At 46.2% G+C, this 72,089-nt stretch overlaps 1 protein-coding gene across 5 annotated transcripts; it reads right to left on the bottom strand.

The window, feature by feature from the left end:
• Positions 1 to 11,487: 11,487 nt before the first annotated feature.
• LOC146347679 (flavin-containing monooxygenase 3-like) lies at positions 11,488 to 60,043 on the bottom strand. 5 transcript variants are annotated; one of them, XR_014790360.1, is made up of 10 exons: positions 59,985 to 60,043; positions 58,813 to 58,950; positions 48,647 to 48,835; positions 31,686 to 31,848; positions 30,546 to 30,688; positions 28,357 to 28,556; positions 20,388 to 20,746; positions 18,488 to 18,560; positions 13,230 to 14,540; positions 11,488 to 12,876 (listed from the first exon to the last, which is right to left on the bottom strand). XR_014790360.1 is itself a non-coding variant. In XM_084851085.1 (9 exons), the coding sequence occupies exons 2-9, from the start codon at positions 58,942 to 58,944 to the stop codon at positions 14,198 to 14,200; spliced, it is 1,602 nt and encodes a 533-aa protein (XP_084707211.1). In that variant the 5' UTR covers positions 58,945 to 58,950; positions 59,835 to 60,043; the 3' UTR covers positions 11,495 to 14,197. The 5 variants fall into 5 exon arrangements, 4 of the variants coding, with proteins under 4 accessions (XP_084707211.1, XP_084707210.1, XP_084707212.1 ...); XM_084851085.1 differs by having other exon boundaries at positions 11,495 to 14,540; positions 59,835 to 60,043; XM_084851084.1 differs by having other exon boundaries at positions 11,495 to 14,540.
• Positions 60,044 to 72,089: the final 12,046 nt, after the last annotated feature.

Raw genomic sequence — 72,089 nt, 5'->3', positions numbered from 1 at the left:
GACTGACAGAGATCAGCTCACACAGACTCTGACATTTAAAAACTTGCTCTGTCTTTGTTTCTTGATTTTGCCACAGTCTTTAAGGCTTCAAACAAATCTCTTTCTTCAGAATTTGCAACTTTCTCAACTGCTTTTGCTTCTTCTAACAAACTTTGATATGGTGGTAGATGAACTGTCTCTGGAGGGCCCCCTCCGTTCCCCAATGACCTCTCCTCCCAACCTAACAGACCGAATAAGCTAGGTGGGGAGAGCTCAGGGCACCTTGGGCACGGTCTCCCAATCTCCAAGCTTCATCCATAGGGCTTGAGTCGGGGAGAACAGGGGCTTTGGGCTTCACCTCGGAGCATACCATCATGACTTTACAATACTGACCTTTACATTTTCATATCCAATTAGGATTTTGTAACATCTATGTTTGCCAAGCATCAATACAAGGAAATTGGTCTCAGTGACTGTCAGTAATTATTTTAACATAAACCTTGGCAATACCAATATTTTCCCAACTTCCTTTAGTCGGCCAGCCAACACTAAAAGTTACCCATTCTCTGTTACAAAATATTATGAGCTCTTCTTTGGTCATTTTAACCAAAGTCATAATCCATCTGGTCATAATCCAGCTTGAACAACTTAAAATTCTTAAGCATGCATCCTAATGGGTCTTGGCCCTTCCCTTCCATGGATTGTCCTGATCCCATCCCTGCCAGTCCTACATATATTCAACTGCTGCTTAAGCAAGGCTTAGCTGAATGGCAAATGGGAGGTTTTCACTGGCCCAAATGGCCTGGACAAAGACGGATTTAACTCACCTCGTGGTTTTAGCCTTCAAATGACCCCTCAGACAGCGTCCTGTCTTCCAAAAAGACCTCTACTTGCCTCGTCTCTTCAGGAGTCCTTTGCTAGCCGGGTTGCCAGGCAACAGCTGCCTCAAACCTCATGGTGAACCAAACAAGGTCCAGGGTGCCCTCCGCTTGGGTTGATCCAGCGTTTGCCCAGCTCCCAGGCCACACAGGGAGTCCCGTCTGCGGTGCCAGAAATTGTTACAAAAATTGTGTTCTATCCCTGGTAGACTCATCCAATTTGTTTACCAAGAACGAGAGGAGGCAGAGATCTGGTCCAACACAATTTTATTCTGCAGAATAAGGCAATCTTTGGGGCTTGTGCACCAACAAAGATGGCAAACAAGTAAAGTGATCCAGAAGCTTATATACACAAAGTTTTTGGGGGGCTGTCTTACACTTGTGCTCTGTTAATCTCTTTGTCTAGCTGAGGAGACAGGAAACAGGCAATGCCTTTCACATACTCAGGCATGTGCAGAGAGAGGTAACAGAGAGATAGTCGTAAACTCATTGCCCTTATTTTCGCTGTAGTCTACGTAAATCTTTACGTAGACTACAGGGACCAAATAAGGAACGCAAATGGTGGCACCCCATGGGGGCCGCCATTTGTGTATGCGCTTTTTTTTTTTCCAAAGTCACCCGTGATAGGCTACGTAATGATTAACATAGCCTATCACAGCTAACTTTGGAGATCTAGCCGTGATAGGCTACGTTAATCGTTACGTAGCCTATCACAGGTTTGTTTGTTTGTTTTACTTCAGCTGTAATGGTGGCGGCGGCAGCCGGTCAAAAGAGCGGCTGCCGCCCCCGCCGAAAGCCCGCCGAACCGCCGCCGGGTTTTTTTTTTTTACTTTCGTAGTTCGCGGCCGGGGAGACGGGGCGCTTCTCCCTGGCCTGAATTTTGGCCAGGCGAGGGGGAGCGCCTCACCCCCTGGCCTGAACTTCGGGGGGAGAACCGAAGCGCCTCCCTCCCACCGCGAAGCAAACTGCGAGACCAGGTAAGTGACTTTCGCACATCCCTAATGTAAACGCAAGTGATATCTGCCCCCTTAGGAGAACTTCTCAGTGGATTCTGCTCATTCTTAAGGCTTTTCTACATGAAGCATTTGTCATTCCCTACTCACAGTTGTTTACAGTTTCTTTAGATGACATCGCGAGCCTCCGGTTTTGCTTCTGTACCTAATCAGCACTTTCAGAGAGTTTTTTTTAGAGCAGGGGAAAATGTGGCATTTAATTCTGAAAGTGAAAGAAGGCAGGAATTCCTCTTGTGCGTTTGTGGTCTTCGGCTATACCACAGTGCCGCCTAGTGGTTATAGAGTGGAAAAGCAGGAAAGGAAATGCTCCCTGTGTAGCGCTCCGAGCTCAGTTCTGAGATGAAACCAAAAGTGGATACAGTGGGTTAACAACGGATTAACAGCTTCATTCGAAAAGCTCTTAGAAAGCATTTTGGCATCTTCCCCCCTTTTTTTCAGGAAGGCCTCTTTGAGAAGGATTGAGAGAGCCTGACCCAGTCCAACCAGCTGCAGTGTGAGGATTCATTAAGACTTCGTATACTTCCAGGAGAGGCTGCTATCCCGCCACTGCTCTGCCTCAAACTCGGAATGTGATGGGGGCCCAGACATCATCATCTTCCATTTGTAACCCTCCTGGGTTTTCCCTCTCCTTCATCTTTTTTCTTTCCAGAACAAATTCTAGTAAGGATGAAAAGGACCCCAACAAAAGGTGTTTTAGTAATGTCACTGGATTCCAACCAGCTAGCTCTGTGCACAGTCAGCCTGTGCTGAAAGCACACAAAACCGGTTTCCTCTGTGCTTGATCCAGGAGAAAATACTGCGTAAGACTTTTCAGGCATCTGAGACGTCTTCACACGGAGCTTGCATCCTGCTATTGAGATTGCACACTCATGGAAGTGTGAGGGTCCTTCAGATGACGTCATGAATCTCCACGGCACATCCAGAGGTATTTCCTGGTTGTTTCATCTCAAAAAGATCCGGAAATAATGAGCTATCTATTTAAGTCAGGACGTTGCACTTTTAAATCAGCCACTAGATGTCTCTGTTTCATTTAGGGATGTTAGAGAATTCCACCACAGATCCCAGGGGGGCCGTTCCTCTCCCCTGGAATCCTCCGCAGCTGGCTGTGCTCCGTGGCAGCTCCGCGGAGCAGCCGGCCAGGCCCAGCCAGGCCAGAGCTGTCCGCAGCCAGATTTCCGGCCGCGGAGTGCTCTGGGGAAAAACAAACAAAAACCCGCGTACGCAAATGGCGTACGGCTATGGCCGCCGCCATTTGCGATCCTTATTTTTGCCGTCTTAATCTACGTAAATATTTACGTAGACTAAGACAGCGAAAATAAGGGGAATGCAAATAGCGTAGTGGACACTATTCGTGTTCCCCTTATTTTTGCCATCTTAGTCTACGTAAATATTTATGTAGACTAAGACGGCCCAAAATAAGGAATGCAAATGGCGGCGGCCGTAGCCACCGCCATTTGCGTACGCCTTTTTTTTTTACCCAGACGTTTTAGGCTATGTAAAAACTTACGTAGCCTATCACGTCTCTGTAAAAAAACAAAAAAACAAAACTGCAAATAGCGGTGGCGGCAGCTGGTCGGAAGACCAGCCGCTGCCGCCCAGAAAATCTGCCCCAGGTAAGTCTCGTCCCAGGGGGGGATCCGCGGGGTGGTGGGGGGGTGGCAGGCCATTCCACCACAGATTTCGGGGGGCCGAATGCACTGGCATTCGGCCTCACTGAGATCCGTGGCGGAATTCTCTGCCATCCCTAGCATAGAGCTGACTGCATGTACTCTGACCTTCTAGTGAAAGCACATAGGCTGGGAGGGGAACAGTGCATGCAGCCCTGCTCCCCACATATGCATGTTCAGTATACAGATGGAGTGTTTGAAAAGGGCTAATGTCAAAAGAAAGCATGGTAAACATTTATGTATGTATGTATGTATTTATTCATTTATTACATTTCTGTACCACCCAATAGCCAAATCTCTCTGGGCGGTTCACAGCAACTATGTGACTACAGCAAGCTCAACACTCATTTATGTCTGTCTGTACACAGTCCATGATACTCTGAAGAAAGACCACTGTCTCTTGCTTAGCTTTGGGTATAAATTCTGCAACAGAATGTCCCAAATCAAGAAATGTCCCTCTTATATTATGTAGAATCTCTGTTGTAGGCATTTAGGAGCGTTTCCAAACAGTACAGTTTGATCATTTTGACATGGCTTTAGTTTAGTTTCACTTTTTCTCTGTTTGTTAGTTGTAGTTTTGCCCTGGCAGAAAACAGGGCTGCTTCCTGACAAGGCTTTTATTCTCCAATCATTCCCAAATGCCCTGCCTCACTCATGGAATTTTATAGGGGGTCCAGACATTGTGATCTTCCACTTGTAACCCTCCCTAAGGAATCTTAAGGACGAAAAGACGAAATAGCTTCACAATGTCTTTTGACTGGAGCCCTCTGTCTGAAAGCCCTTTGTGTCATTCCCTGAAAAACAATGGTCATGAATGGCAATACAAGTTACATTTGCAGTTGCAGCAGCATAAGTTTAAAAGAATTGTTGAGCTCAATGGCTAGTCTAATCTTTTTGACTCTTGAAGCAGATACCATCTCAGTTGAGTCAGTAAATTCCAAATAGGTGTGATTTTATCATAGAGCAAATGGAAGATTTTTCTACTGAAGGTCAAACTAAACATGACATTCAGTTGCATGTAGTTTCCGAACTTTTTCCCTCCAAAAGCAACCTGCAGGCATGGAGGTCTGCAACTTGCAGTGGAAGGCCTGCATGGAGGAAGGGGCTTCTTAACTCTATCCCCTCCAGCATTTTTTTCCTCTAAAATTACCCTCTGAAGCTGTTTCTGCCACAGTAGGGAGAGGAAAATACAGGAACCCACGTCTTAGCAGCTAATAGTACCTGTATGTTTTCCCTGTTGTGGAGAAAAACAGTTGGAGTGGACAATTTGTAATGGAAAAAACACTGTTGCAATCACCACAGCTGCATTTTTAAAAAACAGAGTCAGGGGAACTACTTCTAATGGAAAACTGCACATGATCTCACATTGCCCTGGTTTGCACACGGCTGCATGGGAGAGAGTGAGCGCGCTGCCTCCCTCCCCTTCGCCACTTCCACTTTGCATCCGGTTTAGAAAACAACCCAGCGTTTTAACCAATAGTTTGCTGTTGCATTAAATTTCTGGGTTGTTTCCACCTCATCAACCCAGAGTTCCAAGTAGGGATGGGGGAGAATTTCTCCCCGAAACTTCAGGGGCCGAGTGCCAACGAATTCGGCCCCCCGAAATCGGCGGTGAAATTCTCCGCCCCCCCGCCCTCTCCGGGATGGGACTTACCTTTCATGAATGTCCCTCCCGGCGGCAGGTCCCGGCAGCGGTTCGTCAGGTCTTTGTCAGGGGCGGGGGCGGCAGCTGGTCTTTGCAAATAGCGTTGCCCTTATTTTCGCCGTAGTCTACGTAAATCTTTATGTAGACTACAGGGACCAAATAAGGAACGCAAATGGCGGCTCCCTATGGGGGCCGCCATTTGCGTACGCGCTTCCCCCCCCCAAAGTCACCCGTGATAGGCTACGTGACGATTTACGTAGCCTATCACGGCTGACTTTGGAAATCTAGCCGTGATAGGCTACGTAAATCGTTACGTAGCCTATCATGGGGGTGGTTTTTTGTTTTGTTTTTCCACGGCCGGGTAGACGGGGCGCTTCTACCCGGCCTGAATTCCGCTGGCGAGGGATGGGGCGCTTCCCGCCTGGCCTGAATTTCGGCTGGGCGAGGCGCCTCCCCCCCCTCGCATGAACTTCGGGGGGAGAAGCGAAGCGCCTCCCCCCCACCGCGAAGCAAGCTTCGAGGACAGGTAAGGGACTTTCGTCCATCCCTAGTTCCAAGTTGATGCTGAACAACCCAGGAATGGGGCATTCCTAGGTTGTTTTCTAAACCAGATAGAAAGCAGAAGCAGTGAGCAGGTGGGAGGCAGTGTGCTCACTCCCTCGGTCACTCGCTCCCACACATCCCTGACCAATCCTGGGTTAATAACCGGGTTGGTTATTATGGGCTCCTTCACACTGAGCTTTTATCCTGCAATTGAGATTGCGCCTTCACAAATGTTTGCGGGCTCTTCACATGATGCTGTGATCATTCACGGCGTCTCCTGCACTAAACGCCCTTTGTTCCGTTTTTAAATAGATTGTGGATAATGAGCTATCAACTTACCCTGTTGTGCTCTGCTTGAGTTCCCTCAGTGAAAAGAGGAAAAGCGGAAAGAGGAGCGAGATCAATGAGAGATAATGGAAGACTCAGATACGGGGAGAAGGAGGGGGAAAGGGGAGGAGGAATAGGAAGCACGTGAAAAAGGGAGTCATCGTGATCCTGCATTTAAAACGGAAGCAGAAAGCCCCGTTTTAAATGCAGGATTTTAGGCTGGTGTAGAGATGCCCTGTGTATAAACTGGGTCATTGTGTGCAGTTTGGCCCCTGAGGCCCTTAATTATTCGCTGACAGCCTAGAGGAGCCTTGGGAGTGCAGTATGTGTACATCTTGTTCTAACTGCGGGCAACAGAGCTGGGTTTTATTTCTTACTTGTAGGAGGGATCATCTTTCTTGCTCACACCCCTTTTGTCAGGGTGTTGGTTTACGCATGTGCTTCACAGGCCTTCTCTTGATTCCTGTTTTGTAGAGATGCTCGTTGGTTTAGGCTTCAGTTATGTTTTTCAGACAAGCAGCTGCTTGCTCAGTAGCTTTTGTTTCATTAAGATGCAGTAGACACACCTGAAGCCTCTGGTCAATGAGGGTGAGCCCATAGGTACCTGCACCTCTGGCATTGTTGGCATATGAGGCTGGCTAACTTTTTTTTTTTTTTTTAAGTGAACGTGTAGCCCTCTCTAATGTGGATAAATAGGGCTGCCACCTCTTTGGCCTGTCTCAGCTCCTGTGTCTTTAGCAGCATGCAAATATAAAGCCGATGAAGCACTTACCATATTTTATCTCCATGCCAGAAAAAGCTCTCTCAGCCGTGGGCTGTGGCCCATCAAGCAGCCAGGACCACACCACCGCAGCTGCCCAAGCAGCATCCAGTCAGCCATCGACCACCAGACATCCTGGGGAATCCCTTCTTGCTTGGGCATCTCCCAGTCAAGCATCTGCTCAGTCCTGCACTGCCAGCTGACCCTTCATGCTTTGGCTAATGTGGGGGTGGGGTCAGCTGCAGAGGCCGGAAAGGCTGAAGGGGCCGGGGCGCCATAGAGGAAGTGGGCCCTTAGTAACAAACACTGTTTGCCTTCTGTCCACAGGCAGGAAAGTGAACGAAAGGAGGCAGGTTGCAGCAAGAGCCCCCGGAGTCCACTCAGAAGCCAACATGAAGTATCAGTGGGAAGGCACTGCGCTGTAAGCCTTCCGCGTCCCGCAGCTGGGAGCCAGGGAAGGGGAGGAAGAGTCCCTGTAGTGAAAAAATGCAGGGCTCACCCCCATCCCAACCTCTCCATTTTCTTTTTCCTTTTCCTTTTATATTGAAAACCAGAGATCCCACATGGCCTTGACCTCAGCAAAGGTTTCTGCTACCTGCACCATGTCCTGCAGGCAAGACCCCTACGCACACAGAGCTGCATGACCTGAGCTTCCCCCTTTCAGAATTGCACTGAACATGTGGACATCAGAAGCCCAGGCCAGGAGGCACATGGACACTGTGGGCAGGGCCAGCAGGACAGTTTTGCTTCCCCCATCATGCATTGTGTGGAACAGTTTATTTGAACACTCATTTAGGGTGCAACCCTATGCACGTTTTGACAGGAAACAACCCTATAACTTCTAGTATACTCCAACCAGCCTGTAGAAGTGATTCCCATGAAGCTTTTCCCAGCACAGAAATGATGAGAAATTATATTTGAGCTCAATAAGCTCCCTCACAAGAGGTTTTTCCCCTTTTTTTCACCCCTTTTTCTACATGATTAGTCCTACATTTAAACTCATGGATCTGTCATGTCTGACTTGGACCTTAAGGACAGTTTAAATCAGGGATGGGTAACTTGTGGCCTCCAGAGGTTATGGCTCACAACCCCATCATCCCTCAGCATTGGCTGTGCTGGCTATGGCTGATGGGAGCTGCCAAAGCAGCCGGAGGGCCATAAATTGTCCACTCGGGTTTACATGTTACAGCCGCAGTGCCAGCCCCAAGACAATTTGCTGCCTGAAGCAGAACTGCTCCCCTCCTCCTGGCTAGGGCCAGCACCTTCCCATCTCACTGCACCATTCAGACACCAAGTCCTGCCACCCCCATGGTGCCTCCTACAGCACTTCGCCCAGCTGTATGGCAGGACTAGCCCTCTACACCCTTCATGTAAGTGCCTCCAGAAACACTTCTGACTAGCAGAGCTCCATAAGGCACCCCAAATGTCTCATCATATGGTGAAGTTCTGTTAAGCATCTTTACACTCACAATTCCTGAGCAGTGCTTGGTAACCTCTTGCTAGCATGATCAAATAACCTGCCCCAAAGAAGCCTCGTGTGCATCTTATCCAATGCCGTATGCCTGAAATCCCCCTTAATCCCCACAAAATTTGTTTTCATTTTAGATAATATCTGTAGACCTAAGTAGCCATCACTTGGTAAAGCTTAGCATATGGAACAAATAAGAAAGGAAAACTAGTGCTAAAATGAGTGGGTCAAAATGGATTTGGTACGATATTCGACAGAATATATTCTACTATTTCAACAAAGGAGCCGTACTGCTTGTAAATCGAATAAATACCAGCCTTAAATTATATTAAGTGCTCTGATAAACAGTCACAAGTGAAACCCAATTGACATGCCTTCTTATTGGGGTTTTTTTTTTGGTTACAGTAGTATATAGCAGCAAAAAATGTAGCTAATTGACCCCCTAACTTCATCCCATAAAAATGTGTTTAAATGTAAATGGTTGTTGAGTGCACCTAAAATGAATGTGTCTCAAGAAGCCAATTCATTTTTGAGTAGCGCTGAGTGGTCCCCTCTGACACGAAGTTAGCATTTTATTCTTCACAGTATATGAGGTATACCGTACTGAAAATTGTTTAACTACATTTTTTAAAAAGAGGAAACAAAGCAACTGGAGCACAAGGATGTTATGTATAGCACATTGCTTGTCCAACTAGGAAGCATCTTAGTTGATACAAAAAGCAGGATGCATTGATATCGTTGTCCATGCAGTTTTTTCTTAATTTGAAAAACTTTTAAATTACAAAATACATAGAGAATATACATGCATTAGGACATGGGATCCTAACAGATTACATTTTAGTACCACTACCACTTGAGGAATATATTAAGCTTTGTACTCTGGAATATTATTATATTAAGCTTTGTGCTCTGCCTTCTAAGCAAAGGAAGGCTGCATTTGGACATCACAATAAACTCCCACCTCCCCTTTCCTCCACTGGCATGATGGCCTGCAAGGAGAAGATTGGAAGCTTTTGCTTTCATTTTAAATAACTGCAGTTTAGCATTGTGTCCAAACCCAAAAAGGTGGTTAATCTGAACTATGGTTTGTTAAAACAAGCCAGCTTCATAATCCATGGTTTGAAGTTGGCTTGTTTTAAACAAATAATAGTCAGAATTAACCAGAGTTTGTTAGGTTTGGATTAAACAAATTAATTAAGCTGTGGTTAATTAAACTTGGAAGTGAATGCTTCCAAACTCCTCCCAGCAGCCGCACCAGAGGGGGAGGCTCATTCACAATAGTTTGTTGGGACATTCAAAAGCAGGCACTGTGTTTTACAAACAGTTTTTCAGAGTTTTGAAGGTAGCATGACAGTCAATCTTGCTTGGGGGAGTGTATACTCCTTCTACTGTTCCTTTTGGTAAACAGATTTTACAGGTTTTTTAGTAGTGATTTATAAACCTGCCAAGACAATTTAACTAGAGATTACAGCGGACCAAAGGAAACAAGTGTGTACACTGTAGACACCATGCTTGTATCATATCTTCTTCAGGCTGTTGTCCATCATCACCTCCAGTTTCAGTGTATAGTCCTGGCATGGCTTTCAATGCAGTGTTCCAGGATGCTGTTCGAGAGTATACAAGGCACCCTGGCAGCCAACTCCAATTTGAAGTTATGGCGCTTCTTGTAATCAACTCTGGAATTCTGTTCCTGCCTGCTTGGCTCTTGTTCCAAGGCATCTGTTCACAAGAGTCCACTGATGTGATTGCATGAGTAAATACTGCTCTCCTAACACCAGCTGGAATTATTTTCTTGGCAGGCATTAATCTTTGCAGAAACGAACATCATCAGGAGGAGCTTGGAGCTTTCTGATAGTGGGCTGATGAGGCACCTACAAACTTGGCAAGGAATGGCTGCAAGAGTGGGCTGAAGTTGGACTGTGATCTATTGGTATATCACTGGCCCATTTCTAGTGGACTACCTGGCACCTGCTGGTTGCTGGGATTCTTGAAAGAATGGTAGATGAGGTAGACTTGGGTTTGAGCCTTACGGGATCTTATGACCATTTTATGATTTTAAATAAGTGTGTGTACTCAGGATCACTTAACTGCCTTAAGTGTTTCAAGTGTGGATCTTGATTTGTATATTTTCAAAAACATTGGTTGACCATGGAGACTCTAGTAAAAAAGTAAAGTAGACTACAGCAGAATGAAGCCAGCCTACTCCTGCTATGTTGTGGTCACACCATCACATTCTAGCACAACCAAGAACAAGAACTCAGGTAAGGTCTATATACAGCTAGGGTTGCCATGGGTTGACCTGAAGATTCAGGATGTTAGCGTACTTCTTGCTCACCAGAGGAAGATGGTGCCATGCTTTGTCCCACCAGGCACCACTGGGATCCACACAGGCTCCGTTCCTCATCTGCAAGGTGCCTCTTAGTTTCTAGACACCATTCCCTGCATCTCAGGCTCATGGCAACTCTACATACAGATGGTCTGATCTGGCTCTAAACTACTCTCATTGGATTCTGTACAGCATTGTAAATGGACTGTAAGTTAAGGGGAGAGCAAAGGAACCCTCTGCTTTCTCCCATATAACTGAAATAACATGATTCACACCTATGGGGAAATGTAAAACCCTCTTGGGAGTGGGAACAAAGCAAACAGACCCTCTCCCCACATTGTGACACTTGGCCATGATGGCTGTTTTACTCATTACACAACAAAGACCCTTACTGGGGTAGATTCTGCAAAGGGCTGAGAGGGTCTGTAATAATAATAATAATAATAATAATAATAATAATAATAATAATAATAATAATAATAATAATAGTAATAATAATAATAATAGAAATATTCTGGCAAAAACATCTAGCATCTCCTGCCAACAAAGTTTCGCTGAACAGAACTGACAGAGCTATGAGAAGGTCAAGGCATGGAGATATAAACCATATCTGATATATATCAGATATAAACCATATCTGATTTACCTCAGTGTGCTCCTTGGTCTGAAAGAAATACACAAAGGCCAGTGCATGGTTGATATTAATATTTAATTAATATTAAATAGAGGGGAGAGACTGGCTAGCTCTTTAAAAGGCTTGCAAGGATTGAGTCTTTGGCTATTTTTCCCTTGTAGGCACAGAGTGAAAACGAACTAAAATAAACCAGTTGATTACCCGCAAACACAGTTCGCAGAGAAAAATAAAATCTAACGAGAGATTTAGCTTAACTGTGTTTATTGAAACATTCAAAGTGTTACATCGTTTATCTTTACAAAGCTTCCTTAAGCCCTTAAATTCCAGGGCTTTTGACATGCAATGGAAGTCCTACAAAATCATGAACAGTGTGTGGACAGCAACATTTCATATTCACGGGAGACCGGGGCATATGAGATCAGGGTGGTCCGACAGAATGGGAGCCACCATATATGGCATTATGCCTTGCAAAGGAAATGATGTTTCAGTCATCTCACCTGCGACTCTCTTATAACCTCTCTGTCTCTCTCTGCCCTTACTAGGTCAACATAGTAGGTACCGTGCCTTCCGCTTTCCCCTGATTTCTTATTCTGTGGCACCAAAACAATCTGATAAAGCAGGTGGACTTTATGGCCCTTATGTGTTTAAGGGCCTATTCTATTCGCATGTTATGGCAACCCCATCTTGGCCACTGAAAATAAATTTGGTAAGAAGCCAGGATTGGGGGCCTCACAAGTGGTAGATGTGGAGGTAAATCTGTGCCTACCCAGTTCTACTTTAGATTGTAGATGGGGGGAGGGGCAGGGGCTTACATGATTGGATGCTCCTCCTTACAAAACAATTTCCTGCACATAGAAAACTAACATGTCAAGGAGAAGAAAGGCTAGAACTCTTCTTCCTGTTACACTATTTTTTTTTATGTGGAGGAACATTGAATCATGTGAGCTCCACCCACAATATGAAGTGGTGCAGACCAGATGTAGGTACATTTCAGTATGCGCCATGGCCCCCTAGGGAGTGCATGCATAAGATATACGTATATGTTTGTAATCACAAGTTTGTCCCCATTTATTAACATTTTACATTTTCATGTGTACACTTAAAACTCCATAGAGGTACACTTTAACATGTGCAAATAAAATCTTAGGGTCCTGCTGGCCAAAACGTTTATTGTGCAATCACTTTGCCTGATTCATAGAATTTTAAGAGTGTGTGCCTCCAGATGTTGTTTTCCACTTGTAACCCTCCCATGTTTTCCCACTGTTTCTTCCATATTTTTTTCTTTAGATTGTTAGTGGAGCTGTCTGACTAGAGGCACCCTTAATCATGTATAGATATGCTTCTTTGTGCTTGCACAAACATGGGTGTATTCTCTTTCTCTCACTCTCTCACACACAAACATCCCCAGCACAAAACTGGCTGAAGTTATGTGATTCACCCTTCTTCTCTATATTGTCCTCTGCTGCTAACCTCACTTTCAAGGGTCAAACTAGGTGTGATCACGGCCGGCTCCACATTTGAGAGGCCCTCAGCAAGAGGCCCTCCTCTTGTCAGTGGGCCCTGGTGGGCTTACTGGACAGTGAGCAATGGTGTAAATGAATCAGCAGGACAGAAACAGTTCTCAGAAGTGCCAGAACTATTAAAGCCTGACGTGTTTCATTCAGTAATGAGAAAGCAAAGGAGTTTACTCATGCAGGTTACTGATTGCTCCTAAGGAAGGAAATTTTGTCTTCTGAAACATGTTGGGCTTTAATTAATTCTGGCACTTCTGAGAACTGTGTTTCCCCTGCGGCATTCAGTGCCTCCCCCCTTTGGTTTCTAGAAGGCAATGCTGGCCACAGCACGAGACAGTTTGTTCTAGCTGCCATTTTCATAGTCCTACAAGTCCTCCAATATAAGAACATGAGAAGAGCCATGTTGGATCAGACATCCAGTCCAGCATTCTGTTCACACAGTGGCCAGGAATCCACAAGAAGGACATGAGTGCACCAGCACCCTCCTACCCATTTTCCCCAACAACTGATATACATAGGCTCACTGCCTCTGGTACTGGAGGTAGCACATTGCCATCAAGGCTAGTCGCCATTAACAGCCTTTTCTTCCAGAAATTTGTCCAGCCCCCTTTAAAGCCATCCAAATCGGTGGCCATTGTTACATCCTGTGGTGGTAACAATTTCCATAGTTTAACTATGCGCTTGTGTGAAGAAATCCTTCCCTTTATCTGTCCTGAATCTCCCACCAATCAGCTTCATAGGATGACCCAGAGTTCTAGTATTGTGAGAGAGGGAGAAAAATCTAGCGTTGCTTCAGAGCGTTGTGCAAAATTAAAATGCTCTAGACCCAGTTAGGATGGGGGCCCAGGGCAGGTCTCAGCCATGGGCCCTACTGGGGCTGCGGGGGCCCTGCCAGCTGCTGACACTGGCCCTGAATGCAACAGCAGCATTTCCACATGGAGCTGCCCCATCGTCTAGGACGTTTGGTAAGCGTGTCTGTTTTAAAAAGCAAACGGGGAATAAGGGTGAGGAATGCAGAACCACCACCACCCCATCACTGACCTTTCTGCAGCTTCTGCCCCCAAATGATTTTCTCTTCAGTTCAGTTCCCATACTGGAAGTGGTCTCAGCTGGGAGAAAGGCACTTGGCAAGTGTTGTTGCGGGGAGGCAAGTCACAGGTGGGGAGGGGAGGGTCTGCATTCCTCACCCATGCATCCCTTTTACTTTTAAAATCAGATCCCCCCACCCCCACTTTCCTGTGTGAATGAGACAGTTCTGTGTTCACACGTGTCTAATGATGCCGATTCTGTATTTTTCCTACTGTGCTTCAGTGGTCACATTTTTGTATGTTATTCATTTTTTCTTATAAAATTGTATGGAAATGTTTTGCTTTTCTATAAAAACAGAACTTTTAAAAGCAGATGGCAGTGCCACCATCACCTCTAATTTGGCGCTGAGATGACTCAGTTGAGCATCACGAAAATAGCAATGAGGAGGAGTGGGAGGGCAAGCATTTTGAGCAAAGGGAAGAGTGGGAAAAGATTCTGAGAGCTGTGTACAACGCGGGACCTTGTGGCCTTCCGTGTTCGGTCCCACTGCGTCAGGATGGCATCTCTAGCTCCATCCCACTTCCCTGGCCCCGTCAAACGAAACTGATAGGGACTGCAGGGGCCAAAATAGATTTTCAGAGCCAGCCTGGGATCCGTCAGGAAGAGGAGTGGAATGCTGGGCTTGACCCCTAGGCTGGAGGCAAGTTCATCCATGTAGACAATGAAATCTGTTTGCAGGGTATCACTCTGGCCATACCTGAAAGAAAACGAGGAGGAGGTTTGGTACATGCGTTTCTAAACAGAGCAGGGAAATGCTGAAGAAAACCTTGCTTTGTTTTGAATAATCTCAATTTCGGGTTCTGTTGGAAAGTCTCAGGTAGAAAATGTGGATGTACACAGGAATAGCTGCAGCTGTGGCACAGAAGCATATCATGCTCCACGATCCATTGGGCAGAAGGAAAACCAAACTCTACAATATCAGACATGGCATGAATGAGGCAACCATGGTATCTGCCAAATTATTAACACCCATTCCTTTCTTACCTTTTTGAAATGCAAGGATATCTTGTGGGAGATTAGACTGTAATTCTGTAGCCCCATTAGACTGTAAACTGGTCCTTCTTTAGCTTTCCCAAATCCAGGTCCAGTTGTTGGAAATGGATGTGCTGTCAGTGCTGGATATGGAAGCTGGATCAGCTTAAAAAGCCAGAAATTGTCCCCCGCTGCATGCCTGTGTTATGCTGAGAGCTATGTAGACCTGGGCCCCATCTACACACCGGGCTTTTTCTCTGGGGCTGGTGTGAGTCGAGGTCCCTCATGATAGATGACACAGTCGTGACTTTGCAGCCATCTGTGGTTTTCACCCGGAAAATGCAGAGTTCCAAGGAGTTGTTTTACTGCGATTTTGGGGGTTTGCTGCGGGTTTCCCCTTGGTTGTGGCCCATCTATCCTTCTCTGAACTGACTTCGCATTTTGCAGTGGGCATGTTATAGGTGTGAGTAGTGCCTGCGTCACTCTGAGACGCCCCTTTGCTCCCCCCCATCCCTTCACAGCTGCGCAGTTAAAGAGGCACAGAGGGGTGTTTTCATCTATTTAATCACACTTTTGCACAGTTTTGCAGCTTTGTATCTTCACAACAGTTGTGGACTCAGTACCCAAGGGCCAGGGGGAGGGGGATCTTGGGGAAGGACCAACATCGCTCTGGCCACCATTTTGGAGCGATGGCTAGGCACTTGGCGCTCATGCTTGTGAGTGCGAACCATCGCGAGAGTCTCGGGCTGGGGAACTGACAAACTGATGGTGCGGAAATGAAGGAGCATAAAATACCCACTTTTTACATAAAAAGGGATGGAAAGACACAGCACACTGATGGGCCTGCACAGCTGCGCATTTCAGTAAAATGGCCCCAAAAAGGGCACAGCGAGTCTGTTAGGGAAGCACACAGTACATCGCGAATGTATCGCAGGGCATGTTGACTTGAAGCCACATTGCTGCGCAGTTGCAACGGGGTGGGGAGTCAAAGTGGTGCCATATAGATGGGGCCCAATGGAGAGTTCCTAGTGTTGAATGGCTTGTTTAAGGGCAAACTATTTACATCAAGGGACCCAGAGTGCAAGTTTAATATAGTTTGGTTTAATAATAGCAGCAATCCTACCCCCCCCCCCCCCGCCCCTGGCACATATGCATGGCCAGAGAGCAGGTTGTGGAGCAGAACACTCTGTACTGCTATTGAGGCAGCCAAGCCCTCTTCTGCACGTCAGGGCCAAACCAGATGTGATGCAGAACAGTCTGCATTATTGTAATGCAGCTGCGTGGTGTCCCAAATTTGACTGGAGCAGCAGTGTGCATGTGCTCTTAACTCTGTCTTTGCATGCTGTTTGCCCACTAAAAATGGCCTCCCGAGCTGCTTTTCTCTCTGCAAGGGAAAACTGTGTGTGTTAACCCCCCTCCCCTGTACTACTGCTTCAATAAAATGCAGCGCTCCAATGACTGGACTAAAGCACTTCTTTAAAGTCAGGAGGCCCTGCATGTCATTCCTTTGTTATTTCTAGTTCAGCCATCATAATGCATGGCTCAACTCCGGCTTCTGTTGAGGGTCAGGGAGGAGGCTGTTGAATTGTCCCATGCAAGGCATGCTGGGGGGACATTTGAGGCTGCCTGGCCATGATGGAGCCTGGCCATGATGGAGCATGCAGGCAGCTAGGGGGCTGGTGATAGAAGGTTCTGCTTGGCTCTCCTCTGCACCTCAACCAACCTGCTTTCTGGGGCAGGGGGCAGTGGAGCAGAACTGCAGCCTAGGAAAGAACTAGAATTCTTACCATATTGAGTGTGACATGAACCTAAACATGCTTTGCATAAGTGACTCTAAGAACATGTCACTTGAGAATATTGTTCATGTAGAATAGAAAACAGAAGAAATCCATTTTTAAATCAACTATACACTCTTACCAATGTAATTTGTACATATGGACACAGGAAATGCCAATAAACCAATGTAAATGTCACTTATGAAAATGACTTATGGCTGCCTCTGCACGAGTACATCTACCCCAACTTAGGGCATTTCTACACCAGCCTAAAATCCTGCATTTAAAACGGGGCTTTTTGCTTCCATTTTAAATGCAGGATCACCACTGACTGCCTTTACATGCGCTCTCTTTCCCCCCTCCTCTTCCCTTCCTCCCTCCTCCTCCCCGAATCTTAGTCTTCCATTATCTTTCATTGATCTCGCTCTTGTTTCTGTTTTAACTCTTTTCACAGAGGAAACTCAAGTGGAACACAACGGGGTAATTTGATAGCTCATTGTCTGCGATCCATTTCAAAATGGAAAGGGCATTTAGTGCAGGATGGTCACAGCGTCATGTAAAGAGCCTGCAAACTTCCGTGAAGGAGCAATCTCAATCGCAGGATAAAAGCCCGGTGTGAAGGAGCCCTTAAACTGGTTTAACCGCCGTTCCCTCTCCACAGGACAGCTTGGGAACTAGAGTTCTGTAACAGAGGTAGGTGACTATGAAGTTCTCTAAATGAGAATTCTCAGTACCCTCACCAAACTACAAGAAGCAGGATTCTTTATGGGAGAGCCATGGCTATTAAAGTGATAAAAATCTGATATAAGTGCAGATGTGTCTAAAGTATCTGAGGTGAGGAATATAGATGAAGATTTGCCTCATTAACTATTCAGTTGATTAGCTTCACAACTAAATGAGGAAAGAACTTTCGTTTTGCATTAGGACTAGAACTGCTTATTGGCCTACACAGCTCCCCCCACCTCACAGCTCTGTCATCTTATTTGGAAGAGCAGCAGTGCCAAGATAACAGCAACAATTTCTGATTTACTTTATGTGGCTGTGGTATAATTCTATCGTTAAGTTTTCTATCATTACAGTTTGCTTTTTCATGTATCAAAGATTTTTATTTTATGACCTCTGATTGAATGGTCATAAACTACACTTTTTTTGTTTAAATAAATTGATACGGCTGATAACGTTTGTTTTTTAAATCTACCCTTTGCTCTGATATTAGTGATGCTGCTTTTATGTTTGAGCTTTGGAGTATTTTAGTAACTCTGATATTTTACTGTTTTTATTACAATGTTTTATTTTAATTAAACAAACAAACAAACAAACAAACAAAGGCCATGTTTAAGGCCATTCCACCTTAAAGAGGCACAAGAGATGGATAGTGAATATAAAAATTATAATAAAAATGAATATAAGAAATTAAAATCCAGCATAGCTAAATTAAAGCCTAAAAGGTCAGCAGCACAGGAGTAGATTAAAATATACTACAGGATACAATGCTTATCCCTTGAGCGCCTCCCATCAAAAACTCTATGAAACAGGACCATTTTAATCTGCCTCCTGAAAGAAGGGTGGTGAGAAGGGCAAATAGACTAACCTGGGGCTGGAGTTTCATAACCAGGGGCCACTCTTGAATGTCCCTGTCCCTGGTAGCCACTAGCCTAGCCTCCAATAGAGATGGGCATGTAGCAGGGCCTTGCCTAGGGGACCAATCTGGGCAACTGCAGCATGCAGATTGGAATGAATGAAACCCACTGTAAATTTCAGTGCAGAATCCTCAAATCTGCTGATGGCAGGAAATCAAAATATGTTATCACCTGTGACAAATGTAGAAAATGGGGTGGGGGGGATTCTCCCTATGCAAATAGAAAATGAAAAAGGCATATTTGTACTTAAGACATACCATTTGAGCTTCTTCCCCATTTTCTCATCTATGTCGCCCATCATGCTGCTCTGTGAAGGCAGTTTACATAATCCTGTGAAAGAAAGAATTGGCTGTGATTCCCTATGTCCTGTGTAATTCACTCCATCTCACAGATACACATACCACACGTGCACACACACACCTTATTCATGCAATGTGGAATATCCCAGGTGCAGAGGCATGTTTTTGTTGCTTGCAGGGGCTGGATATAGCAGCATTGCCTCTTATGCCACAAATATACAGGAAAGCATATTTAACAGGGAGGCTGCAACCGCTGCATGAAAATCTGGTGGCAAATGGCCCAGAGAAATAACTTGTTCGCATCAGTTTCCTTACTTTTTCCAGTAAGATGACCTCGTTCTCTCTCCAGGTACCACCTCCTTTCAGCGAGGGATGGCGGAGAAATCCACCACGGACTCCAATGAGGCAGGATTCTTTGGAATCCGCCCCCCCAGAGTCCGTGGTGAAATGGACTACCCCCCTGCCACCCCCCGAAATCTCCCCAGGACGGAACCTACCTGGCGGTGGCTGGTCCAAATCGCTATCTTAGTTCTGCAGCCATCCGCTGCCGGGCTGCGGAACAAAATGGCGTCCGGCGTTGCGGACGCCATTTACGTCCCTGCCGTTGGCCATGATTAGCTATGTAAATATTTACGTAGCCTATCACAGCAAAGAGCAGGGACGCAAATGGCATCCCCTACGCCGGACGCCATTTTGTTCCGCAGCCCGGCCGCGGCCGGAAGTCTGGCAGTGGCCGGAGCCGGCCGGTGGCTTCGCAGACTCCCCGCGGAGCAGAACCGGCCAGGGAGGATTCGGGGGGGAGAGAGGACCGGATCGCCTCCTCCTGCCTGCGTGCCCCCCCATGGACTCCAGGTAAGGGGATTCATACATCCCTACTTTCAGCCCAGACTGACTCCTCTGCTATGGGGGCATTATCTGAGAACTCCTGTGTATGAAATATATGCTCATGATGCTCGGTGCAGTGCAGGGCTGGCTTAACCAAATCTTGCATGTAGAAGCCCTCCATTTCAACCCATGGCATCTGCAATTAAAGGGTCATGGGCAGCTGTATTGGGATAAGCTTTTGTGTGAGAGCTTGGAGAGTCAGTGCTGGTCAGAATAGATCATGCTAGGCAAGATGGGTCAACCTATGATCTGGCTCTTTCTGTGGTACCCGAATGTTTTTTCCCACAGAGCAAATAATAGTTCCAGGGTGGGGTTTTAAATGCAGAAAATGTATTGAGGGAGACCATTAGAAGCCCCCCAGTGCTGCAGCCCTAATCTGAATTCGTGGCAGCTTTTAACTTACACTATCAGAATCTCCCATTTTTGTTTATTTGTGTATCTCCTGCATCACTACTTTGACCCTTAGCATGAGCCAGCTTCGTGTGGTTCATACAAGGAAAAAAGATAATCACCTGGTTCGCATGTCACAGCAGCAAATTGTAGATTAATCCACGATTCACAGGGATGGGTGCTGCCTACGAGCTGCTTCCAATTTGTGTAAACAAACTGTGATGTGTGAATCTGGACTGCTGGGTTGTTTAGGGGCTAAACAACCCAGGGGTTAACCCATGGTTTGTTGTTGGGCTAAGTGCTGGGTCGTTTAGCCCCTAAGCAACACAGTGGTCCAGGTTTGCACATCACACTGACAATCTCTGATTGCACCGATAGGAGATTGTTCACAGAAAATGGGAGCAGCTCATGTGCTGCACATCCCCACAAATTGTGGGTTAATTAACTCATGATATGCCACCATGATGTGCAAACAGCTCCAATGGCTTGCTTTATGGCCGTACATTAATAGAAAAGGTGATTCATTCAATCCAGGGATTTCCTGATTCACAGCTCCATCGTTTAGCCAATATACTGCACTAACCCTTAAACACACTTATGGACCAGCGAGCCTGAAGGTCTGCAGTTGGGATAGTTGATCCAAGGGACTGGACTAAGCCGATAACTGCCATAGTTGGTTTCTCCAGCTGAGGGGGAAGGATACTTTTGTACAAGGTGACTTCATTGTTCCTGCACTTGATGATGGATTCATCGTCCATGAATGGGTAGGCGTAGCTGTAGCCTGTTGCAAAGATGACATAGTCAAGGCCTTCCTGCACGGTTCCATCTTGAAATATTGCAGAGGTTTCTGTAAACTCCTTCACATTGGGCTTCACTATTACAGTTCCACACGTGATGCGGCTTGGAAGGTCATCGTTGAAGACGGGCTCCTTACGCAGAGTTCTAGAAGGAGAGAGAATGGGTGCTGCTGCAGGTGTGCTCCTTCAAACCATCTAATAGCCATCTACCCTGCATGTACCCAAGGCATGTGTCACTGTGGCGAGGTCAGCTTTCTCTAGAGAAAGCCATAATTGTCAAACCAGCCCAAGATAGTAAAAATATTCCTGGCAACTGAGACCACCTGTGCTTCCATAGACAGCACGAAGTCCAGGAGCACGCCCAGACTGTGTACCTGGATGAGGTCACACCTGGAAGTGTGGCCTCATCCAGAGTCAGATCTAAATCTCCATCCAGATTAGCAGATTTCCCAACCCACAATATTTCTGTTTCAGCTGGACTAAGCTTCAGCTTGTTAGCCCTCATCCATCCCAATATTACCCTATCTGTCCAGGATTTCAACTGCCTCCCTGGAATTAAATTGTGGAAAAGAGAGGGAGAGCTGCATGTCATCTGCATATTGATGACACCTCAACCCAAATCTCCAGATGATTTCTCCCTGCAGTTTCACGTAGATGTTGAAAAGCATGGGGGACAAGATAGAACCTTGAGACACCCCAAATATCAAAGGCCAAGGGGTGGGAAAAAAGGTTCCCCAGCACCACCTTCTGAGTCCATCCCACAGGAAGGACTGGAGCCCCTGTAACACTGGGCCTCCAAGTTCTGTCCCAGAGATCTAGAAGTATACCATGTTCAATAGTACAGAAAGCTGCTGAGAGGTCTAGGAGAATAAACAGAGTCCCACTCCCCACACTTATTCCTCTCCTGGTCAGTCACCACTAGCTCATACCCCATCAACACAGTGCTTTTTTTCTGGAGAAAAGGGTACTGGAGCTCTTAGATTACACTTCCTCACGAGTAGTTGGTGATTAAATTGTAATGAAGAGCATTAAAATAATGGACAAACACTGTTGTCCAGAAGAAAAGGTGCCGGAACTCAGTTCCGGTGAGTTCCACCAGAAAAGAAGCACTGCATCAACATATATATGAAGTTTGGAATTTTTGCCACAATGTGCATTGCTTTACTGAATAAATAAATTACCTGATTGTACTTTAATTGCAATTCTTTCTACATCTGAGGAGTGCCTTACGCAAGAGACCCTATGAGGTCTTGCATCACAATTCCGCTCTTTGCCTTCAGATTATCCCTGAATAGGCTCCAACTACCCAGACAACATTTCTAAAATTACTGAATATTTTTGTGTAGATGTCAGAACCCACCTTTTTGATAAAAATGAAAAACAAATCAGTGCCCTTCTGGGAGTTTGGAACTGAAGTATGTTGATTTAGCTACGATAGCTTGCTGGGATTTGCCAAGTCAGTCTTATCACTCTTATGACATTTGTTTGAAGGGTATGTTTCCCTGCTTGGGTTCTGGCTGATATGAAAACATAGCTTCCATGGCCACTGGCCATTCTCTTCTAAACTCAATATTGTATACGTGAATAGCATCTACAGTACAAATCAGAGTCACTTCAGAAGAGTATTTGAAGTGTTTAACAACTCTGCCACCTGTAACTTAACTGTTTATTTATAGATTTCCCATGCTGCTTGAAATAGTCTCAATATTCTACATAAGAAAAACAATTCCTAATATTTTTCCAGGAAAAGCCAGCCAAATTATTACTGCTTGTTCCTGCGAATGCTTTTGGTTTTGTTACTGATCACCCATTTCTCTTCAGTTAGGTAATGGGACTGGCACTTTAAAGCTAGATAATTTTTTCAGAGAATGTGAAAAAGCCATCATTGGCTACAGTTTACACTGTTTTTCCCCTGCCCTATTATTGGCTCTGATTTGGCAGGCTTTTGTTCAGGTTCAAAATATGATAATTGGGACAAAAGACATCCACTTCTTTGAGTTGTATCTTTATGGGTACATCTTTATCTGCACTAATCCTAATAAGATTACTTTAATATTATTTTATGTTAAATTACTTTATGTAATTAAATAGGGCTGGAATGTACTTGAAGATCATTCAGCCCAACCTACTGTCATAAAGCAGGATCCCTCCTACACATCAACCTTTATCACATAGAAAGATCTTAAGCACACAATCCTATGTAAATTTAGATAGAAGAAAGGCCTACAGCTCCCAGTATGCCCCAGCCAGCCAGCCATGCTGGCTGGGGCATGCTGGGAGTTGTGGGCTTTTTCCTGTTTAAACTTGCTTAGGATTGCGTCCTTAGTGAGCCATTACTAGCAGAGTGCAAAACAGTGACCCCTGCAGGTGGAGCTTGTGTGCTTTTAGGACTAATTTAATAAAATAATCTATGTACTTTAAGGAAGTAAGTTAAACCATGTGCTACAGCACACTGACAACAAAGGTCTGCATAGTTAAAGCAGTGGCATTCCCCATAGTAACCTATGGCTGCGAGAGCTGGACCATAAGGAAGGCTGAGCAAAGGAAGATAGATGCTTTTGAACTGTGGTGCTGGAGGAAAATTCTGAGAGTGCCTTGGACTGCCAGAAGATCAAACCAGTCCATACTCCAGGAAATAAAGCCAGACTGCTCACTTGAGGGAAGGATATTAAAGGCAAAACTGAAGTACTTTGGCCACATCATGAGAAGACAGGATATCCTGGAGAAGATGCTGATGCTAGGGAAAGCGGAAGGCAAAAGGAAGAGGGGCCGGCCAACGGCAAGATGGATGGATGATATTCTGGAGGTCACGGAGGACCTTGGGGGACCTGGGGGTGGTGATGGCCGACAGGAAGCTCTGGCGTGGGCTGGTCCGTGAAGTCAAGAAGAATCGGAAGCGACTGAACGAATAAACAACAACAACAACAACAGGGGGAAAGGCAAAAACCTCTATACTGTCTTTTAAAACTCACATATCAAGAAAAAGTTATTCTTGCTGAAGAATCATAAGAAATGCAGGGGTATGTGGTGCCCATCCTGTTGAATGCCCTCCTGAGGAATGCTTACTGACTTCGATGTCTTGTTACTACCTTGGTGAATAAATATCTCTGCTAGGTATGAAGTAATAGTAAGTTACAGATAGGGAAGTTATCTGCTGTATTACTCATTTGAGAAATGAAAAGCAAGAGGGATAGGCCAAATCCCCAGAATTGTTTTTGACTGCCTCTGATCTCCCTCTTTTTTAAAATAATTAGTTGTTGTTTTTACTCTTTTTTATTGATGCTATTAGCAGGGGGAGGAGAAATTGTTTAAAATTGTGTTATATTGTGTTTATAATAAACTTTGGCAAAGTATTATGTGTCAGAGGAAATGTGTTTTGGTGAGTTGGAGTAATCTAAATTCCTGGCTTCTAAGCAGAGTAGACTAAGACAGTTTTCTTTCTACTAAGAAACATTTATCTCCATCTATGGCAGCGGTTCTCAACCTGTGGGTTGCGACCCCTTTGGGGGTCGAATGACCCTTTCACAGGGGTCGCCTAAGACCATCGGAAAACACATATTTCCAATTTTATTTTTAAGTCTGGCAAAGTTCTAATGATGCAGCGCGAGTGGGGTCAGCTGTTGTTGGTGTATGGGCGCCAGTTGCTTAGAAACTCCAGGCCCTGCTTGGGCATTCCCTCCCCGTCAGCGGGGCTTGGGCGATGAGGTAATAGCCAGAGAAGAGGGGAGGGCCTGCAATTGAGGAACCGAGCCTCTGGCCCGCCCAGCCGGCAAAGGAGGCGCTGGCGGCAAGAAGAGCAGCCGGTGGCGGCATCTACCGCGTTAGCCTCTTTCTGGACCGAGTCCAGGCCGAGCGGAGGGAAGAGAAGGGCTGGGGGCGGCGGCATCAGATCTTCTGCCAAGCGCGCGCGCCTATGGGAAACACCGCGAGGCCCTCGAGTGAAGGACGAGGCGCTTGAAGAGCACGGCTTTTCCCACGAGCCTCAGGGGCGTGGGGTCGCGGCACATAGCGCCCGTGAGCGACAGCGCCATCCCGCGCCGGCCGAGAACGGGAGCTGCTCTCTGCACGAGCCGGGCTTTCTCTTCTCGCCCCACGTGCGGAGCCGGCTGCTGGCTGCATGCATGCAGCCCGAGCAGGGCTTCTTGCAGGCGGGGAGGTGCCTTTCCAGCGCCCAGCTGCCGGATCCGCTTTCTCCCTGGGCGCCTCTGGAGAGCGGGTGGAGTCCGGAGCCACTTTGGAAGTATGAACTAGCAAAGAAAATAATTTTGCCACTATGAAGTAGCAACGAAAATAATTTTATGGTTGGGGGTCACCACAACATGAGGAACTGTATTAAAGGGTCGCGGCATTAGGAAGGTTGAGAACCACTGATCTATGGAGTTTGCAGTGACCACTTTTAGTAGATTTGAGCCTTTAAGGTGAGGCGACCGCTTATCCAGTGCCGGGCAGGAAAAGCACGGAGGGGATCATTCCCTCTGTGCTCCTTCTGCCCTTCATTTTCGGCTAGAAAGCTGCTGTCAGCTGTCTAGCCGCAGGAGGGCATAGGATGTGTCATACAGGCATTTCCGCCCTCCCCGCCCCAGAACGCCCCCCGGAATGCCCCATTTCGGCCGCTCCGTGCTCTCTTGTGATTGCAGAGCTCGACGCTGTTCCGAGCTGCCTGTGAGGCTGCGCAGAAGTGGGGGAAGGTCAGTTCCCAGAAAACAAGATATCCTATGGCTGTCTAGCTGCTGACTAGCGGCCATACGATTGCTTCCTCCAACAGAGTATAGACGGAGAAGAAAAAATAATGGGATTTGGGGTTTTTAAGTCAACGTGACTGTAAAGAGGAAAATCAGGAGGAAATCCTCACAGAGGGTTTTGATTTAAGGACCTTAGGGGATCAGTGTCACCTGGTGACTAAGACTATGGGAGATATTTATACTCAGTTGAATACTATATCAGGAAGAACAGAGCAGTTAATTTGCTCAAGAAGAAGGGACAATGTTCATTGGATCAGTGCAGGGGAAGGGTTTCTAAAAGTGATGTAGGTTAGGAGTTGATTAAAGGGAAAGACTTGGTTCATTTGTTTGCAGACTTCAAGAAGGTTGTGTTAAATATCTTTCCCCACAAAGGTTATATATCAAACTGGTAGTCTAAGTATATGGTCAGGCTATTCTTGAGTAGGCAGCTAAGAAAGCGAACGCAATCTCGGACTGCATTAAGAGACGCATAGTGCCCAGACCATGGGCAGTAATAGGGCTCCTTCACACTGAGCTTTTATCCTGTGATTGAGATGGCTCCTTCACAGAAGTTTGCGGGATCTTTACATGACGCCATGATCGTTTAAGGTGTGTCCTGCACTAAATGCCCTTTGTTCCATTTTTAAATAGATTGCAGATAAAGAGCTATCAAACTACCCCATTGTGTTCCACTTGAGTTCCCTCTGTGAATAAAGGAAACGCAGCAAGAAGAGGAGCGAGATCAATGAAAGATAATGGAAGACTTCGATACAGGGAGAAGGAGAGGGGAAGGGGTGGGGGAAAAGGAAGCGTGTGAAAAAGGGAGTCGTCATGATCCTGCATTTAAAATGGAAGCAGAAAGCCTCGTTTTACATGCAAGATTTTAGGCTGGTGTAGAGATGCCCATAGTTACACTGTATTCTGCATGCGTCAGGCTGCATTTGGAGTACTGTGTCCAGTTCTGAGTGCCCCATCTTAAGAAGGACACTAACAAGTTGCAGCAGCATGTCCAGAGAAGGGCAACCAGGATGGTGAAGGGTCTGGAAACCAAGCCCTATGAGGAATTGTTGAAAGAGCTCGGTATATTTAACCTGGAGAAGAGAAGATTAAGGGGAGACATGATAGTGGTCTTCAAATGTCTGAAAGGCTGTCTTGCAGAAGGCAGCGCAGAGTTGTTCTCTGTTGCTCCCAAGGACAGAACTAGAATGAACGGGTTGAAATGGCAGGCAAGCAGATTTGGAGTAACATTGGAAGAAATTTCCTAACAGTGAGAGCTATTCAGCAGTGGAACAGATCCCCTCGGGAGGTGGTGGGTTCCCCTTCACTGGTGGTACTTAAGCTGAGGCTGGATGGCCATCTTCGTGGGTTGCTGTAGCTGCCCCCTGCAGTGCATGGGCTAGATGATCTCCAAGGTACCTTCCAACTTTATGATTCTAAGGGTGCAATCCTATGGGGATAGTCGGCCGCCTCTGAAATCGGAGGCAACCGACTATCCAGTGCAGGGCAGGTGGAGCGCGTAGTGGATCTTCTCCTCCGTGCTCTGCCTACCCTGCATTTGCAGCGAGATGGCCAATTTCGGCTGTCTAGAGAGGGTGGCTCAGAGCAGGGGGAGGGGAGGCCAGATGGCGCATAGGAAGCATTGTGCTGGCGCTTCCACCGTCTCCTCCCCAGGAATGCCCCCCCTTCCCTGCTCCGCACTGCTCTTTTGAGTGCAGAGCTGGGGACAAACCGTGCCACCTACAAGGTGGTGGGGAGGGGGCAGGGAAGCGGTTTTCTGGGAACCAACTTTGGAGCACCGGCTCTCAGGTTGGTTCCTGGAAGCTGAAAAAACCTATGGCCATGTAGCCACTGTCCAGTGGCCATAGGATTGCGCCCTAAGTTATTGCAAAGATGTTTTTTGCACAGACTTGAGCACTGTTATTTGGATCCAAAGCCTGCCAGGTTATTGGGGAGTACTATTGACATTTAATGATACAGCAGTCCTCTCACAAATTCCAAGTGTAAAGCAGTTGCTCTCTCAAAAGATACACTTGTGTATATCCTACAGGTGGGTTCAGGAATCTGGTTGTGTGATCACTATTGCCTAAAAATTCAAAATTACAGTAACCCTTTTTGAAGATTACTGATAAAGGGGGAAGTTTAGATCAAGTTCGTATTAGATCGGGAGACCTAGGGATAAAGGATGATCAGAAGGAAACTGTGACTCTTGTATTTCAGAAGAAGAAGCTTTAATTAAATCTGATGGGACTTTGCCAGCTGTAGAGCAGTGGAAGATTATCACAAGACTGGAAGAACGGAAGAAGAACTTGATATCCATGGGGCAGTTAATAACTCTCTGACTGGCTTCCACTCTCAGGAACCTCTTTGGATAAAGCTGGAAAATACTGAGGTAGGGGAAATGAACCCCTACTAGTTAAATCCCCTTTAACTAAGTCCACAGCGGAAGTTACTACAGAGATCAATTCTGTTCCAGCTCCGAAAGAATCTAATTCTGCCATTCTTTCACATAAGAACTGGACTGTGGAGAAGTATGGGGCTTTTTGTTTTTAAATCCAGATGAATTGGGAAATTCCTGCAGTGCATTATGGGCACTATATTATCACAGAGAGCTTTTATCCTGCTATTGCGATTGCTCACTCATGGAAGTTTGCGGGCGTCTCCTGCACTAAATGACCTTTATCCCATTTTTAAACAGATCAGAGATAATGAGGTATCAAATTACCCCGCTTGTGTTCCACTTGGGTTCCCTCCGTGAAAAGGAAGAGCTGCAAGAAGAGTTGCTGGACGAATGAAACCTATGGAAGACTCAGATAAGGGGGAGAAGGAGGGGGAAAGGGGAGGGGGAAAAGGAAGCATGTGAAAAAAGGGAGTCGTCGTGATCCTGCATTTAAAACGGAAGCAGAAAAACCCGTTTTAAATGCAAGATTTTAGGCTGGTGTAGACATGCTCTAAAGTTTGCCCATCAATACGGATCCTGCGAAAGGACTCTGTTCTCAGAGCAAATCACCATAGCCTCTTTTGTTTGTAGCATTACCTGTTCAGAGGTATCAGACCATAGTTCTCATGTCTGAACCACCTGTTCATTTGCTTCACATACAACCAGTCGGAGATGGCAGTCGGGAGGGAGTTCCTGAGGAACGTTTTAAAGCGAGTTATAACCAGCATATCCCAGGGGTAGCCTTGGTCCCAAACACGAGACATTACCCAGGATCCACTTCGAGAGCTGATGTAAACCTTTTAAAAGAACAAATGGGTAGGGGACACAAATATGAAGCTCATGTCGCCAAGCATCTTTCCAGTGCAATTTCTTCCGTGTTCAATTAAATGGAGCTTGCCAGGAGCAGCCATCAGTTGATGGTGTCCTTGTAAAACTTGTCCAATGATTGCCCTGGGACCCAAAGATTATTCTATTACAGCGTTCTGTTTAAGTATCACATATAAAAATGCTCTTATAGCATATCTACATTACAAATTCATATCACATTTATATCACTGTCATGACTTTCGCCAATGAATCCAGGGACTGTAATTACCATGATATAAGGCTGAGCCAATAGTTTCCCCCCATTTCACCTCCCCACCTTATATATCATTGTATTTATCTATTCCTCTGTTGTTTGTCATTTTATTTTTAAACTATTTTAATGTATTTTATTTTCTTAACTGTTTGTTATCCACCAGAAAACATTTGATATAGGGAGGATTTAAAATATAATGAATGAATAAATAAATATAACAAGATTTTAAGGTGTTTGGGGGACACAAACAGTCAGATGGAGGCATCATTCTGATGGTTTCTAAGTTTTTGAACTTTTGGTTTGGGGAAATGGACAGAGGTGCAGAAAGAACTCCTCCATGCCATAACAGATGTTAAGAGAGTCCAAGCCCCCTCCACCCACACACTATAGTTTTGTAGTGTAGATATGCCAAAAGATACCATTTAGTTTTTAAGCATGAAGCAAAAGATTTTGAACTTCCTTCCGAAATCTCTCCTGTCCAAGCATAAGGGCTGAAAATCTGGCATTAAAAAACCAAAACCCTATCCTGCCTCCCAAGTCATAGATTCGCAGAAAATTAGTTCTGTATTAGATTCTATTCCAATGGTGCCCATGCATGAAAGCAGTCAGTCAGATATGCTATGAAGCCTGTAAGGGCTAAGATTTATTTGCCAAATAAATTGGCAAATTAAGCACTTTTAGGCCCAACTGATTTTAATCAGAAAAAATTAAGTATGTGCTCTGGTTATATGGCATACTTACCAATGACATAAACAGAAATATTAGGGAAGACAAAAGAACCCCTTCCAAATATTAACTGAATAACCAATTGACTGAATAAAGAACAGATTCTAAGATATTTTAAAAACCCATCCAATTTTGCAAGATTATTTATAAAAAGAATGAGAATTAGCATTTCTATATGAGACTTTTATTGCACACTTGTGATTCGTGGAGGTTTACGGGTCCTTTACATGATGTCATCAACCTCCAGGGCATCTCCTGCACTTTCTGACCTTTATCCCATTTTTTTTAAAGATCAGAGATAATGCGTTAAGGAACATTCATCCTCTATATTGGCTATGTGTAATTGTGCAATTCCGCTATAACAGAATACCATCTAGTGGCTGTGTAATGAAACATACAGAACTTGCAGACAAAGGAAGTCCCCGAATCAAAGCATGTGTCTGCCTGTGTAAAGGAGACAATCTTAATCTCGCAAAGAATCTGGAAGCAAAAGTCCTGGTAAAGGTGTGGGATTTTAGGCTCATGTAGAAAAGCTCAATATGACAGTTACGAAGTTGGTTTGAATATTCATTTTGGCATGAATTTATACCCTTGTAATCTGACAGAATTATCAACTAGCCCAGCACTGTCTACCTCTCTCCAAGGTTTCAGGCAGAGAGAGATTGTTCCCTACCAGGCCATCTGAGATCCTTTAGCTGGATGTGGTGGAATTAAACCTCTGCTGCTTCCAAGGCATGTGATCCGACACTGAGCTCCACATTCTGTTATCCCTGATTCTACCTGTTACACTGGGTGTAATGCAGCCTAAATGAGGCACTTTTAAGTCCCTTTGATGTGAGCTCAAATGTGAGCCCAAAGAGTGGAATTAATATATCTCCCATCAAAATCAAAGTGGCCTAAAAGTGGTTGCTGAATTGTTTATTAAGAAGAATGATCATTAACCAGAATGATAATTCCTGAGCAGTGTATGAGATGATACCTTGGAGGCCATGTTACTGAGTTCCGTAGCGATGTCACAGCCTGAGTTCCCAAGGCCAACCACCAGCACTTTCTTCCCCTTGAACTTTTCAGGTCCTTTGTAATCCCGGCTGTGGAAAATGCTACCCTTAAACTTCTCCAAACCTATATGGGAAAGTGGAAAACAAACAAAGATCTTCAAGAAATAAACATAGAAATTTAACTCTTTGGCATTGATGCACTGTGAGGTTCAGTTATCTAGTTCGTTGAAGACTTTGGTAGCACAACTGCAGATTTTACAGATCCCAAAAGACAATTATTTAAACCATTAACCCAGTAAATTGAACTCACAATAAAGTATGAATTGATCATTCCTGTAATTCTTCCCACTGATACTGCTCTCAGTTGTATTTGTTAGCTCTGTTGTTAGCCTAACTGGAATCTTACCTAGAAAGTCTAGCTTTTATCTTGAATCTTACCTAGAAAGTCTAGATTTTATCTAGAACCTTGGAACCTTTTAAGTAGCTGATGTGCATTACTAGCTCTACACTTACATTTCATGGTGGTGGGGATGGGAGCGTGATCTGGGCTCTCCACAGACATTTTGGCACCTGAGGTAGAATATCCAAAACCATGCCATTGCTGTGGTAAAATATAATAATAAATTAAACTGACACACAGTAGCACCCCAAATCTGCTGCTTGAGTGGCCATTTCATCCTGCCTTAGGCTCGGCCCTGAATGTACTTCAACCATGTTTAGAACCTGAAGCCAGTGCTCACGGCTGTTTGTGCCAATGGATTCTCCTTTGTACGGGCAAACAGTAACTTCGAGGGGGGTGGATTTTAAGTGGGCAGCAGCATGGGGGGGGACTTCTCCCCATGTGCCATGGTCCTATGCCTGTTTTTCCACAGTAGATAGTATTCGCACAGAAAAAAACAGATACATTAAATGCATTCACACATTTATTGTCTTGTCTGTTTGAGTCTTGAAGCACCCAAGTGCAAGGAAGTGCAAAAACTGAGCTTTAGCTCTGTCCTGTAAAATAGTGACAGGCGCAGACATCTTCCATGACACTCACATAAACATCACAGTTATGGTTAATCACAGTATCTATCTATTATCTGTCTATCTGTCTATCTATCATCTGTATAATTACTTACCACGGAAGCTCTTAGCTGGAATATTTGGATAGACATGATGTCCAGAACATATCATAACAGCATCAAATATAGCCGATTCCACCTTGCCATCCTTTTCCATTATGACATCCCATTGGCCAGTAACAGGGAAGTCCGGACGCTTCTTAATATTCTTCACAACAGTCTTAAAGGAAAAGTTCAGGACTATGTATTAGTATGGTTCAGGATCCAAAGCAAATAGACATAATTGTTGTGTGTCTGGCATTGATTAATGTGAATGGATGTATCACTGTGCTTTGCCTAAAGCAGGAGTGTAAAAAATGGGGCTCCACAAAGGTCTGTCTGGTGGCCACCCAAACCCCAGAAAAAATGGGAAAAAACACTCTAGGAATGGGCTGTATGGTTCCTACCATAGAAGCCTCATTCCTAAAGCATCCCCAGGGTGTACTAGCAGGCAGTGCTTGAAGTCTCCTGCCAGCTTCCTAGGATGCTGTAGGAATGGCGCTTCTATGGCAGGAACCATAGAGCCTGTTTCTAAACATTTGGTATGAATCCTGATGTGGTGACTCAGAAAACAGCCTGATTTGCCTTTAACAGATTCAAAGACAGATTCAATTTAACAGATTCAACTCCAGGCCCGAATCCAAATCTTGGCTTGAAAATACAAAACCTCTCTGATTATCACTGGAAATGAACAAATATTGACAGAATTGGATGGAATTTGGATGCAATAGGCAGACAAGGTAGCCTCTTGGAGTGGAACAAGCCTGCCATGTTTCGGATGAATACATGGAAGGGTTTTCATACAAGAGCAGCCATAATAATTTGGGGGGTTCCAAAACAGGATGCACTTACCCCTCTACATTTCTGTGGGCAATTGTTATGAAAGTGTTCTACAGCATAGAAATGGGCCTAGATAAAAATCCTGCAAATTTTTGGATGCACAGGTGCAGTGGTATTTATAGAGGGGGAGTCTTCAAACGGGTGGTGGAGGAGAGTGATATGTGTTAGATAAAAAGGGGAGGTCATAAGTAGCTAGTGTAGCTAGTGACTCGGTCATGTAGGCATGACACGTGACAAATGAGTCAGCTTAAACTGAGAGCATGCGCAGAGACAAAGAACTAAGTACTGAGCTGTTAGGGGTGGGTATAAAAAGGTTGGGCGCGCCATGTTCTGGGTCCAGACTGCTCTGCACCCGTTTTGCAAAACGATCAATAAAACTTTGTTGGCTCCACTGTCGCCTGCCTGGCCTCTCATTTGACCAGAAGCAAGAACTTTTTCTAACAATTTGGTGCCGTGACTCGGACTGTGCCTTCTGGGGCGTGTTCTCGTGCGTCGAGTCAAGGGGCCGCGGTGGGGAAGTGGCCACAGGTGGTTCACTTATACTGCCTTCCCCTCCCTGGCGGCGGGGAGACGCTCGGGGACCAACGCCATTGTAAGGGAGACCGAGGGCACCCTTTTAAGGTACCGGCAGTGGATCCATGAGGCAGCTGGACGCAGCTGCGGGTGGAGTACTGAGACTTCAGGGTAAGTGGCAACTTACACTCGGGGAATTTGCGGGACAGTGGTGTGTGTGTGTGTTGAGATTTGTGTGAGATGCCTCAAGGCGAAGCGAGTGAGGAGCCCCTATCTGCATTTCCCTACCCCGGTGACGGACTGGGTCACAGAAGGGCGAAGCATACGAATTGTTGGCTGAAACCATGGCTGTCATGGGCGGATCCCACTCTAGGCCTGAAGAAAAGTCTCCAACACCCTTGGGATGTTGTTTGCGCAATTGGAATAAGTTTAAGCAAGATTATGGAACAAAAGTGACGAAGGACAGTCTCATCCTCCTTTGTACCCAGGAGTGGCCAGTATTGGAACCACGATGGCCGCCCGAGGGGTCTTTTGATCCAAAAATTGTATCCGCTGTGCGTGTGATAGTTACCCAGAGGGGAAGTTGGGACCAGTTTCCTTACATCGACTCGTGGGCAACAAATGTGCCCTTAGAAGGAAAACCAGCAGCTTGGGTGGTAAAATGCATGTCTCTGGCCCTCCCTGTAATAACTACTAGAGTCATCAAAAAACAAAAGCCGCTGGCTGCCTTACCCACAGCGCCGGAAGATCCATTACTTCCCCCACCCTACAGAACGGCCGTGTCAGGCGCCATGCGACCCCATCTGGTAGCTCCCCCTTCCCCCTCCTCAGAAAACTTGCTCAGCGAAGAGGTAAGGGATTGTGATCTCGTGACGGAAGACCGTCATCGCCATCAAGCATGTGGAGACAATTGAGAGAGCCCTAAAGTTGATGGGGGGGAAGTGGGGCCCGTCTTACAAAAGGCGGATAGCCCAGAGAGTAGAGGGGAGAATAGTGATGGGGGATAATTTCTCCCCGAAACTTCAGGGAGCCGAGTGCCAACGTATTCGGCCCCCCAAAGTAGTTTCAGGGAGAAATTCTCCGCCCCCCCGCCCCCCGCCCCCCCGGGATGGGACTTACCTTTCCCGAATGTTGCTCCCGGTGGCGGGTCACAGCGGCAGTTCAGCAGGGCTTCGACAGGGGCAGGGGCGGCAGCCGGTCTTTCGACCGGCTGCTGCCGCCGCCATTCCAAGAAAAGTAAAAAAAAAAAACACGCCCCCGTGATAGGCTACGTGACGATTAACGTAGCCTATCACGGCTAGATTTGCAAAGTCAGCCGTGATAGGCTACGTAAATCGTCACGTAGCCTATCACGGGTGACTTAAAAAAAAAAAAAGCGCGTACGGCTAATGGCGGCCCCCATAGGGAGCCGCCATTCGTGTTCCTTATTTGGTCGCTGTAGTCTAAGTAAAGATTACGTAGACTACGGCAAAAATAAGGGCAACGCTATTTGCATTGCCCTTATTTTCGCCGTAGTCTACGTAAAGATTTACGTAGACTACAGCGACCAAATAAGGAACGCGAATGGCGGCTCCCTATGGGGGCCGCCATTAGCGTACGCGCTTTTTTTTTTTTAAGTCACCCGTGATAGGCTACGTGACGATTAACGTAGCCTATCACGGCTGACTTTGCAGATCTAGCCGTGATAGGCTACGTTAATCGTCACGTAGCCTATCACGGGGGCGTTTTTGTTTTTTTGTTTTTTTTAAACTTTTTATTTCGCGGCCGGGCGAGGCGAGGTGCCTCCTCCCCGGCCTGAATTTCGGCCGGGCGAGGCGGGAAGCCTCCCCCCCGGCCTGAATTTCGGCCGGGCGAGGAGGGAAGCCTCCCCCCCGGCCTGAACTTCGGGGGGAGCAGCGAAGCGCCTCCCCCCCACCGCGAAGCAAGCTGCGAGACCAGGTAAGTGACTTTCGTGCACCCCTAGGGGAGAAGGGGGGCTCCACCTATAATTTGCGAAAGGATCCACAACCACCAACTAAACTGATGCTCCTTATAGGAGAGGTCCCGGATCCCACTGCTCAGCATCCCCAAGGGACTATGTTCATATATGTCCCTTTTTTAGGACATCTGATTTGTACAATTGGAAACAGTTCAACCCCCCTTTTGATGAGGATCCTGGGCCGCTTTTATCCTTAATGGAGAATGTGAGACTTACTCACAACCCCACCTGGGACGACACTCAAATGTTATTGAATACTTGTTTTCTTAGTCAGAAACCTACTATTCTCGCCGGCGCACGCGCCAAGCTTAGGGAGTATCTCCCCCTAGTGACCGAAGATGAGATAGCAGCGGTGTTGCCTTTAGGACGGCCTGATTGGGGAGTGGCCACCGCTGCACAAAGGCAGAGGCATGCCAAGTACTTTCGGCTCATTTTAGCAGGGAAGCCTTTGGGAAATATACAGACATCGATCTGAGTGATCCCAATAATTTGAGAATTCTCACGACTCAGTTCGTGGGTAATAGTTGCCAAGATATTAGAAAGAAATTGCAAAAAGTTGAAGGAGGGTTGGCAGCGGACCTGGGAGTGTTAGTGGAAGTGGCCCAAAAGATGTATGAGAGACGTGAAGAAGAAGAAGAAGAAGAAGAAGAAGAAGAAGAAGAAGAAGAAGAAGAGAAAGTGCGTGAAAAACGGCAGGCAAAGTTTATGGCAGCTGTGTTTAAAGGGGAAGAAGAGAAGAAAGGAGAAGGGAAAAGAGGGAAAGGAAGGAGAAAGGGGCCTCCCCTTGGGAAGGATCAGTGTGCCTTCTGCAAGAAAACTGGGCATTGGAAATGTGAATGTGAAGCGTTGAAACAAAAAGAGAGGGATGACGCTGAGAGAGGAGATCAGGGAGTCCTCCATGTTAGGGAAGGCTAGGAAAGACCGGGGCCCAGCCCCCTCCTGGCCCTAACAGAGGCTAGAAGGGACCCTATGGTCAGAATAAAGGTTGGGGACCGTCCTTACGATGCCCTCATAGACATGGGGGCTGCCCTGTCCATCCTCCCTCTTGCTCGGCCACCAGGGGGAACAGGAGGGACTACCACCATAATGGGCGTTGAAGGGAAAGCCGCCCGGGTGCCCTTGTCCCGACCACTCCTCACAAAGGTTGGAAACACCCATTTAGAGCATGTGTTTATCTGTACCCCCTCTTGTCCGGTGGCATTATTAGGGAGAGACCTATTGGCTAAACTCCAACTCGAGATTGCATTTACCCCAGATGGGAAAATGGAGGTGCGGCTCCCAAAACAGCAAAGTAGCAATTATCAGATGGCACTCTTGAACGCCATACCAGAACCCCATGCAGAAAAGGGGGAAGAATGGAAACAGATAGAAAATCGAGTTAATCCCCTGGTTTGGGCTGGAAAAGGAGGGGCGGCCCACGCCAAGACAGCCGCACCCTACAGAATACCTCTTAAACCAGGAGCCAGGCCAGTTCATGTGAAGCAGTACCCCCTATCGCGACAAGGAAAAATTGGACTGCAGCCAGTAATATCAAGACTGCAAGAAGAGGGACGCCTAATCGAGGTAATGTCCCCCTACAACACCCCCATCCTCACGGTATCCAAAGGGGAGGGAAAAGGATACCGACTTGTGCAAGACCTCTGCCTCCTCAACCAGTAAATAGAAGCCCCCTACCCCGTGGTGCCAAACCCACACACTCTCTTGACAAAAATTCCAGAAAGCCATGAATGGTTTACTGTCATAGACCTGAAGGATGCTTTCTTCAGTATCCCACTGCATCCAGACTCGAGGCCGTTATTTGCCTTCCAATGGGAGGACCCAAGAGGCGAGGCCAAGGTTCAACTAACATGGACAGTGATTCCCCAGGGACTTAACCTATCGCTTGTCGTCTTTGGCCAACAGCTTCAGAAGGATTTAGGGTCATGGATCCATCAACACCCTGAGATAAATCTCTTGCAGTATTGTGATGACCTCCTAATTTCGTCTCATACCAAGGACGAATGTCTAGAAGGGTCGATCTCCCTTCTAAATCTTCTGGCCGAAGGAGGCTACAAGGTGTCCAGAGAAAAAGTACAGCTAGTTCAACAAGTCGTGAAGTTTCTTGGATATCAACTAATGAAAGGAACAAAAAGCTTGAGCCAAGACAGGGTCGAAGTTATCTGCACTTGCCCTGCTCCCTCCTCTCCTCGCGAGCTACGGGCCTACCTGGGACTGACTGGGTTCTGTCGATTATGGATCGCAGAATATGGAGAAATAGTGCGACCATTATATGAGGCGCTGCAAAAGGACAAACTAAAGGAGTGGAGATGGACCAAAGAGATGAATAAGTCTTTCCTCAGTCTCAAAGCTGCCCTTGTGAATCCACTTGCCCTGGCTATACCGAACCCCAACCGGCCCTTTAGGCTTTATGTACACGAAAACAAGGGGATAGCTTCGGGGGTTCTCTGCCAGAAGAAAGGGCCGGCCTGGAGGCCTGTGGGATATTACTCCAAAGTCTTAGACGTTGTGGCAAGGGGCTGGCCGAGTTGCCTTCGAGCTGTGGCAGCTACAGCCCTAATCAACACAGAGGCAGAAAAGATGACTATGGGAGGGACCCACTGAAATTTGGGTCCCCCATGGTGTGCTGCAGATCCTGGGATCCGGAGGAGGATGCAAATTCCTCAACCCTGCCAGGCACTCCAGATATGAGATAAGCCTACTCCTGAATGAGAGCCTCACCTTTAAAGCATGTTCCAGCTTTAACATCGCCGCACTACTGCCAATACTCCAGGGCCCAAATAAGCCCGGACCACCTGACCATGATTGCCTTGAGATATTGGACTTAGATACAAGGCCGACCTGATCTAGAGGATGAGCCAATTGAAGGGGCTGAGGACTTGTTTGCTGACGGGTCCAGTTACATGCTAGACGGAAAGCGGTATACAGGAGCAGCAGTCGTCACTCAAGACAAGAGCATACATGAAGAACGGCTACTGCCACATTTCTCCGCCCAGTCCGCCGAATTGGTGGCCCTAACAAGAGCGCTCCAGGCCAGAAAAGGGAAGCGAGTTAATATCTACACTGATAGCAAAAACGCTTTTGCCATCGTACATGCCCATGGGCAGTTATGGAAGGAAAGAGGCTTCCTCACGGCTAATGGATCCCCGGTGGCCAACGGGGGCCTAATAGTAGATCTCCTCGATGCACTTCAACTGCCCCTACAAGTGGCCGTCATCCACGTCCGAGCTCACAGAAAAGAGAAGGAGGACAGATGGAGAAAAGGAAATAAAAAAGCAGATGAGGCGGCAAAGAGGGCAGCCCGAGAGGGAGTTCAAGGGGTGTTCCTAGTCCTACTGGGGCAGGAGGACCCACCCACATATTCCACCTCTGAGTTGCAGATGGCACGGGAACACGAAGTATATCCTCGGGCCGATGGGTGGATCCAGATGACAGATGAAAGGTTACTTCTACCACAGTCCTTGCAGAAGGCCGTCTTAGAACAGGTGCATCACTCCCTCGGACCCCCAGGGGCCTCAGCTATGATTGAGTACTGTAAAAGACTGTTTGTGTCCCCAGGTTTGACAGTCCATGCCCATCGGCTAGCATCAACTTGTGAGATCTGCCAGAAAACTAACCCTGCAAGATCGCCTCCTCCACCCAAAGGGGGGAGGCTTTGGGCATATTATCCCTTCCAGAGGGTCCAGATTGATTTTGCTGAAATGCCACCTTGCAGGGGTTACAGATACCTGCTTGTCATTGTATGTCAAATGACAGGATGGATAGAAGCATTCCCATGTAAAAATTGCCAGGCAAAAACTGTAGTCTCCAAACTATTGCAAGAGGTAATACCACGGTTTTCTTTGCCCGAAACTATTGAGTCAGACCAGGGTTCGCACTTTACTTCCACCATTACCCAAGGGTTGGCCCAAGCTCTGGGGATAGATTGGCATCTCCATTGCCCCTGGAGACCCCAGGCGAGTGGCCAAGTTGAAAGGGCCAACCGTAGCCTCAACGAAACTTTAACTAAGCTCCAGAGAGGGGTTAGGCTCACGTGGGTTGAGGCCTTGCCCCTCGCTCTGACAAAAGTTCGAAGGATGCCCAGAAAGGGGATAAAACTTTCTCCCTTTGAATTAATGTTTGGATTTCCCCCCCGGGTGCATTGAGGAAGAAGGGAAGAGGTTAAATGGGAATTGGGGAATCAGATGTTGAGGGGGCAATTAACTACTCTGCAGTCTGTTCTCTCGCAGCAACGAGCTTACTCTGTGCCGTTCCAGAGGCTACCATTCGATGCACCAATCCACCAATTCCAATCAGGGGATGAGGTGTGGGAGTGCACAAAAGCTACTTACCTGGTCTCGCAGCTTTTCGCGGTGGGGGGGAGGCGGTTCGCTGCTCTCCCCCCTAAGTTCAGGCCGGGGGGGGAGGCTTCCCGCCTCGCCCGGCCGAAATTCAGGCCGGGGGGGGGAGGCTTCCCGCCTCGCCCGGCCGAAATTCAGGCCGGGGAGGAGGCACCTCGCCTCGCCCAGCCGCGAAATAAAAAGTTTAAAAAAAACAAAAACGCCCCCGTGATAGGCTACGTGACGATTAACGTAGCCTATCATGGCTAGATCTGCAAAGTCAGCCGTGATAGGCTACATAAATCGTCATGTAGCCTATCACGGGTGACTTAAAAAAAAAAAAAAGCACGTACGCAAATGGCGGCCCCCATAGGGAGCCGCCATTCGCGTTCCTTATTTGGTCGCTGTAGTCTACGTAAATCTTTACGTAGACTACGGCGAAAATAAGGGCAACGCAAATAGCGTTGCCCTTATTTTCGCCGTAGTCTACGTAATCTTTACGTAGACTACAGCGACCAAATAAGGAACGTGAATGGCGGCTCCCTATGGGGGCCGCCATTAGCCGTACACGCTTTTTTTTTTTTTTTAAAGTCTGAATAAAATCTGACAGGCCTGATAGAGAAGCTCTGTGTGCCAGGGGGTCTCCATATCTGGTCTAAACTAAGCCTAACACCAACAACGTAGGGCAGGGGTGCGCAACATGTGGCCTACATGCAGCCCCTGGCTGCACCGGTTTTTTTCATTTAGAGAAAGGAGAAAAGTGCTGGTGAAATTTGCTGGTGAAATTTGGCAGCAAACTGCTATGGAGGCTTAGAATGGACAAATTTGGCTTGTTTTCCCCCCTTCTTTTTAAAATTGTGGCATGGGGTGGTGGCAGGGGGAGTGCAGCCCACAGCATTTCCAGGGGGAATTGGCTCTGGACTGGCCAAAGTTGCCCGTCCCTGATCTATGGTCTTGTCAACATTGTCGGTTGTGCAGTGTTGTTGCAAGCTGGCTGCCCCTTATCTGGCTTATTTGATCTTTGGACTGCCCATAATTTTGAAGGAACTGTCTCATAATTAGGCAACAGCAGACTATTCTATGTGTATCTACACACATTTTAAGTATAGATTTTTGCCCTGTCCCAGGAGCAAATGTCTTGCTGATCTGTCACCAAACGGAAAGAAAAGGCAATGCCAGTGAGGCTTGCAAATAGCGCAAATAGCGTTGCCCTTATTTTCGCCGTAGTCTACGTAATCTTTACGTAGACTACAGCGACCAAATAAGGAACTTGAATGGCGGCTACCTAGGGGGGCCGCCATTAGCCGTACACGCTTTTTTTTTTTTTTTAAAGTCACCCGTGATAGGCTACGTGACGATTTACATAGCCTATCACAGCTGACTTTGCAAATCTAGCCGTGATAGGCTACGTTAATCGTCACGTAGCCTATCACGGGGGTGTTTTTTTTTTTTTTTTTACTTTTATTGGAATGGCAGCGGCGGCAGCCGGTTGAAAGACTGGCTGCTGCCCCCGCCCCTGATGAAGACCCGACAAACCGCCGCCGGGACCCGCCGCCGGGAGGGACATTCGGGAAAGGTAAGTCCCGTCCCGGGGGGGGGGGTGGGGGGTGGGGGGGTGCGGAGAATTTCTCCCCGAAACTTCTTCGGGGGGCCGAACACGTTGGCGCTCGGCCCCCCGAAGTTTCGGGGAGAAATTCTCCGCCATCCCTAACAAGGTGCTGCTGAAAAAGTGGGATAAAGAAACTCTAAAGGAGGGGTGGGAAGGGCCTTATTTAGTGGGACCTACTAGTCACTCATGTGTAAAACTTGTAGGATCAAGTAAGTGGACCCACTGCAGTTGAATAAAACCTTTCCGGATGCCCCTGTCTCCTCCGATCACCCGGAAAGAACAGGAGGACACGGGCAGGAACAACAGCCCTCTGCTCCCTGGCACTCACCCAGAAGCTGCCAGGGACACAGGCGAAGAGATCAATCAGGAGCCACAATCGCCTGTTATTTACAAATTCCAACACTTGGGGAAAGCTAAGGTTCGACTCAGCCGAGCCTGAGATTCAGGGAGATTGCCTATTGACAATCAAGGTATTCGTGTAATAGAGGCAGAAAATCCTGTACGCTGACAAGCAATCGGGAAAATGGAGTGGTTCTGGGTCCTAGCACTGCTTACCAATGGAGTAATGGGATCAAAGCAATCTTGTTGCCAGGAAGGGGGAAAACAGTCTTCAGAACCTCTCTAGGGGCAGAATACTACAAATCCATGAAGTCTATCACTTGCTTAGGAAAGAAGGTTTTTGAGATACAATTGACCAAACCCTACATCTATTACACTGGTAGTCAGAGAAGCCAATTATCACTAGGGGCCAAAGTTTGCCTCACTAAGGGAGGGCAGTGGGGATTAGATAAATGGAGCCCACTGCGGGTCCATCAGACCATTAAGCAAGCTGTGCAGCAAGCCAGGTTAACCTCTGCAGCCCCATGTCTGCCACACTTAATAGAGGTCCCAGAGATAGAAGATCGGCCCTGGAAAGCCCGGCATGGGCTTCAAGTGGCCCAAGATACTGACAATGTATGGTTAGAATGGGTAAAGTACACTGCCAAATCCTTGAACAAGTCTGATTGTTTCGTGTGCGCAGCTGGGAGATCTGTTACCAAGGTATTGCCCTTCCCTTTAGGCTGGGATCAGCCCTCCCTCCTCACTTGTATAATCCGTTTGTTCCAGCACTCCAATGCATGGGGGGATAAAAGCTGCCAGAGCCTTAATAAACTCCCCCCCCCCAAGAGGGAGGATCGCGTTGTACCTCCCGTAGCTTCCATAGAGGGATGGAACCACACTGGGTGCATCTCTCGGGCCCTTGAGGAAGATAGTATTTCATTAGGAAACCTCTCGACCTGTACCAACATCACCACATTCGCTAATGACTCTTTGCCGATTCCCCGTGCTGATCTTTGGTGGTATTGTGGAGGCTCAGAACTCTTTGAGACCCTTCCCACAAACTGGTCTGGAATTTGTGGACTGGTCCAGCTTGTGGTCCCCTTCTCCATCGCCTTCCACCCGTCCCAGCAACCTACTCACCGCCGCCAAAGACGCAGCACAACCCCCTTTGACATCAAATATACATAGATTTGATAGGAGTCCCGAGGGGGGTCCCAGATGAATTCAAGGGAAGGAATCAAATAGTTGCAGGATTTGAATCCACCCTGTTTTGGTGGGCAACCATAAATAAAAACATTGATTGGATTAACTACATTTACTACAATCAACAGCGATTCATAAACTACACCCGAGATGCCATAAAAGGACTAGCCGAGCAGCTAGACGCCCCTAGTCAAATGGCCTGGGAAAATAGGCGTGTCCTTGATATGATGTTGGCAGAAAAAGGAGGGGTGTGTGTGATGTTGGGCGGAAGGTGCTGCACCTTCATCCCTAATAACACTGCTCCTGATGGCACAGTGGCAAAAGCACTACAAGGTCTTACCACCCTATCTGAGGAATTGGCTGAAAATTCCGGGATCAGCAACCCCCTCATCATTTGGCTAGAAAAGTGGTTCGGCAGATGGAAACATTTGGCAGCTTCTGTCCTTATCTCATTGGTAGTAGTGGTAGGAATCCTGGTGCTGTTTGGCTGTTGCATCATCCCACGTGCCAGAGGCCTGTCCCAAAGGCTGATTGGAAGTGCTTTATCAAAACAAATGCTTCTACTGTATGACACAGCCGAAACGACCAGCTAAGCACTTGGACCACCAAAAACCAAGCTGTGAGACATGAGTAAAGACTTAAAGGCGGGGAGTGTTAGATAAAAAGGGGAGGTCATAAGTAGCTAGTGTAGCTAGTGACTCGGTCATGTAGGTATGACACGTGACAAATGAGTCAGCTTAAACTGAGAGCATGCGCAGAGACAAAGAACTGATGGGAAAGTACTGAGCTGTTAGGGGTGGGTATAAAAAGGTTGGGCGCGCCATGTTCTGGGTCCAGACTGCTCTGCACCCGTTTTGCAAAACGATCAATAAAACTTTGTTGGCTCCACTGTCGCCTGCCTGGCCTCTCATTTGACCAGAAGCAAGAACTTTTTCTAACATATGTTTCCCTTTCCCTAGGTGGGCTTTTTCTCCCCACTGTTTGTATGAAAATGACATATATTATAGACGTTTTCCTAGGCAAGAAACCTGAAAAATTTCAGAAGGATAGTGCAGGGGCTAGGCAGTTGTGATGAATGAAAAACAGTTTAAAACGTTGTTTTCTGCCCAGTTGGCATCAAAGTCACAGAAAGTGCAACAGGAGAGGATGTACAGTGGCAAAGGCAGAAGGACTTGAGTATCCAGCATTTTTCAAATAAGCACCCAGTGCTACACCCTCCCAGGTCCAACAGACTCTAAAAAAACTCAATTAATGTTCCTGATCCTGAAAGAGAGAAGTAGTAGCAAAGAGTGCTGAACACTAAAATAGTCCTGCAATATATTACGTCAGCATTCCTGCCCCAAAGCATTGGGATTAGACTGCATTGGTAAAACTTTTCAGGGTTAGTAGAAGCTACAGTTGTCAGTCACAAAACTATACCACTCCTCTCCCTTCTCCTCTTCCTCCCCCTGTTATTTTCCTTATATGCAGAACTTGGGGAGAAATGTATCCATTTTCAGACATACGGTCTGTGTTCAAGATTCAGGAGGGTACAGATCTGGACCCCTTCAGAGGAGCCTCGCTTCGATTTGGACATCTCCCAAATCTTTTTGAATCAGCTCAATTAGGTTCAGGGTTTTGGATTCAGCCAAATTTGAAGCACACCCCTAGTATTTAGGATTGCAACTTTACAGGGGAATTCTACCTGCCATTATGGAGAGCTCTGCTGTTGGTGCCTGTGAGATTTTCAAAGCCCTGCTTGTAGAAGCCTGCCAGGTTGGAAGAGAGGCCTTTGCTCCCCCCCCCCCATTTCCATATGGGTCTTTTAAAAAACTAATTTATTCCCCTCCCAAGCAATGGGAGGCCCCAAGGCTGGCATAAATTTCCCCCCATGCTGGGGGCATATCTGGGGAATCCCCTAATCTGCCCATGCCACATCTCCAGCCTGCCCACATTTTTCCTTTCCCAACAACGGAACTCCGATGTCAGGAAGGTAAGGGCTATGAATGTTTTCACGGGGGCTGGGAAGGAGATCTGAACTTGCACCACCCTTGAAGGGGGACACCCTCCCCTGGGCAATAACTCCTCAATGTTCCTTTAATGGCTATAAATGTTTCCTGAATGGGAAATTCACTTGCAGGGGATGGGTTTTAGCGCCAAGCTAGACGTGGCATGACATTAAATGTGGCTTTGCAGGACAAACATGACTGTTCCGCTTTGTAGAACTTTCACATTTTTTCAAGCACAACAAGTTGGGTGGCCTTGGTGTGGCTGTGTAAGTTGTTCTTTCTGGACTGGTTGCTTGCTGTAAGAATGCCTATTAGTTTCCAGTTACGTGCGTATGCATTTGTAAATAAAGCAAATCTTAGTAAGACACTATCAATCTCTTCTCCTGTGCTTTCTCATTCAAAGAAAACAAAACCCCGTAGTATTGCTTCTGGAACTTCCTACCACATAGGGGAATGTGTGACACTAGTATCACCCTCTTTTTGGAGCCCGTTGCATTACAAATGGATTACAAGTCTTCATGGGTGTGAAGCCTGGGCTCGGTCTGGGTGAATCTGGAAGCCCATTTTCATGACCAGTACACCAGCCAATGCTTTGACCTGCAGCAGCAGGCTAACATTCCATGTGCAAAGTCATGTGCAAAGATTCCTACATGTGCCACCCTTCACACACAACTGTCTCCCCTTTGTGGTACTGCTAGCTTGCAGTGAGCATGAACAATGAGCATCATTTGATGAACTGGATGTGAAAACGGTCCCAGGGTGGGAACCTTTTTCAGCCCAAGGGCCCAAAGCGGGCAAGACCACCCTCATTGCTGGCATGCAGCCCTGGGTGCTTGCATGGACACACACACTGCATTTGCGTGCACACCAACACTCTCCGTTCACCCTATTCACACACAGCACATGGAAAGGCAGCCAATTGCCCATGGAGGGAGACTGCAGTCTCTCCCTCCATGGACAGTTCTCTGCCTTTCTGTGCTGTGTGGTGACCAAGGAAGCTGGTGTGTCATCATACATACGGAAAGGCTGTTCTCTCCAATCAGCGGCTGATCAGAGATAACAGCTTTTCCGTGCTGCAGGGTGACAACTGGGTGGGAAAAGGGAGCCTGGGGAAAAATCTGACAGGCCTGATAGAGAAGCTCTGCGTGCCAGGGGGTCTCCATATCTGGTCTAAACTAAGCCTAACACCGACAACGTAGGGCAGGGGTGCGCAACATGTGGCCTACATGCAGCCCCTGGCTGCACCGGTTTTTTTCATTTAGAGAAAGGAGAAAAGTGCTGGTGAAATTTGCTGGTGAAATTTGGCAGCAAACTGCTATGGAGGCTTAGAATGGACAAATTTGGCTTGTTTTCCCCCCTTCTTTTTAAAATTGTGGCATGGGGTGGTGGCAGGGGGAGTGCAGCCCACAGCATTTCCAGGGGGAATTGGCTCTGGACTGGCCAAAGTTGCCCGTCCCTGATCTATGGTCTTGTCAACATTGTCGGTTGTGCAGTGTTGTTGCAAGCTGGCTGCCCCTTATCTGGCTTATTTGATCTTTGGACTGCCCATAATTTTGAAGGAACTGTCTCATAATTAGGCAACAGCAGACTATTCCATGTGTATCTACACACATTTTAAGTATAGATTTTTGCCCTGTCCCAGGAGCAAATGTCTTGCTGATCTGTCACCAAACGGAAAGAAAAGGCAATGCCAGTGAGGCTTGGAAAAGAAAGGCAAAGTGTCTTTGTTACTCAGGCCCAAAGAAGGCCATGACAGGGGCAGCAGCCGTCTTTGCTTATTTGCATATCTGCCCCTTTCACATATAAAGCAGGGTTGGGGTCTTAACATGAAACAACTTTAACATGAAAAGTTGTGTGGAGGTGAAGGAAGCTGAACCCTTCCCCCTCCTCAACTTTCCTCCTGTACTCTGTAGCTTGAAGCACCTTTCATCTTAGCCTGCCTCATTTTCGGGTTGGGCTGGGAGGAGAGTGCCCAAGGTGAAAGAGTGCAGAAAGGTGGGGTGGGGGGTTCCGCTCCTCTCACACATGTACTCCTCTGGATGTAAAAATAGACCCTGCACCCTGCTTTATACATGAAAAGGGCAGACAGATGAATAATCAAACGTAGCTGCCCCCATCTAGTCCAGTTAAGCCCTCAAATTAAAGTAATGAGTATGGGTAGAACTCTAGTTATTGTATTAAATAAAACCAAATATACTGCAAAGTTAAAATCTTCTTCAATGGGAGCTTTTCTTTTCATGAATAAAGAAGCTTTTACTTTAACACTCATTTAAGTGATATTTTAAAATAGTAAGAGGAGTTTTGTCCTTAGATGTAGTTGAATAACAGAGATGATTTCAAAGTAATTGTTTTTCTGCACACCATCATTATTACCTTTCCTTTGTCTTGCGCTGGTGCTGCCCTCTCTGCTTGTCTATCATACTGTTACATGAACCCCACTCCTCTGAGCAAGTTCCAAGGGCAGCGTTTACCTGAGTTTGGCACTCTTTGGAAGGAAGGAACACTAGAAACTTAACAGTATTTTGTAATAGTAGAGTTTAATTGCAAATATTCAGTTGAGCATAAATGGATGCACAGTTCCACACTCATACAGATAGCACAGGAACATTGGAAGCTGCCTTATACTGAGTCAAGCCATTAGTCCATGTAGCCCAGTATTGTCAACACTGACTGGCAGCACTGGCTCTCTGGGGTTTCAGACAACATTCTTTCCTAACCTTAACTGAACCCAGGAGTTTTTGCATGCAAAGCATGTGCTCTACCACTGAGCAATGGCCCCATCCATAGCAATTCCACTGCCCTACAGCAGTTCCCCCAGAAAGGCATCCCCAAAGCTCAAAACTCTCCCATCTGTCTCTCAGACTCAAACTACAGTTGCTTTGTTCTTGTACACACAGAGAGACTAGATTACATCATCCTAAACTGAAGAGCTCTCATCTTCCAGAACCATCTCCATCTATTTCCTAGCCATTCTGGGCTATTTACCTGTAATTTTCATAACAACAGATGCGGCTGGCAAGCTTGGCCACTGACTATTAAGGAGCTCTAAGTGGTCCTTTTGGCCCCTTTAACGCTTTTTTGTCCATACACAGAGCTGGTTCACACGTGATGAGAAGCCACCATGGGTGAATTTCCCCACAAGGTTCTTGTTGGGATGGCCCCCACTTTGAATATTCGAGCTGTGATAGGGCTGCGGCATAGGTTGTAGATACATGTGAACCTGGTGAGGATGGGTTGTTAGGGTAGTTGACAAGCCATTCACAACTCTAAACAGCCCATGGGTTCTGGATAGCTTGTCAGCCACCCCATCGACCCACCCATGATGGTTTAGCATGTATTGGCAAGCTACAGTTCACCCGTTGCAGCTCGAATATTCAAAATGGCAGCCGGGGAGAAATTTGCCCATGGTGGCTTTTCATTACATGTGAACCAGGCCACTGACTCTTTTGCAACAGTCAGATGGTGAACGCATAACAATATTGATAGACTGTTCTCTTTACAAATTAGCTGCCATTTTTAAAAATCCCATGGGAAAAATTCAGGTTTTGCATTTTTATTGTTCTGTTCAGCACAAGGAATAGCTAAAACAAACACACAAATATGATCTTCCAGAACACAATAACTGGGCAGAATTGTCAAATGCAGAGGAGTGTGGGCAGGGGCGGGGGGAAGGCAAGGGGGATACAGATGGTTAGCATAGGCTTCCCCAGCCAGCATGGCCACCAGGGAATACTGATGGGAGTTGAAGCCCAACACATCTGGAGGCACCAGGCTGGGGAAGGCAGGTTTGGCCAATAAAGGGCAACCACGCTGACCAATGATGTTTCCCCTTTTCTACATGGAGCTGCCTGAATCACGTAAATACAGCTTTCAGTGGAGACTGTGCCAGTTCTCAGAGGTTTATAAAGTAGATGTTGCCTGCAGGTCTGCTGCTGCTGCTGCTCAAATCAACACACAGCAAACTTGATATGCCTTCATATGACCCCACTCTCCATTCCCCCTGAAACACCCTCTTCAACAAGACCATCCTTGCAAGTTATCCTATTGAGCATTGCCTTTCAGCAATAGATGCTGGCATTTTCAAATGCTCTAGATCCTCTTGCAAAATGACCTCCCACCTGGAATCAACTTTTGTATCCATAGACAATTATCTTGGGACACATGCACTACGCATACCTCAATTTCCTGTCATTTAGGTTGTAATTTCTTACCTTAAACTGTATGTATTTGACAAGATCAAAGTGCTTGGCAAACATCTGGATATATTCCTGAAGCTTGGTGTTATGCAAATAGTTTGGAAAATCCTCTGGGAAAGGGAAGTCTGGATAGCACATCATTTCTTTGCAAGAGTTGGTGAACACTGAGTGGTAAATGCTGGCTCTGCCTTCCTCTGCAGACTCCTAATGGTGGAGGGAAAACAAAGCAGAAATCTGCTGTAAAAGGATCACAGCTCCAAATGGTGGAAATCCTTACAGGTAACTCTAAATTTGGGATGCTACATGTCCAGCTTTCCTCTTGATACAGTACAGTAGATTCTTCTCATGCCTCATCTCTATGTTGTGCTGCCCCTCCAGACTCCAAAAAGCAGGGGACAGACCAGTGGTGCCTCACTTCCTAGATGGGTGACTGGGGTAGAGATAGGTGAGAAAGTCATTTTGTCAAAAAAAAATATGCATCTGTACCAAATTCACTCCTCCCAAACCAATACACACTTGCGCACTGAAATTCACACTTCTCCAAATGTTGCAATATCATTCTTCACTGAAAAAATGTGTATACAACTGTGCACATTAGGGAAAAGAGTGCAATATGCTAGGGAACAGTGCACACAAAAATATGCATAATACAAAAGTTACACGCAAAAACACATTATAATAGAGAAAACAGCTTGAAAAATGCATACATTAGCAAAAAGTGCACATGAAAATGCATATAACAGGAGAATGCATTTGTTTATTTGTTTATTTTCTTAATAACTCATCTGGCTGGTCACCCAGCCATCCTGGACAATGTACAACAGTACAATTTAAAACAGTAAAATTTCACATTAAAACATCATATAAAAATACCCTAAAGGTAAAAGGTAAAGGGATTAGACCTGATAGACAGAGTGCCTGAGGAACTATGGACGGAGGTCCGTAACATTGTTCAGGAGGCAGCAACTCAATCCATCCCAAAGAAAAAGAAATGCAAGAAAGCAAAGTGGCTGTCTGATGAGGCTTTACAAGTAGCTCACGAAAGAAGGGAAGCGAAAAGCAAGGGAGAAAGGGGAAGATATACCCAACTGAATGCAGAGTTCCAGAGAATAGCAAGGAGAGACAAGAAGGCCTTCTTAAATGAACAATGCAAAGAAATCGAGGAAAACAACAGAATGGGAAAGACTAGAGATCTCTTCAAGAAAATTGGAGATCTCAAGGGAACGTTTTGTGCAAAGACGGGCATGATAAAGGACAAAGAAGGCAGGGACCTAACAGAAGCAGATGAGATTAAGAAGAGGTGGCAAGAATACACAGAAGAACTATACAGGAAAGATCTGAATGTCCCTGATAGCCATGATAGTGCGGTCACTGAACTTGAGCCAGACATCCTAGAGAGTGAAGTCAAGTGGGCCTTAGGAAGCATCAGTAACAACAAAGCTAGCGGAGATGACAGTATTCCAGCCGAGCTATTTAAAATCCTAAAAGATGATGCTGTTAAAGTGCTGCACTCAATATGCCAACAAATTTGGAACACTCAACAGTGGCCACAAGACTGGAAAAGGTCAGTTTACATTCCAATTCCAAAGAAGGGCAACGCCAAAGAGTGTTCAAACTTCCGCACAATTGCGCTCATTTCACATGCCAGCAAGGTGATGCTCAAAATCCTACAAGCTAGGCTTCAGCAGTATGCGAACCGAGAACTACCGGAAGTAGAAGCTGGGTTTCGAAGAGGCAGAGGAACTAGAGATCAAATCGCCAACATTCGCTGCATCATGGAGAAAGCAAGAGAATTCCAGAAAAATGTCTATTTCTGCTTCATTGACTACGCTAAAGCCTTTGATTGTGTGGATCACAACAAACTCTGGCAAATTCTTAAAGTGATGGGAGTACCAGACCACCTTACCTGTCTCCTGAGAAACCTGTACGAGGGTCAAGAAGCAACAGTAAGAACCAGAGATGGAACAACCGATTGGTTCAAAATTGGGAAAGGAGTACGACAAGGCTGCATATTGTCACCCTGCTTATTTAACTTATATGCAGAGTACATCATGAGAAATGCCGGGTTGGATGAATCAGAGGTCGGAATTAAGATTGCTGGGAGAATTATCAACAACCTCCGATATGCAGACGATACCACCCTAATGGCAGAAAGCGAAGAGGATCTCAAGAGCCTCTTGTTGAGGGTGAAAGAGGAGAGTGCAAAAGCTGGTTTGAAACTCAACATTAAAAAAACTAAGGTCATGGCATCTGGCCCCATCACTTCCTGGCATATAGAAGGGGAAGAAATGGAAGCAGTGACAGATTTTACTTTCTTGGGCTCCAAGATCACCGCAGACGGTGACTGTAGCCATGAAATTCAAAGACGCTTGCTCCTTGGGAGGAAAGCTATGGCCAACCTAGACAGCATAGTAAGAAGCAGAGACATCACCTTGCCGACAAAGGTCCGTCTAATCAAAGCTATGGTTTTCCCAGTAGTAATGTATGGCTGTGAGAGCTGGACTATAAGGAAGGCAGAGCGCCGAAGAATTGATGCTTTCGAACTGTGGTGCTGGAGAAGACTCTTACGAGTGCCCTGGACTGCAAGGAGGTCAAATCAGTCCATCCTAAAGGAAATCAACCCTGAGTGCTCATTGGAAGGACAGATAATGAAGCTGAAGCTCCAATATTTTGGCCACCTAATGCGAAGAGAAAACTCCCTGGAAAAGACCCTGATGCTGGGAAAGACTGAAGGCAAAAGCAGAAGGGGACGGCAGAGGATGAGATGGCTAGATAGCATCACAGATGCAATGAATATGAACATGAGCACGCTCCGGGAGAGAGCGCAGGACAGGAAGGCCTGGCGTGCTATGGTCCATGGGGTCACGAAGAGTCGGAGACGACTGAACGACTGAACAACAACAAAAAAGGTAAAGGTGTCCCCAGCCAGTTGTGTCCGACTCTAGGGGGTGGTGCTCATCTCCATTTCTAAGCCGAAGAGCCAGCGCTGTCCGAAGATGCTTCCGTGGTCATGTGGCCGGCATGACTGAACACCGAGGTGCACGGAACGCTGTTACCTTTCCTGCTGAAGCGGTACCTATTTATCTACTTGCAATTTCTTGCTTTCGAACTGCTAGGTTAGCAGGAATGCCCTAACCCAAATCCCTGCCTGAACAACCAAGTTTTCAATGCGTGGCAGAAGCTCATTAAAGAGGGGGCATGGTGGAATTCCCTAGGGAGGAAATTCCACAGAGTGAGGGCCACCACAGAGAAGGCCCTCTCCCTTGTCCTCACCAGTCTAAGCTGTCCTGGCTGACGGGACAGAGAGAAGGCCATCCGAGGCTGATCTTGTTGAGCGGCCTGTCTGGTGTTGCTGGAGGTGCTCCTTGAGATAGGCTGGGCCAGAACTACATAGGGTTTTAAAGGTCAAAACCAACACCTTGAATTTGGCCCGGAAAACAACGGATGCATACAGATTTTCATGCAGAGTTTAAAGAAATATATACTGATGCAGAACTGGGCTGAAACAAAGTTAAGGCTAAAAAAATGAGAAACTGAAGTTGACAGATTAGCCCATCACTTGATTGGTATCCCTTCCAGCATGTCCATAAAGCTTTGATTTGCTGGGCAGTTCTTCTGGCTTGGCCGCAGTGTAAGTAACCCATCACCAAAAGGGAGAAAAGCTTTCAGCTTTGAGTAGTGCAACAACCTGGTAACAAGAGAGGATTTTAGATATGAAAGGGGGAAACAACCACATAAAAGTTTGCAAGAAACAACCAAGCAAAGTGACTGATCCAAACAGATCAGATACTCATAAAACAAAGGACTGCTTGGCTGGGTGGTCTGTCACGCAGTTCATGCCCATCAGTGAGAACAGCGAGCGCTGCTCTCGTGGATGGACACAAAGCTAATGCACACGTGGTGATGGCAGGGGCAGAGTGAGATTCCACTACACCTCTGCACGTTCATTTTCCATGGATTTAGACTGTGTGAAAACAATAGAATCCCAAAACAAAACAAAATGAAGCCATTGCCCAAAATGCTGGTGAGATTTTCAAAGGTTTGGACATTAAGAGGCCTGTGACCACATTGAGAGGCAGAGAGAAGACAACTTATTAAATACAAATAATAATCTTTTTTGGGGGAAAGGGAGATGTAGGAAACAAAGTTATTAAAACTTGTTTGGTTTTAATTTTTGTGAACCGCCCAGAGAGCTTCGGCTATTGGGCGGTATAGAAATAAAATAAATAAATAAATAAATAAATAAATAAATAAAATAAAAGCATTCTGTGAATGGATACATGGAGGGAAGCAGTTCTGGTGAGCACTAACAGAGAATTGTTGAGCAGTACCCATTTTGATCTATGATAACTTTATTAACATGGAGATCAATATGATTTGGAAAGAAGGCAGCTCAGGAAGAGCTTCTGCTTCCTTCTAAGGAGGTTTCCTGTATGGGGGCAGGGGGCAGGGTCAGAAAAGCCCTTGTCTATGCCTCTTCGAATGCCACGGTTGGATCAGTGCCCCAGTGTGCTGATCCTTACATGAAGCTGCAGGCTACATGCTTACAGCTCTGTGCAAATATTTCTCCACAACCACCTGTAGAACAGATAATTGGGGCTTGGCTGGGTGGGGCAGAATGTAGAGTAATTATAGAAATGGGCACCAATGCAAACATGTTTCAGAAAGCCTGCACTAAAACATTAAAAGGGCTGCCAGTTTGGAAACAATCTAAAGATTAAGGCAGGCTACTGTCCAGTCATGCAGGTTTTTTTGTGTTATCTAACATGTTTGCACTTGGATTAGTAGTCTGCAAATTGCTAAGAAGGGTTGTATAACAGAGGGAGACAAAAGACAACACCTATTCACATAGGGAGAGAGAAAGGAATCCAAGTGCTTGTGAAATACACTCAATTAACTGGTAAAGAGACTCTTGGATTTTAAGGCCTTTCAGGGAATCATTAGGATACACATCCAGAGCATGTCCTCCTGTTTTCTGTCCTAACACTGCTTCTGATGGGCTCCAATCTCACAAGATTCGGGCACCCTACATAAATGCAGGAAAAAAGATGCTTTAATTTACATGAAACCGCTGGTGGAGGTTATCCGGAGGTGTGGGCTGACGACGTGCCATCAATATGCGGATGACACCCAGCTCTACCTCTCTTTCTCATCAAAACCAGGTGAGGCAGTGGCTGTTCTGAATCAGTGCCTGGGCACGGTAGTGGACTGGATGAGGGCCAATAAACTGAAACTCAACCCGACAAGACGGAGGTACTGTTAGTGCGTGGTTCATCTGCCCGGCTAGGGGATGTTCAACCTGTTCTGGAGGGTGTTGCACTCCCCCTAAAGGATCACGTTTGCAGATTGGGGGTGCTCTTGGATCCAGAACTGTCACTTGAGGCACAGGTGAACTCAGTGGCACGGAGCACTTTTTATCAGCTGAGGCTGGTATACCAACTACTCCCTTATCTGGACAGAGATAGCCTAGCTACAGTTATCTATGCTCTGATAACTTCTTGTCTGGATTACTGCAATGCGTTATACATGGGGGCGGTGGGGCTGCCTTTGAAAATGGTCCGGAAACTTCAGCTGGTCCAAAATAGGGCAGCAAGATTGTTAACAGGGACTGGCCAGCGAGCTCATATTACGCCAGTACTTTTCCAGCTGCAATGGCTGCCAGTCCATTTCCGGGCCGGATTCAAAGTGTTGGTATGAACGAACATTCAAAGCCCTTAACGGCTTGGGGCCAGGTTATCTGAAGGATCGCCTCCTCCCATATGTGCCTGCCTGGACCTTAAGATCATCCTCAGCAGCCCTTCTCCATGAGCCCCCGCCAAAGGAAGTGAGGTGGGTGGCTACTAGGAGGAGGGCTTTTTCTGCTGTGGCACCCTGGCTGTGGAATGAGCTCCCTAGTGAGGTTCGCCTGGCACCTACATTGTATTACTTCCGGCACCTTTTTATTTTCCCAGGCATTTTAGCATTTTAGCTTTCTAGACTTTTAGCTTTGCTGTTTTAAATCTGTATTTTAAATTCCTGCACTACTGCTAGGTTTTACTGTGGCTGCATTGTCATATTGTGGTTTTAATGTTCTATATATTTTATATTGTTTTATTGTGTGCTGTTTGGTTTTAATTTTTGTGAACCGCCCAGAGAGCCTCGGCTATTGGGTGGTATAGAAATGAAATGAATGAATGAATGAATAAATAAATAAATAGATGACGGAGCAGCCTTTGCTGGCGTGCTTTGATTTGCAGCCTGCCTGGTGAGAGCCCTTGGGGCAACTAGAGATGTCAGTGGGTGGGAGGGAAGAGGGGTCCGAGGGTCTCCAAAGGGCACCTTGCCCAGAGCTCCTCAAACCTGGCAGCAACACAGTTTTGGGGAGGTCTTCTGGAGACTTGTGCAATGGAGGGGAGGGGATTGAACATCTGAAAGAAAATAACTAGAAGCACAAAAAAGCACACTGGCAGTAGAAAAGACTAGTTTGTTTCTGGAAAGGTCTGAGCATTTCCACTCAGGTGCCTAAAGGAGGGCTCAATAATGCCTGGACACTTCCAGTGACCTCACTATGATGTAGCTGCCGCAACCTATGTAGGAGGTAGAGGTTGCAGCAGCCGATGACATCATCACCTCACATTTGATCCTGGAGATGCTCTAGGACAGCAGTCTTCATCCCTTTCAGACCTGGCAACCCACCCCTAACAGGACTCCACACTTCCCAATATTCCACAGATTTTGTAATGGCAGAACCTGGCATCGATCTGGCAGGTTATTCAAATGGCATAATGAAGAAATAGCAATGCTTACTTTTTGATACTTTTCATCCCCTGAGGACTATAGCTCAGCTCCCTTGCATGGGCAATCTGGAGCCATCTATATAGATAAGACATCTTGCACCATACCTCTGTAAAATCTCTTTCAGCGACCTCACAAATTGAGCAGGTGTGGAGACAAGACAGATCCCTGCAGAGCTTTGTAAGGGGGAGCCTGAGCAGAATGGCTCAAGAACAGTTTTGTGAATGCCTGCCAGTCATTCAGTGAAAATGTTACTGATCAACAGTGTCAAAGGGAGCTCCTATTAGTATCTAAGTGGAAATCAACAAAGCCATAGCCACAGTCTACGGAAAGTGGAAAGTCATAAGTTATCCAAAGATGCCTGAGCGTCCATAAAGCAACCACTCACTCACTTCCGAAAAAGAAAGGTAAGAGGCCAGCCTATATTTGGCTAGGAAATGAGCATCTCTCCAGTGCTGATTCTTTGAGCAGAGGCCTCATGAACAGATCTGAGTCCATTTGGTACCCTGCTCACTTTTAAGGATTATTGACTATCCAAACCAGTACAGTACCCATTTTCTCCCAGCTGAATTTCACCAACCACAATGGTTATGGCATCCAGTTCTCAGCTGATTATTCATATACACACTCTGGCACCAAGGACAATGCTAACTGAAATCCAAACAGGGCACCATCCATCAGGCCTTCTTGCTGCACGAGCCCCTCTTGTTCAGCTCCAATTCATTTCAAAGTGGCCTGTGCAGCAGAAGGTCCTGGTGGATCAAGGCCCAAGGCATGCTCGAAGAAGTCGTATAGCCAGCATGCGGGAGGGGAGTGAAACCAGGCCCCTGGGCCCCGCCCAACAGCCACACACCGAGAGGAACATTGGCAAGGTGAGCCTCGACACATGGATGGTGGGGCCAGGAGCAGCAGGCACAGTGCCGCTGCCCCTCCACACATTGACTACACATGGTGAACACCTTGTTACAGTCCAAATAGATCCTAAGCTTTGGGGCACGAGTGCACAGGGAAATCCATTTTGTGAATGCTGACAAACTTTTTTTATCGGAATCTGTTGCGGCTAAGCCGTTTCGATAGCCTTCTATCTGAGTATCCTTCCTCTGACAATGGCTAATACTTTGGGCTAGTACTTTTATTTCACAATTGAAACAATTCTGTGGACTAGAGAGAAAGCAGCTTAACACATCATAATACCTAACCTATACATATCCTTTCACACGGACTGAGGACCTGAAGGGCCAAATGCAGTTACATCCTATGCGGGAGTTTTCTGTGGGCAGCTGGTTGGTATTTCAGGAGCGGTTTTTAAAATGTTATGCTTATCCATTTCAAAGGCACTCAATATGCCTCACTCAATATGGTGAGATAAACAAAAACTTTTACAGTCTTTGTTTATCTCACCATATGTAATATGCCTTTGAAATGGATAAGCATAACATTTTAAAAAAACGGCTCCTGAAATTCTGCTGCTCAAAGTTGTTGTTTACACGAACCTTTACATTAGAATGACATTGGCCTAGTTTGCCTTGAGGTGATAAACCTGTGTCTGACCCTGTACTACTTCAGATGTCAGGTTGGGGCTCACATAACTGAACAGAAACATAAGAAGATAAGACCAGAGGCCTATCTAGTCCAGCATTCTGTTCACACAGTGGCCAACCAGTTGCCCACAGAAAACTCCCACATAGGATGTAACTGCAAGAGTACCTCCCTGCTTGTATTCCCCAGCAACTGATATACAGAGGCCTACTGCTTCTAATACCAGAGGCAGCATATAGTCTCCATGACTACTGGCCATTGACAATATTATCCTCCACAGGGCCTTATCCTCCACAAGGAGATGCTTCTTGAAAGATCAAAGTCCATTCACATTGAAAACTAGCTGTCAGGGAGAACAGTTCTCACCCAGTTTTCCCGCTGACATACTAGGGGCATCTCTACACCAGCCTAAAATCTTGCATTTAAAACGGGGCTTTCTGCTTCCATTTTAAATGCAGGATCACGAGTTCCTTTTTTACCCACTCCCTTTCCCCCCTCTCCTTTCCCCCCTCCTTCTCCCCGTATTTGAGTCTTCCATTGATCTCGCTCCTCTTCTTGCCGCTTTTCCTCTTTTCACAGAGGGAACTCAAGCAGAACACAACGGGGTAATTTGATAGCTCTTTATCTGCGATCTCTTTAAAAATGGAACAAAGGGCATTTAGTGCAGAAGACGCCCTGGAGGGACATGGTATCATATATCGAGCCTGCAAACTTGGAGGAAGCAATCTCAATCCCAGGATAAAAGCTCCTTGTGAAGAAAGCCTGCTGTTCTATATGCATGTCAGGGTATTTTATGTACAGAGAAGCATTCAGTTATGTGATCTTCCACCTGTAGTAGCGCTGCCCAGACACAGTGAGAACCAGGTATATTACAGTTACTGGACAGAGGCAACAGTTCTTTTGAGAAAGCTGAAGACAGTTTGAAAGAGGGGTTGCTTCTTGGAGTGTAAACACTGATTCTGTTTATGCCTTTCCGCTAAACAGATTTTGTAGGCTTTTGTAATGTTTCAAATACTTGCAAAACGTGTTTGACTGGGGTTGACAGTGGGCCAAAAGCAATATGTTTGGACATCATGAGAAGCAATGCCTCTCTCAACTCTCTCAAAATCTGTTATCTATTTTCAGTCTCCCCGGACGATGCCTTAAAACCACACAAGCATACTTAGTAGCAATGAAGGTTAACTGGAGCTTGTAACAGCCCAGTTCTTGAGGGCAACGAACACACCGGCAATGCTATGAGATTCCCTGAACATATTGACTGTTCTCATTTGACACTCGATTGGTTAAGTATGATATACGTCTTGATTGGGCTGTTTCCAACTAAGACAAACTGGCTGGCTGTTGAACTGCTGCTCATGTCTCCTGTGTTTCCAGAAGAATGCAATTCTCTTCCCCCTTTCATACCTTCCAAGAGATGCCCAATGAAAACAGCATTATGCTATAACATCTCATAATATGGTAGAGAGGAAGCAGCTCTAACAAGCTTCTTCCATGATGTTCCCAAACTCTCAGAACTCATTACAGTTCTTGGAAGCCAAGCACATTTTAAGTAAAAGGAGTTAGAAAGGTGACTCATACATTTGATAAATAAATACATACATATATTTAGTTGGCACATCTTTACAATTAAACAATGTTCCTGTACTTTTTCTATATGTCTTACAAGTCAAAATCTCTAGCAACATGATCATAAACCCAATATATATTAAGATAAGATCCAATACCAAATTACAGAAACTCAGATTCCACCAGCCAAAGAGGGTGGGATTATATGCTCTAGCCATAAAGTGAGACACAATATATACAAGTAACAGGTACAGGACTGTCATTAGACAGATAAGACATTTGTCCCTGAATTTCACACTCACTGTGAACCGCCATAGTCCACCAATGTCATCACTCTTCTCAAAGCAGGTTGGTTCCAGTCCTTCATCCAGGCAGCATTTGATAGATGCCAGTCCACTCACTCCAGCTCCAATAATTGCTACTTTTTGTACCATGGTTACCTAGGACAGGGAGAATTGTACGGAAATGTCCTCAAAGCTAGTTTTATTTTTAACTATTTTAATTTAGTTTATACATGGTACAATAGAACACAGCAGATATTTCTGTAATAAGTTCTGTAGTAAGTCCCTTGTCACCCCTCTGTCCACCAGTATGGGGTGTTGTTGACCTCTCATAAACCACCCACTACCACTCTCTCTGTCCCCAAACCTGAAGGACTACCTGAAATCCTTGGAAACTAATAAACGTAAATCATTAAATAAATATAATTAATGGATATTAGTAAAAAATGGAAAAGGATAAAATGAGGAGATGAAGAAGAAGAGAAAGAAAAGAAATGTATATTGTTACTCTTCTCCAAAGAGCTCCCAGGAGCTTTGCCAGATATTGTGCTACGGTTAAAGGACCTAGGGCTCCTATGCTGAATAATGTTAAGGAGCCTGACAAAGCTCAGAGCCATGAAGCATGCCCTTCCCATGAAGCATGCCCTTCCCATGAAGCATGCCCCCTCACACAACAACAGACACACAAAGCATCCCCTTCTCTCATGTATCCTGTCCTGACTGCATAGTTTGCTCAAGTGCAAGCAGTTGTCTGTTCCTCAGGCTAGCTAGGCTACCAAGATGCTGGTTTCCCACTGATGGGCACAGGGCCCCTAGATTCCAGCCAGCGGAAGAGTCCAAGAACGCAGGCAGGTGCAACTCAGCAAGTGCCGAGGAAAGGATGCCACAGCAGAGCAGGGTTTGCACGCTGCAGCAGCTTTAGCATTATAGCTAGTACAGCCCTACTGAAGGTCTGGAGCTGGCATGGGCCCACAGAAGCCCCTGTTGCTAAATGGCATTGAAATATGAGCATTTACATGACCACATGACAGCTACTTACACACCTTCTTACTCTTTCCTACAGCTGTAGGCTGTTATGAGGAACACGGAATAAAAGGATTTGACAGACAGAGGCACAACAACGATTCCGGGAATAAGTGTTCTTATTCATTCCCTCATATTACCCATGTGCCTGCCTATGACAACTGTCTTACTTTTCCTGTGTGGTGCAGCTCTTCTCCCAGCCTCACCAGGTCCCGTATAGCATGGCAGTGGAATCAGCAAGAGAGGGCAAAAGCATATCCCCAATAGCTTTGGAGGATGACCTTGGAAACGGAGGAGGAGTTTCCCTTAAAGCTGGGCTGCTCTGCACAACATACAGCCTCTGGGCTGGTGGTGGCCTCCTGTCTGATTATCTGCAACCCGTGGGGAAATTCTGACTGGATAGCTGACTTAGGACTGCATGCTTTTGTGCGTTTGAACATCAAGCTGCTGACTTGCAGCTGCTCCAGAGAAGATCTATCAAAGTTAATAAAACTGCTTTGGAGCAAGTGAGGTACAGTTTTTATTTTGGTTCAGGACTCACCAGCTGGTTCCACTGTAGATCATGAATGCAATTGATTAGTTAAAAGATGGGCAGAGAAGGGGGCGGAGGGGGTGAAAGGGCATCACAGGCAACATGTTCGGCCAAGTTGTTTGCTAATCCTCTTGCTTCAGCAGGCTGCTTCTGACCCCAGAATTGAGAAAGCAGGAGGAGCTGGGTGAAAAGGAATGTGCTGGCTCCTGTGCTCACTCCTTACCAGTCAAATCTATTTGCTAAAAAACACGGTCATCACAAGTGTAGAGCATAATCAAATTGAGAGAGCCAAAACAACAGAAAGAAAGAAAGAAAGAAAGAAAGAGAAAAGGGAGGGAGAAAGGGGAGGTAGAACAACAAGGAGAAAAAATAGAAACACACTTAGGTGAAGTGAGGATGTGTAGCCTCTTGCTCCTGAATAGCCTTTTCTATATTGATCAGAGATGGGACCATATCATTTTTCATCATTTAGGTCAATTTGATAATGGGGCACTTAAGTGGAGGTGTAGATGATTCCCTCTTACATAGCCTATAACCTTTCTAGGGGAGATGTCACCAGTGCTTCTTTCATTGTCTTTCCATTGCTTTGTAAGTACATTCCATATCAGTATCTTCTTTCAAAAGAGCCCAAGTATTTCATCAGCTGCAGTTATGCCTGTTGCTTTGGCACCTTGATAGGTACACAGTTTTCTTTGCAATGATCAGTCCAGATGCCAAGGTCACACTTGATTCAGCACAATTTCCAAGCAGCCTGCACAGAGCTGAGCTTTGCCACTGTTGTCATCCATCTTATTTCATCATGGCTGCTCTTTAGCATGTAGGATCCAGCAGTTCCTCAGGTCTGGCAAAACCAGACTGCCACCAGCTATCTACCCACCTACCTAGTTCTGGATCCCCAGCAAGCTTACCCAGCTTGCTGCTTCAGCAACCATCGTGGTAAGACGGAGACAAACTCTATTCCCTGTCTCTTCTTCGCACTGGACACCTGGCTTGATGTTACCAAGTGCACTTAGGGAGTGTAGATTTATGTATGTATGTATGTATGTATGTTCTTATATTGCCCAATAGCTGAGGCTCTTTGGACAGTTCACAATTAAAACCATAAAATACAACTTAACAAGACATAATATAAAACTTTTAAAAGTTACCAAAATAAAACCCAGCAGCAGTTACAGCCCAGGGAAAGCCTGTATGAAAAGGTGTGTTTTCAGGAGGCATTTAAACGATGTCACATTTTCTGTCTCCTGAACTGCACAAGGGAGGGTTTTCCAAGGGGTGGGTGCCTCTACAGAGAAGGCCCTGCCATCGAGGTTCTTCATGGCGACATTCCATTTGTTTTGTAATGACCAGCAAGACTTCCTCTGAAGTTCTTAAATGTCGTCTGGGTATATATAAGGGAAGGCGGTCTACAAAGTATCCTGGTCCCAGGTTGTTTAGGGCTTTATATGACATTAACCTAACCTTGTACGTGGCTCAGTAGCTAATAGGCAGCCAGTGTAGTTCTTTTAATACAGCTGTTATGTGATAACAGCTGGGTGTCCCAGTGCTGCATTATGCACTAGCTGCAGATTCTGAACCATGGACAAGGGCAGCCCCTCATAGAGCACATTGCAGTAGTCCAATTGTGAGGTTAACAGTGCATGGATCACTGTGGCTAGGCTATCCCTGTCCAGGAACGGGCAGAATTGGCATACCAGCCGAAATTGGTAATGGCATCTCCAGACCACTGAGGCCACCTATCCTCCAGTGACAAAGACTCTCCCAAACTATGTACCTACTAGTTCAGAGGGAGTGCAACCCCATCCCGAACAGGCAAATACCCCAATTCCCAGACCTGGGAACTGCCAACCCATAGGGTCTCTGTTTTATCAGGATTCCATTTCAGTTTCTTGGCCCTCATCCAAGCCATAACTGCATCCAGGCACTGGTTCAGAATGTGCATGGGTTCTCCTGATTCAAATGTCACAGAGGAATAGAGCTGGGCGGTTTTCCCATCACTGCTGACATCTGCAAGGAAGGGGTGAGTAGATGGTTTGCAGGAATGAAGTGAGCTGGAGAACTTTCAAGGCCAAAATAGTTGCCTTGTATTTGAGGTCAGCATTACAGATCCCAGAAGTTCATATTTCTGAACTACAAAATACAAATGTTGGGAATAACACCAGGGAGAAGATCAGTAATGGCAGACATTGTGCCTTAAAAGACAGCTTGCCCGCTACTGATGGTATGCCTCTGTTATGAGCAGTCACGACAAGGGAATATTAGGCATGTCACACCGTGAATCTCACTAATATTAGGGACACTAGTGGATCTCACTACTAGTGTCACATGTGAACTGAGTACGACCCTTGAACATCTTCTGGGATCCTCTGCAGTGTGCAGGGGGTCCATGACAGGGGTGTAGGGTTTCTTTAGGAGACAAATTAGTATGGAAAGTGTTCCCTGGAGGTAGAAGTTTGAAAATCACTGCGGTTACACCATTGCATATCAGCTCTCAGGACTGTCCAATACTAAATAAATACCACTGTATGTCAGTAATCAATTTCACGGCTCACATTGGAGCCATAGCTCAGAGTGGAACTACATGTTCTTTTTAGAGACATTCCCACCCCCCCTTTCATACAATGTAGCATTCAAACTACCATTTGAAGAGAAAAACTGGTGCAGAGAGAAATGGGCTTCATATTAACTAACCTTTTCTCTTTTTGCCATTTTCAAACTGAAAATTACACCCCAACTGCTTTTATACCACCCACCCAGCTGTGGGAAAAGACATGGGGAGGACTTCCTGGACCAGGAGTGAATCCTAAAAAATAAAAAAAGCAAACAAAAGATTCTGGACAAGAATTTCCTTCCTTACAACAATGGTTCAGGTTTATCTAGCAGCCATTCATAAATTAAGAAAAATATTTTACAAAGCAGACATGAGGGAGGGGGAATAAGGTTGTGTCTCTCTACACTTAAAAACATCCTCCACAGAAAAATGGAAAATAAGCACAAAAAGAAATGGTGATGCTCTTGCACAGCTCCCATTCACTTGCACAGGAGAACCTCCCAGAGGTTTGTGAATACAAAAAGGCTCTGGTGTTGAGAGGTACAATCTCTGTGCCTTACATGGATAGCTACCCCTCTCTCATACATGCTCCATCTTGCCCACACACAGTGCAGTTGAGCCTGAATTACCCATCCTTACTCTACCTGCCCTACTTGTTTCTCCCCAAATTCCAGATTATTCTACACTCAGAATATTGAATTTAATGATAAATAAGCAAATCAATAAATATAATCCCTAGTTCTCAAAACATTGACAAATTTTAGTTCTGTAATTGATGGTTAAAGCACATACCTTGCAAGATATAATCTAAACTGTGTATGTATGAAGTTTTAGTTCTGTAAGTACACAGTTTAGATTATATCTTGCAGGGTATGATCTGCTTTAACCATTTCCAACAATTAGATTTATTCTGGCTTAATTGGGCGTCTCCTGATTCTGGTTTGGTTTTCTGAGGCACTCATTCAAGGCAGAAATATTACCTTACCTTTTGGGCCGTACTTTGTCCCCTGAGGAATGATACCTGGTTTAAACATTGCAAGAAGTGATGGACATTGGGGCAAAGACCCTAACTTCACATATGCACTGATGAAGTCTGAGCTGGCAGTTGACTGACCTCGGCCCAATCTACATGGCCGATTTAGTGTGGAGCGACAGCACGTCAGGGTCATTCGTGACCAATGACACTATCACCAATTTGCAGCAACCCTAGGGATGTACGAAAGTTCCGCCACGGATCTCGGGGAGGCCAAATGCCAGCGCATTCGGCCCCCCGAAATCGGTGGCAGAACGGCCCGCCACCCCCCCCCCGGGTCTGGGCTTATCTGGGGTGGATCTTCCTGGCGGCAGCTCCGGCAGCAGCGGCGGTTTGGCAGCGGTGGCTGCAGCGGCCAGTCTTCCGACCGGCTGCCGCCGCCGCCATTTCCAGGTTTAAAAAGAACAAAAAACAAAAAAAGTGATAGGCTACGTAAAGATTTACATAGCCTATCATGGCTAGATTTTAAAAAAAACACCATGATAGGCTACGTAAATCTTTACGTAGCCTATCACGGCTGACTTAAAAAACAAACAAACGTGCGTACGCATAGACGCTATGCTATTTGCGTTCCCCTTATTTTCGCCGTCTTAGTCTACGTAAATGTTTACATAGACTAAGATGTGCCAAAATAAGGAAGGCAAATGGTGGCGCCCACGGGCGCCACCATTTGCATACGCGCTTTTTTTTTTTTTTAATCAGCCATAATAGGCTATGTAAACATTTACGTAGCCTATCACGGCTGACTGCAGGGACGCAAACGGCGGCAGCTATAGCAGAATCGCTGCGGAGCACAGCCGGCCGGCCAGGATTCCGGGGGGGGGGGAGGAACGGAGCGCCTTATGGGAATTCGTTTACTAGAAAAGCAAATAATATAGAGAAATTATAAAAGCACCATGAACTGAAATGGACAGAGGAACCAATTACATGTGTAGGCGTTTATTTAAAAGCAGATCTTAATAATCTATTGGAACTGAATTATATTGCTCTTTGGGGAAACATCAAAAATAAGTAATTTTGTTGTTGTTCAGTCATTAACTCATGTCCGACTCTTTGTGACCCCATGGACCATAGCACGCCAGGCCTTCCTGTCCTCCACTCTCTCCCGGAGTGTGCTCAAGTTCATATTCATTGCATCGGTGATGCTATCTAGCCATCTCATCCTCTGCCGTCCCCTTCTCCTTTTGCCTTCAATCTTTCCCGGCATCCGGGTCTTTTCTAGTGAGTTTTCTCTTCGCATTAGGTGGCCAAAATATTGGAGCTTCAGCTTCAGTATCTGTCCTTCCAATGAACAGTCAGGATTGATTTCCTTTAGGATTGACTGATTTGACCTTCTTGCAGTCCAAGGGACTCGTAAGAGCCTTCTCCAGCACCACAGTTTGAAAGCATCAGTTCTTCGGCACTCAGCCTTCCTTACAGTCCAGCTCTCACAGCCATACATTACTATTGGGAAAACCATAGCTTTGATTAGACGGACCTTTGTCGGCAAAGTGATGTCTCTGCTTCTTACTATGCTGTCTAGGTTTGCCATAGCTTTCCTCCCAAGGAGCAAGCGTCTTTTAATTTCTTGGCTACAGTCACTGACTGTGGTGATCTTGGAGCCCAAGAAAATAAAATCTGTCACTGCTTCCATTTCTTCCCCTTCTATATGCCAGGAAGTGATGGGGCCAAATGCCATGATCTTAGTTTTTTAATGTTGGGTTTCAAACCAGCTTTTGTACTCTCCACTTTCACCCTCAACAAGAGGCTGTTGAGATCCTCTTCGCTTTCTGCCATTAGGGTGGTATCGTCTGCGTATCTGAGGTTGTTGATAATTCTCCTGGCAATCTTAATTCCAACCTGTGATTTATCCAACCCGGCATTTCTCACGATGTACTCTGCATATAAATTAAATAAGCAGGGCGACAATATGCAGGCTCTAGGGATGTACAAAAGTTCCGCCACAGATCTCGGGGAGGCCGAATGGCAGCGCATTCGGCCCCCTGAAATCGGTGGTGGAACGGCCCCCTGCCCCCCCGCCCCCTCCGGGACGGGACTTACCTTAGGCGGATCTTCCTGGTGGCGGTGGCTCCGGCGGCAGCTCCGGCGGCTGCGGCGGCAGTTCGGTGGCGGCGGCTGCGGCGGCTGGTCTTCCAACCGGCTGCTGCCGCCGCCATTTCCAGGTAAAAAACAAAACAAAAACGTGATAGGCTACGTAAAGATTTACGTAGCCTATCATGGCTAGATTTTAAAAAAACACCATGATAGGCTACGTAAAGATTTATGTAGCCTATCACGGCTGACTTAAAAAACAAACAAACGCGCGTACACATAGACTATGCTATTTGCGTTCCCCTTATTTTCGCCGTCTTAGTCTACGTAAATGTTTACGTAGACTAAGACGTGCCAAAATAAGGAACACAAATGGCGGCGCCCATGGGCGCCGCCATTTGCATACGTGCGTTTTTTGTTTTTTTTTAATCAGCTGTGATAGGCTACGTAAACATTTACGTAGCCTATCACAGCTGACTGCAGGGACACAAACGGCGGTGGCTATGGCCGCCGCCATTTGCGTCCCTGCTAGCCAGCAGCCAGATGTCCGGCTGCTGGCGGAGCTAGCTGGCGGAGCTAGCTGGCGGAGCTAGCTGGCGGCTCCGCAGAATCGCTGCGGAGCACAGCTGGCCGGCCAGGATTCCGGGGGGGAGGAACGGAGCGCCTCCCTGCCAGTGAGGATTCTGGGGAGAGGGACTGAACGCCTCCCCCTGCACCATCAGCATAATCCCCAAAAGGTAAGTGATTTTCGTACATCCCTATATGCAGCCCTGTCGTACTCCTTTCCCAATTTTGAACCAATCGGTTGTTCCATGTCTGGTTCTTACTGTTGCTTCTTGACCCTTGTACAGGTTTCTGAGGAGACAGGTAAGGTGGTCTGGTACTCCCATCTCTTTCAGAATTTGCCACAGTTTGTTGTGATCCACACAATCAAAGGCTTTAGCGTAGTCAATGAAGCAGAAATAGACGTTTTTCTGGAATTCTCTTGCTTTCTCCATGATCCAGCGAACGTTAGCGATTTGATCTCTAGTTCCTCTGCCTCTTCGAAACCCAGCTTCTACTTCCGGTAGTTCTTGGTTCACATACTGCTGAAGACTAGCTTGTAGGATTTTGAGCATAACCTTGCTAGCATGTGAAATGAGCACAACTGTATGATAGTTTGAACACTCTTTGGCATTGCCCTTCTTTGGAATTGGAATGTAAACTGACCTTTTCCAGTCTTGTGGCCACTGTTGAGTGTTCCAGATTTGTTGGCATACTGAGTGCAGCACTTGAACAGCATCATCTTTTAGGATTTTAAATAGCTCAGCTGGAATACTGTCATCTCCGCTAGCTTTGTTGTTAGTAATGCTTCCTAAGGCCCACTTGACATCACTCTCGAGGATGTCTGGCTCAAGTTCAGTGACCGCACTATCATGGCTATCAGGGACAGGGACATTCAGATCTTTCCTGTATGCTCTTCCCAGTAGTATATTGGACACCTTCGGACCTGAGGGGCTCATCTTCCGGCGTCATCTCTTTTAGCCTTGTGATACGTTCCATGGGGTTTTCTTGGCAAGAATACTGGAGTGGGTTGCCATTTCCTTCTCCAGTGGACCACATTTTGTCAGAACTCTCTGCCATGACCTGTCCGTCTTGGGTGGCCCTGCACGGCATAGCTTATGGCTTCACTGAGTTACGCAAGCCCCTTCGCCACAACAAGGCAGTGATCCATGAAGGGGAAAAAATAAGTAACAGAATGGAATAAATTAAAAATATCATCATTTGGATAAATTGCAACAATTAACTGATAATTTCCAGAGAAAATGTCATGGTTCCCATGCAGGCCTGAACCCATTCCCTGCTGCACAAAAGTCTACTCCAGGACTTCTCCTTCATCTCCCTTCCAGCAGGTTACTTTTTTGGAAAACTTTACTTCTTTGCCACAGGCAAGCTCCCCTCAGAAAATTCATTCCCACTCCCACTGGACTCCCCAACCAGGGCTGAGTCATGGAATATGTGAAGTAATAATAAACTATCCCTAAGCATGTGCAGAGTGCCTTTCCCTCACAGCTGAGCAACTGCAGCCTGTCCTCTACCCCTTACAATTAAGAAAAGACGGGGAGAGATTTCAGGGCATATAGCGTGGCTTCTATATAGACCTCTCATTTTTAAGCACAGCCCATGCCTCTATCGCTAACATTTTGTACAGTTGGAACGCATACAAAACCAATAAGAGCCCTCCTGAATTTGAGAACATTCCATTTGCTTAAATCAGCATTGCTTCATTAGAACACTCAGATCCGTGCTGATGATTTGTGTTCCAGCCAGCCACCTGACCAGTTCCTTCTTACAGACTTTTCATTAACTTTGGCATTCCACCACAGAATTCTCCCTCAACTTCTACCACTCCAGTAGTCTTGAAAAGAACACCTGAGTTAAGTGGGGAGTTCTTAAAATATATTGTATGGATGGATTTCTCACAGTTCTCTATTGTCTGTTCTCATTTGCATCAAACATAGAGAAGCCTATGGGTGATGGAGACAGTGATTTATATAGCCCTGTCAATGTACATAGGCTTTTTATTGATTCACATAAGGCAAAGGCAGGTCCTTGCCCCAAAGACCCTTCAGTCTAAATTTGGACAGGGTAGAGTGGGCGGAGGAGACAATGCAGGGGGCAGGTGTAGGCAGGTGCAAAAAGGACGGATGGGGCAAATGCATTTACATGCACATTATCTTTGTTTCAGTTGGGGATTTAGATAAAGGTCTTTAAATGCTGCATAGAAGAGGTTACATAAAACTCTGCAGTTGAATCTAAGATTAAACACTCATCTCAGATTAAACTCCATAGGAAATATGTTTTATGACCAAATGGACTTTCATGTTACAGGGGACATTCCCTTAAAATAAAAGACTTGAGAAATCTTCAGATCAGGAGATCAAGTTGTTTGAAGACAAGCAATATTACACTGTTGATCCTCTTTGTAAAAATTGACTCACACTTGAACATTAATACCCACAAGTGAGGTAACTGGTGACAATGGGTGTTTTAGGTTTGTTTTTAATACTGAAAGCAAGCTTTCAGGTCCCGTCTCCCCCAAATGCCTGGACCTAGGTTATGAGATCAAACATCAAATTTGGGGGCTGTCTTCACAAGCAATTTACTGCGAAGGTAGAGCAGTCTGAATTCCTTTGTGACAGATGATGTCATCACAAATCTGCTGCTAACCAGCAGCTGCCCTCTTGAAAAGCCGCATTTTCTGAAACTCCTTTTAGTCCGACTTTTTTACTGAAAGAGGCTCCTGGGTGGGTTTACCACAGTGTGCCATGTCCCCCCTGCATTAAATCCTGGGCCTCTGAGACCTAGCAGTGACATGGTCAAGAGGGTGAGACACCCCATTCCCTCCTGTTTCCCAATGGAAGTAGTTTTTCCCATTGAGAAAATCCCCAGAAGTGCAGCAGGAACCCCTCATATTAACTCGGTATTATTATTTATTACATTTCTATACCGCCCAATAGCCAGAGCTCTCTGGGCAGTTTACAAAGTTTAAAAACAATAAAAATACAATATGCAGGGATTAAAAACCATTTACAAAAAAAACACATGAACAGACAATGTACACAAAAGAAACATATATCTAAAACAACTTCAAACAAACAATCTCAAAAACAAACAACCATAGCCATAAGACATTCCAGGATCAATTAAACACTTATCATATACTGTTGAATGCCTGGGATAACAGAAAGGTCTTAACCTGGTGCCGAAAAGATAACAATGTTTGTGCCAGGCAGGCCTCATCGGGAGATCAGTCCATAATTTGGGGGCCACCACCAAAAAGGCCCTCTCCCTTGTTGCTGTCTTCCGAGCTTCCCTTGGTGTAGGCAGCCAGACGAGGGCCTTAGGTTCGTGTCGGGAGAGGCGCTCTGTCAGGTATTGTGGTCCCAAGCCGTGTAAGGCTTTATAGGTTAAAACCAGCAGCTTGAATTGGGCTCGGAAGCATACAGGTAGCCAGTGCAAGTGGGCCAGAGTTGATCTTATACGTTCGGACCTTCTGGTCCCCATTAACAATCTGGCTGCTGCATTTCGGTTTCTGTACCATCTTCAAAGGCAGCCCCAAGTAGAGTGCATTGCAGTAATCTAACTTGGAGATTACCAGAGCATAGACAACTGAAGCCAGGTTATCCCTGTCTAGATAGGGGCATAGCTGGGCCAACAACAGAAGTTGATAGAAGGCACTCAGTGCCACTGAGGCCACCTGAGCCTCAAGTGACAAAGATGGCTCAAGGAGAACCCCCAAGCTATGAACCTGCTCCTTCAGGGGGAGTGCAACCCCATCCAGAACAGGTTGAGCATCCTCCATCCAGTCAGAAAAGACACCCGCCAACAGCATCTCAGTCTTGTCTGGATTGAGTTTCAGTTTATTAGCCCTCATCCAGTCCACTGTTGCAGCCAGGCATTGACTTCGCACATCCACAGCCTCACCTGAAGAAGATGAAAAGGAGAAATAGAGCTGTGTGTCATCAGCATACTGATGACAATGTGCCCCCAAACTCCGCATGGCTGCACTCAACGGTTTCATGTAGATGTTAAATAGCATGGAGGACAGAACTGACTCCTGTGGCACTCCATACTGGAGAATCCACGGGGCCGAGCAATATTCCCCAAGCACCACCTTCTGGAGCTGACCATCCAAGTAGGAGCGAAACCACTGCAATGCAATGCCTCCCACTCCCAGCTCAGACAATCGTCCCAGAAGGATACCATGGTCGATGGTATCAAAAGCCACTGAGAGATCAAGGAGAATCAACAAGGTTATGCTCCCGCTGTCTCTCTCCCAACATAGGTCATCATACAGGGCGACCAAGGCTGTTTCTGTGCCAAAACCTGGCCTGAACCCCGACTGAATTGGATCTAGATAATGGGTCTCATCCAAGCGTGTCTGGAGCTGGTTGGCAACCACCCGCTGAAGAACTTTGCCCAGGAAAGGAACATTTGCCACTGGCCTAAATTTACTACGATTTTCTGGGTCCAGGGAGGGTTTCTTTAGGAGTGGTCTCACTACTGCCTCTTTGAAACAGCCCGGGACCACCACCTCTCTCAGAGAGGCATCAATCACCTCCCTGGCCCAGCCAGCTGTTCCTCCCTGCCAGTTTTTATCAGCCAAGAGGGGCAAGGATCCAGTATGGAAGTGGTTACACGAACCTGTCCAAGCACCTTGTCCACGTCCTCGAGCTGTACCAACTGAAACTCCTCCAGGAGAACAGGACAAGGCTGTGCTCTGGATACCTCAACAGATTCACCTGCTATAACACTGGAGTCTAAGTCCCTGCGGATGCAAGAGATCTTATCCTGGAAGTGCCTAGCAGGGATCTACCTTGTCCTTAGGGCCGGCATGTAATAGCCCCCGGACAACCCTGAAAAATTCCACTGGGCGGCAGATGGAAGATGCAACAGAGGCAGCAAGATGATGTTTTTTGCCACCCTCGCTGCCCCTGAATATACTTCAGCATAGGCACATACCAGTATTCGATTGCATCCACTAGGAGTTCTTCTCCATCTGTACACAAGCTGTCTCCTATTTTGTTTCATCACTCTCAGCTCTGGGGTATGCCATGGAGCAGTTCGAGCTCTACTCAGGAGAGGGTGCTTAGGAGCAATCATGTCAACCGCCCGGGTCATTTCTGCATTCCACAGATCAACCAGGGTTTCGACAAGAGAGCCCACCATATCAGCCGGAAACCTCCCCAGAGTCCTCTGGAAACCATCCAGATCCATTAGCCTCCACAGGCAGACTATCTTAATAGGTCCCCCACCCTCTCCAGAGGGGAAAAGCTGCTGTAGGTCTAAACCTCAGCAGGTAATGATCTGACCATGACAAGGGGACTGATGCAAAGTCCTCCTCCTTCAGACCACCATCTCCATGTCTACTTGCAAAAACCAAGTCTAGAGTATGCCCCACTACATGTGTTGGGCCAATGACATGTTGGGACAGTCCCACGGTCGTCATGGAGGCCATGAAATCCTGAGCTGCCTCAGACAAGTTGCCCTCAGCGCGAATGTTGACATCACCCAGAACCAACAGTCTGGGGGATTACAACAGTGCACCAGAGACCACCTCCATCAGCTCAGATAGGGAGTCTGTT

This window comes from Heloderma suspectum, chromosome 4, assembly GCF_057233095.1.
Source record: "Heloderma suspectum isolate Gila_16-S chromosome 4, 16-S_ref, whole genome shotgun sequence".
In the NCBI taxonomy this organism is placed as follows: Eukaryota; Metazoa; Chordata; class Lepidosauria; order Squamata; family Helodermatidae; genus Heloderma; species Heloderma suspectum.
This window is presented reverse-complemented; position numbering and strand designations above follow the sequence as displayed.

Coding starts and splice junctions, on each gene's coding strand:
- LOC146347679 (XM_084851085.1), bottom strand. CDS start 58,944: ATGGTACAAAAAGTAGCAATTATTGGAGCTGGAGTGAGTGGACTGGCA. Junction 30,689..31,685: donor TCCAGCTAAGAGCTTCCGTG/GTAAGTAATTAT, acceptor TTTCCCATATAG/GTTTGGAGAAGTTTAAGGGT. Junction 28,557..30,545: donor TCAGTAACATGGCCTCCAAG/GTATCATCTCAT, acceptor TTCTTTTAAAAG/GTTTACATCAGCTCTCGAAG.